Raw genomic sequence first — 72,089 nt, 5'->3', positions numbered from 1 at the left:
AAGGGTTGGGTGGGGGTGTCGCGGGGTGGGGGGGGGCTGAGTGAAAGGGGCGCCTGAGTTTTGTCCTGCCTAGGGCAGCACAAAACCAGGATACACCACTGGTTATATGGAGTAATAGGAGGAGTTATAGGGAGAGATTATATGGAGTAATAGGAGGAGTTATAGGGAGAGGTTATATGGAGTAATATGAGGAGTTATAGAGAGAGGTTATATGGAGTAATAGGAGGAGTTATAGGGAGAGGTTATATGGAGTAATAGGAGGAGTTATAGAGAGAGGTTATATGGAGTAATAGGAGGAGTTATAGGGAGAGGCTATATGGAGTAATAGGAGGTCGTTATAGGGAGAGGTTATATGGAGTAATAGTAGTAGTTATAGGGAGAGGTTATATGGAGTAATAGGAGGCGTTATAGGGAGAGGTTATATGGAGTAATAGGAGGAGTTATAGAGAGAGGTTATATGGAGCAATAGGAGGAGTTATAGGGAGAGGTTATATGGAGTAATAGGAGGAGTTATAGGGAGAGGTTATATGGAGTAATATGAGGAGTTATAGAGAGAGGTTATATGGAGTAATAGGAGGAGTTATAGGGAGAGGTTATATGGAGTAATAGGAGGAGTTATAGAGAGAGGTTATATGGAGTAATAGGAGGAGTTATAGGGAGAGGTTATATGGAGTAATAGGAGGAGTTATAGGGAGAGGTTATATGGAGTAATAGGAGGAGTTATAGGGAGAGGTTATATGGAGTAATAAGAGGAGTTATATGGAGTAATAGGAGGAATTACAGCGGGAGATTACATGGAATAAGAGGAGTTACAAACAGACTATAAAAAGCCAATGGCTTGAAAAGTAAGTACTAAAATATTTCTTATCTTAGAATTGTCCATATAATAACTATGATAATTTATAATGTACAAATATTAAGAGAAGGTTACAAAAATTATCAAAATGGTTTCTGCATTATGTAGCATTAAGAGCATGCATTAAAAAAGTGACAATGCAGTCCAGATACTCCACAAACACAATTGAGATGTAAAATCTGATTATTTGGTGATTCCTGAAGGTTAATAGGCAGTTTACTCCCCATCCCACGCACACCTTTACCTCTTCTTTGCATGCCCCCTCCCAATACACACACTGGGCGCTCGGAATAGTCAAGTCATTGATCAATCAGGGATGAGTGAATGTCTGGGTATATGAGACAAAGCAGGCAAGTTTAAAAAGGAGGAGGAGCTGGCTCCCATCTAGAGTAATCACACGAGATATAAACCCACTAAGACAAGAGAACACAAAGCAGACTCTTCTGAGCACCTTCCAGAGAGCAAGAGGTACTTAAAAAAATTTCATTACTACCTGTCTGCATCCCTTCGCTCCCCGCCAGCACACAGTGAGTACCATCCCAATATCATATAGTGATAACCATTACTGTTACACCTGCATTTCTCATTTATTACAACATTCTATTCTATGTCTTAAGAAATGTGATGCATTGTTATCACCATTAACCCCTAGGGTGCCAGCGCAATGGCTCAGGATAACTTGCACTTAAAGGGTTAAGCGACTTTAAGTCAACCTATATTCTGTTTTTTTTTTTTGTTATTCTTTAAAGTATATGTGCTGTAATAAGTATAGCATATATAGATTGCTGAATTAAAAAAGTACAAATATTTAGTCTTTTACTGAGCCATCGCATAGTGAAATATTTTGAGAAATATTTGAGAACATTTTTTGCGATATAGAAGGTATTTTACATAATAGTTCATTAACAGTAAATGAAACGTGAGCATGGAGCACGTATTTAATTTCCCCCGGATCTGCTCCATTTATTTTATAGCCTCTTCTACAATCGTTTCATATAGCTCCGCAGATTAGCATCTACTACACAATCCCACCTTCATCAATGTTTTAATTATATTTTAAGTTCTAAATGTTTTAAAATCTGTTTTGTAATATTTTCTCTCATAACCTTTGCTACAACTTATTTTACTCCGTATAACCTTTCCCTATAACTCCTCCTATTACTACATATAACCTCTCCCTAGAACTCCACTTATTACTCCATATAACCTCTCCCTATAACTCCTCCTATTACTCTATATAACCTCTCTCTATAACTCCTCATATTACTTCATATAACCTCTCTCTATAACTCCTCCTGTTACTCCATATAACCTCTCCCTAGAACTCCTCTTATTACTCCATATAACCTCTCTCTATAACTCCTCATATTACTTCATATAACCTCTCTCTATAACTCCTCCTGTTACTCCATATAACCTCTCCCTAGAACTCCTCTTATTACTCCATATAACCTCTCCCTATAACTCCTCCTATTACTCTATATAACCTCTCTCTGTAACTCCTCCTATTACTCCATATAACATCTCTCTAAACTTCTCCTATTACTCCATATAACCTCTCTCTATAACTCCTCCTATTACTCCATATAACATCTCTCTAAACTTCTCCTATTACTCCATATAACCTCTCTCTATAACTCCTCCTATTACTCCATATACCCTCTCCCTATAACTCCTCCTATTACTCCATATAACATCTCTCTATAACTCCTCCTATTACTCCATATAACCTATCTATATAACTCCTCACATTACTCTACATACCCTCTCCCTATAACTCCTCCTATTACTCCATATAACCTCTCACTATAACTCCTCCTATTACTCCATATGCCCTCTCCCTATAACTCCTCCTATTACTCCATATAACCTCTATCTATAACTCCTCATATTACTTCATATAACCTCTCTCTATAACTCCTCATATTACTTCATATAACCTCTCTCTATAACTCCTCCTATTACTCCATATAACCTCTCTCTATAACTCCTCATATTACTCCATATAACCTCTCTCTATAACTCCTCATATTACTTCATATAACCTCTCTCTATAACTCCTCATATTACTTCATATAACCTCTCTCTATAACTCCTCCTATTACTCCATATAACCTCTCTCTATAACTCCTCCTATTACTCCATATACCCTCTCCCTATAACTCCTCCTATTACTCCATATAACATCTCTCTAAACTTCTCCTATTACTCCATATAACCTCTCTCTATAACTCCTCCTATTACTCCATATACCCTCTCCCTATAACTCCTCCTATTACTCCATATAACATCTCTCTATAACTCCTCCTATTACTCCATATACCCTCTCCCTATAACTCCTTCTATTACTCCATATGCCCTCTCCCTATAACTCCTCCTATTACTCCATATAACCTCTCTCTATAACTCCTCCTATTACTCCATATGCCCTCTCCCTATAACTCCTCCTATTACTCCATATAACCTCTCTCTATAACTCCTCCTATTACTCCATATAACCTCTCCCTATAACTCCTCCTATTACTCCATATACCCTCTCCCTATAACTCCTCCTATTACTCCATATAACATCTCTCTATAACTCCTCCTATTACTCCATATACCCTCTCTCTATAACTCCTCCTATTACTCCATATGCCCTCTCCCTATAACTCCTCCTATTACTCCATATGCCCTCTCCCTATAACTCTTCCTATTACTCCATATAACCTCTCTCTATAACTCCTCCTATTACTCCATATAACCTCTCCCTATAACTCCTCCTATTACTCCATATACCCTCTCCCTATAACTCCTCCTATTACTCCATATAACCTCTCTCTATAACTCCTCCTATTACTCCATATGCCCTCTTCCTATAACTCCTCCTATTACTCCATATACCCTCTCCCTATAACTCCTCCTATTTCTCCATATAACATCTCTCTATAACTCCTCCTATTACTCCATATACCCTCTCCCTATAACTCCTCCTATTACTCCATATAACCTATCTCTATAACTCCTCCTATTACTCCATATACCCTCTCCCTATAACTCCTCCTATTACTCCATATAACCTCTCTCTATAACTCCTCCTATTACTCCATATAACCTCTCCCTATAACTCCTCCTATTACTCCATATAACCTCTCCCTATAACTCCTCCTATTACTCCATATGCCCTCTCCCTATAACTCCTCCTATTACTCCATATAACCTCTCCCTAGAACTCCTCCTATGACTCCATATAACCTCTCTCTATAACTCCTCCTATTACTCCATATGCCCTCTCCCTATAACTCCTCCTATTACTCCATATAACCTCTTCCTATAACTCCTCCTATTACTCCATATATCTTACGAATAGATGCCTTCCATTATCTCTCTCATGACTTTGTATTGTCAAAAGAATTGGTACAGGTACAGACATTAGACAGTCTGTGAAGAGATCTATACATATGACAAGCTCGATGATACATTTTTGCTACAACATAAGGTCCGGTTACATGAGGATGGCAGGAAGCCAGTGAACCATAGGAAAAATAAAGACTCAAAAATGTTAGTTATTACATCACACTATTCTCTGCAACTTAGTGGGGAACGCCATTTTAGTTCCTCATGTTAAATCGGTTCCACTACCTAGCAACCTTCCACCTGTATCCACCTGTATCACACAAACCATGCGCAGTTCTGAGGCAAAGAGATAACTAAGGAGTAATCACCATGGATACCAACTGAACGTTTCTTGTTTTGTTTCGATATTTGTGTCCTAGTCAGCCTAAACAATAGAACTCCGTCTAAATTAAAGGGCAGCTTTCACCTCACAAATATTTTAATATAATAATAATTTCATCAAGTATTGAAAGGAATTATTTTTTTTAAATAAGTATATGTAAGAAAATGAGAAAAGCTCATCCCCACTTTTAGTATATGATGGAATCCTTCAGCCATATACATACACCCTTCGTCGGACACTGATTGAACACTGACAGTTAGTCTCTATGGTCTTCCCAGCTTCACTCCCTGCACAGAAACATGGATAGACCATAGAGACTAACTGTCAGTGTTCAAATACTGTCCTAGCCAAGGAGCATGTATTTGGCCGAAGGATCCTGTCATATACTAAAGGAAACAATGAGTTTTTCTAAAAATAATTTTACATATACTTCATTTAAAAAATGTATCTTTCCTTTCAATAGTTGATGAAAAACTTACGATATTAACATTATTTTTGAGGTGACAGTTGTCCTTTGAATAACTTACAGAAAGAGAACAGAAACCAAAAATCTTCAACCTCGTCCCTCTTTTTATCTTACTAGCTTCGGGAAATTTCGGTACAGCACCATATCTTTTGGCAAATTGTTAAAAACGTTTTACTTCTTATAAGTTTAAATAAAAATGTCTTTCCCCAGGTGCTGGGATGATCACTGTGAAGGTTATTTACTAAACTGTAACTCCTCCAGAACTCAAAGCAAATTTGACATTTCCGGGCCAAAATTGCAGAATTTGTCAAAATTCAGTTAGGTTTTCAGTACGCTAATTTGGAGAAAAATTTAAAATTGAGAGAGTGAATACATAACATTATTGCCATTGCAGGGTTTCGGGAATCATCAGAAAAAGATGTCATTAATTCACCTTAATAAAAGCTTATACTATTTGATATCTTTAAAATGATATGGTATTTTTAGGTTAGGGTTGGTGTAGAGCAGGGATAGGCAACCTTCGGCACTCCAGAGGTTGTGGACTTCATCCCCCATAATGCTCTTACACCCATAATGCTGACAAAGGATCATGGGAGGTGTAGTCCAAAACATCTAGAGTACCGAAGGTTGCCTATGCCTGGTGTAGAGGATAGTGTCAAAGGGCTGTTCACTACAGTGAGCATTCAAATTAAATTTTACGTTTAAAGCTGAATTAGTCGAACTAGAAAAATTCTCTAAGTGAGCTAAGCTTTAAGTTTGGCTACCTTGGCCTTAAATTTAAAATTCATTTTGCATTTACTTTCAATTCCGACTTTTGTAAATAACCCAGTTAAAATAAGGGTTCAAAGTTTGGGATAGTGAAGTTTGGGGTTGTGTAGTGAGCAGAGTAATGTTTAATGATAGTGTCATGGTAGTGTATGGAGTAATGTTTAGTGATAGTGTTATTATAGTGTAGGGAGTAATGTTTAGTGATAATGTTATTATAGTGTAGGGAGTAATGTTTAATGATAGTGTTATTATAGTGTAGGGAGCAATGTTTAGTTATACTGTTATAGCGTATGGAGTAATGTTTAATGATAGTGAAGTGTAGGGACTATTATTTAGTGTAGTGCAATGATTCATGTTTAATAGTGTTAGTGTAGTATATGAGTTGATGTTTAGTGAAAATGCAGTGTACGAGTTGATTTTTAGTGATGTAGTAGTTAAGGAGAGGATTTTACTGTAGGCAACGCTGTGACATACTAATCCCATTGCTGCCCTTGGTTAGTGGGAGTTACAGTCCTTTAAAGGCAGTTATCCCATCTTCCACCAATCACTAATCTTGGACAAACCAGGACATGTATATCCCATTTCTGCCCTTACAGTTAATTTCTTTCGTAATGTCCTTCAACACATCTCTACATTATCACTACACATCTCCTCATACACTACACTATCAATAAACATCACCTCTACACTATCACTAAACATCAACTTGCACACTATCACTATTACTAATCATAAGCTTGTACACTACATTATCACTAAACATCACCTCGCACACTACGCTAATACTAATCATCAGCTCGTACACTACATTATCACTAAACATCACCTCGCACACTACGCTAATACTAATCATCAGCTCGTACACTACATTATCACTAAACATCATCTCGCACACTACGCTAATACTAATCATCAGCTCGCACACTACATTATCACTAATCATCACATCCTACACTACACTTATACTGAACATTCCTCAGCTGGATATTAGGGCTTCAGCTGTGAGGAGTAAACCATGCACTATTATCTGTTCATTATGGGGGATAAATACACAAATTATGTCACCATCTCCGTAGTACTGACTTAGATAACATGATAGGCAGATCACGTAATATACACTGATCAGCCACAACTTTAAAACCACCTGCCTAATATCGTGTAGGTCCCTTTTGTGCTGCCAAAACAGCTCTGATGTGTCGAGGCATCGTCTCCACAAGACCTCTGAATGTGCTGTGTGGTGTCTGGTACCAGGACATTAGCAGCAGATCCCTTAAGTGCTGCATGTTGCAAGGTGGGGCATCCATGGATCGGGCTTGTTGTTCCAGCACATCCCATAAATGCTCAATCAGATTGAAATCTGAGAAAGTTGGAGGCCAAGGCAACACCTTTAACTCTTTGTCATGTTCCTCAAACCATTCCTCTACAATTTTGCAGTGTGGCAGGGTGCAGTACCCTGCTGAAAGATGCTACTGCCAGCAGGGAACACCATTGCCATGCAGCAGTGTACGTGGTGTGCAACAATCTCTAGGTAGGTGGTATGTGTCAAAATAACATCCACATGTATGCCAGAACCCAAGGATTCCCAGCAAAACATTGCCCAGAGCATAAAACTGCCTCCATCAATCTGCCTTCTTCTCATAGTGCATTCTGTTGCTATCTCTTCTCCAGTTAAGCAACCGGGCATCCTCCTGATCTACAAGACAAGGTGATTTATCAGACTAGGCAACCTTATTCCATTGGTCTAGTTCTGTTGCTCATGTCCCCTTTGTAGGCGATTTTGGTGGTGAACAAGAGTCATCATGGGCACACTGACCGGTCTGCGGCTATGCAGCCCCATACAGAACAAACTGCAATGCACTGTGTTTTCTGATAACTTTCTACCATGGCCAGCATTAACCTTTTCAGCAATTTGAGCTACAGTAGCTCTTCTGTGTGATTGGACTAGACAGACTAGCCTTCGCTCCCCACGTGCATCGATAAGCCTTGGGCAGAAGGTGACATCTGTGTTAGTCCTACTAAGTGTTTCCATATCTGCCACAATCTGGAAGCAATAGCCAACATTCACGTATTCACATCTGGAAAACAGTTCATTGCCAACAACCCATAGCAACTTTCTGAAGGGATCTATATGGCAGCTTCTTGTAATTATAAGGGGTCATTGAAAATTAGGTGGGCTGAGATGTTACCAACAGCCCACAGGAGGGGAATGAGCTAGTCATGTTTCTATCCATGCTGGTTAAAAAGTGCAGAGTCACTGCTAATGTGTCCACCGGGGATTTCTGCCCTTTGTAAAAGCATGGTTTGCACTGCATAAGTAGCAAGGAACCCATCATCTCTGAATCTGGGTTAGATGAATGGACAAATAGCCAGCACTTAACACATGAGGACTTCAAGTCAAAATCTCATGACTCTTAAGATCCCTTAAGTCCTTCAAGTTGCAAGGTAGGGCCTCCATGGAGCAAGTTGCAAGGTGGGGCCTCCAAAAATGGTAAATTCCTTAGGAACAGCCCCAAACTCTACAGAGATGTGATGTCACAGAAGCAGGATTCAGTAGAATTTGGGCAATTAGGCTAGAGTTATAGAAGATGGTGTCCATTCAGTTTGGTGACTTGGCTCCGTTCACCCTAATGATGATTTGAAAAAACATATATTATAATAATTGTAGTGCTTGAATGGCTCTTGTAACATATTAAATTGTCTGTCTCCATATTTTTATAACATCTGACAATTACTGATTGTGTCTGTCTTGTTAACTAAAACATGCAATACTCATAACACACAGAAAAAATTATAAGAATAATAAAAGGCCAGAACTCAAGAGGTCTTTTTACTGAACACCACATTGTACTAAATAAAAATAATGATTACACAATGTAAATTAAAATAGCAGCTATAGTTAAGAAGAGGAAGATTTACAAATTAGTTATTTTTATCCAACTTCTGCAATTTGGTTTTCAGATCACTACAATTGGGTGCTTATCGAATAAACCCCCAAGCATATAGGGGGGTTTACAAAATGTGGGAGATAGGGTTTTGTTGGGAACCTGTTTTATTGATTGTTGTGTCCAGCAATAATTATATAATTTGTCAATTAAGTCATCACACAAAGCTCAGGATTTTCACCTCTTTCCTCAATTCTTGCTCCCCTAGATGGTTATCTCTTTAAAGTTGTGGCCTATGATGGTTGCCATTGGAATTTGCATTTTGGTATGTCTGGGGACGATAGTTGAAGGTTACCCTCCAAAACCAGAGAACCCTGGAGATGACGCTTCCCCAGAGGAGATGACAAAATATCTGACAGCTCTTCGGCATTACATTAATCTGGTGACACGGCAAAGGTGAGTAAATCTCTTGTTATTTCACCTTGCAAAACTTCATATACATCTCATACACTGACTCATACTGCCCCGTGAACAGCAGCATATATACTCATACCTCATAAACATAAATACACACTAATGTATCTTCTTTTGCCTTATATTACTAAATATACCTCCTCTTGCCTAATATTAATAAGTATAAATACCTCCTATAACTTCATATAACCTCTCTCTATAACTCCTCCTATTACTCCATATAACCTCTCTCTATAACTCCTCCTATTACTCCATATAACCTCTCTCTATAACTCCTCCTTTTACTCCATATAACCTCTCTCTATAACTCTTCCTATTACTCAATATAACCTCTCCCTATAACTCCTCCTATTACTCCATATAACCTCTCCATATAACTCCTCCTATTACTCCATATAACCTCTCTCTATAACTCCTCCTACTACTCCATATAACCTCTCCCTATAACTCCTCCTATTACTCCATATAACCTCTCCCTATAACTCCCCCTATTACTCCATATAACCTCTCTCTATAACTCCTCCTATTACTCCATATAACCTCTCTCTATAACTCCTGCTATTGCTCCATATAACCTCTCTCTATAACTCCTCCTATTACTCCATATAACCTATCTCTATAACTCCTCCTATTACTCCATATAACCTCTCCATATAACCTCTCCCTATAACTCCTATACTATATTCTTTGTATTAATTATTAATAAGTTTGTGTATTTCTGTAACAGATATGGGAAGAGAGACAGTCCAACTGACAACCTTCTTTCTGAGCTTCTGTATGGGGACAGTGGGAACCACAATAGCAGATCACGGTAAGGAACGAGGATTCCAGTCTTTATAAAATAGGGTTTAGGTAAAAAAAAATGTGCTCACATAGGGTGAACAGCTACTATGTAATATAAAGTAATTGACTCTAAATACAGCACAATTGTAACACAAAAGCAAATAAAAAACATTAGTCTAAAAAAATAAAAAAATAAAAATAAAAGAAATATAAAAAGTAGTTGCTGTGATTATTCCACTAGTAGTGCGTGCCTCACTCAGTTTAGCCTGCAATCAAGCAATGACGTCAGTATGTTGATGTCATAGGTGAAGTGTTTGGATACAGAAAAATGCTGGGAGGAGGTGACAGAGGGTTTGGGAAGGTACAAAGTAAAAAAGCAGGTTTAAATGGCTTGTTAAACGTTAAATCGTGCATATGGTATAGGAGTAAAAAACTGGGGGCATATGGCATGATTTAGCAGAATATGGCATTAAAGGGATTAGTGAGCACTGCGTGTCAGTCTAGAGAGCCCGTCCTTAGTTTTAAGAAGCACCATGTTTTTGGTCAGCCCTTAATGTTATTATACTCTCTATATTGATGATGGCCTTTAGGCCATTGATACAAGGTTCCCCACCTGGGCATACCTGAAAAAACACAAACTGTCCCAAACGGTGGCCTATCACGGTGGCTTTACCTGTCATTATACCATGTCTTAATTGTGTTAAAGAAGGTTTTTATTTTCACATGCCCACTGCCTGAGAGTTTATCGTTGTAGTTCTTATCAGGACAAATAAATAAATTTTTCCTTCCAGTAGGTAGGAAACAATGTAGGCATACGCACAAACTCAACAATGTTTCCACTAAGCATTTATAGAAATGGAATCGTCAGTACTAACACTCAACAAGTTTCATCCACTCTTCACACACTCTTACAAACTAACGGTATGGTTATTATAAAGAATAAACTGTTTCAGTGCTGGGATGCTGACTACAAAAATGATTAGGAGGACTGATTTCTTCCAAGATTCAGGGGTTTGATTCACAAAGTCCTAATTATATTTAAGAGTCTTAGTGAGGGAATTTGTCTCTCATTAGACCAGGAAGGGACTTGTGTGCTTAGATAGAAGGCAAGTCCTTTGTGTATTTAGCATTAAATGTACCAGAATACAAACACGGGAAAACCAATGGAGAGACTCCACCCCAACACTGGCCAAGTTGGACCAGTTTCAATAGTAATGCCGAGAGAGAATAATTCTCAAATGTTTTAATCCAGAAATATTTTAGACATATGGAACTTTTTTGAATATACTCTTAAATCCCAAAACCTCAAGTTAGGGGGCTAGATCAGGAGTGGTCAAGCTGGGAAACATTGGACCCAAACAAGTGAAGAGAGGAAACCTTTACATAATAATGAAAGTTACTTTATATCATCTATAATTCGTTGCCTTTCTGTTTTTTTTCCCCTAGGTTTGATGATTCTTCCTACAACTGGTGACCCTTGGAGCCTTCTCTCTTTCTCCCCTTCCCTGGATGACCGCTCTCCCCTTTTCCCTTCTTTTTAACGTATTGATTATTTTTATGCCATTTTGCATTGTGACTGGGCGATGCCTTTGCCAGGTGTAGTGGGCACATGGCCTGTGTGTGTGTTTGCCATCCCACCAGAGATGCCTCTCCCGTGACACGCAGTCTGTGTGTCTGACAGAGAAATCCACTGTGTTCAGAAATAAAAGCAAGTTTAATGGAACCCACTTGGTTTGTTCTCTGATTGATTCAAAAACAAAAGAAAGGGAGAGTGAAAAAGAAAGAGAAAGGTGAATTGGAGAGTGGAAACAAAAGTGAATGGGGCAGGGAGAATTGAGAAGAATAAGGGAGAATGTGGTGGTGGAATGAGAGAGAAAAAGAGGGGTTTTCACTAACGGAAAGAAGATGGAAGCCAACTGGAGACACTGTTTTACAAGATGTAGAAAACAAATAAAAAAGTATGAAAAAGGTAGAAGAATAAATAAATAAATTTAAGCAAATATCTTTGCTGAGGGATGAATATATTCTACAAAGAAAAATAGAAAAGTAAGACATGGACAGAAAGCCCTGAGGAGATGCAAAGAAAATGGACTTTCTAAACAGAGTGTAAGCCAAATAATTAGTGAGGGTAGGGTACCGAGGAACAACAACACTGGAGAACTGGCTGGTTTGACACATCGGAATTACGAACTATGAGAACGCTTGTCTTGATTAAACCAGCAGAGTAAACAATCACAAATAGTATGACCACAGAACACTAGCCTGCTATAACTAGGAAAGGGTAGTAATTTTTTTTTTTTTTTTAAATAAGCGTTAAATAGAGTTTGGTCCTTGTGTCATTCTTGTAGAGCTAAACGATGTGAGCGCCGGCACAAGATGATGCAGAATGCAGTGACTAGCTGATGTTTGCCAATGGGCAGTGGTGAAGCATCAATCAGTATTATTAACAGAGTCACAGACCTGAGGTTTAACACAAGTATCTTAAAAAAAAACAAAAAAACATATTGGTAAAGTGATGCAGCAGTATATGAAGGGGAGACACTGAAAGCATGTAGGATGACAGTATAGTCTACACAATTGTTTAGATTTTCTTTATCTATCAATTAGAACTTCCTTTTCTCAATGGAACGATAACAGAACATCATTGGGAGGACTGCCAAATTGCAGCCATTTGGAGGTTTGGCTCATCAGAATTTTGTTAACGAAAATAGATTCGGGAAAATTAATCAGACGAACCAATAGGCACAGAAATGAGCCAATCAATTTATTACAAAATATATACATAATATCAATATATTTATATATAGATATATTTTGCAGTACACATTTAACCAATAAATGGAAAAAGAGGAGTGAAGTGAAAAATCTATAGCTACTATATATTATACAATTATCTTACTGCTACGGATTTTTGTCCCTCTGTTTGTCACTTGATCTGTTAATGATATCAACATTTAGTAGCTGTCTCCTAAATGTCAATCAGATTTTTTACCCATCAATTGTTTTTCTTATTTTTTTCGGCATCATGAATGGAATTCAGAATCACGAATCGAAACAAACTTGCTTGTTTATAGCGCATTTAATTTTATTCATGATTCGGCTACATTTCGGCTTAGAGCTTAGGAATTTGAATGATCACCTGATCGGCCCAAATTAAGATAAATTGCAGTTCGTAACAAAATGAATCTCCAAGTCTAATGAACATCTCATTCTAAATGGAATGATTACGTAACATCGCTCCCATGTGGATACTGACATCCATCTTCCAATGTAATAATGACATCTCGCTTTGACTTAGTCCTCGAATTAATAAGCTTTCCAAATGATTCAATGCTGTTGGAAAAAATTCCAAATGATTTATCTACAAAAATTACCTCTACAAATAAATCATTGGAAACTTTTCTAACAGTATTCAATCATATGGAAAGCTTTTTAAATTGAGGCCTTAGTGTCTACAGAGAAGGATATTGTCAAATGCTTACAAACAATAACAATCAATATATGACACAGTGGAATGACAGAACTAAACCACAAACAGGATAATGTGAACAATGAGCAAAATAACAAACAGAAAACAAATAGAGCAGAAAAACATGGAGCAGATATCAGGAACATGAAAGGCTAGGTATCAAAAGGTTCAGCAATAGAAATATAGTCAAACAGCAACTCATGGTAATATGAGGAGCTGTGTGATGCCATTCTAGACCCAAAACCTTGGGCAGAGATACATATATAACTCTGAAGAATAACATTAGTTCTTGATGTAGTTGAACCATATCCAGAAAAGCTTGTGGTGTGATGAAGAATGATTTGGTTCTATGAAGTATGTTCTACAGCCACTTTTTACCCAAACATGAACCAGAACATCGGTAAGACTGAGCTATAGCCTCAAATCAAGTTAAATGGTAACTCCAAGCATCGTAACCACTAGAGGAGTACTCTGACCCAGTGCCCTTGTATTGGGGTGAACGCAATGGTTTGACTCCTTGTCTGGGTCCCCACTGGGTTCCGATGCTCCCGTTTGGTCCAGTGATGCCCTTCCACCTTCTGCAGAGCCCACAAAGTCGGAAGCGGCAGTTGTAAGAGTGTTGACTGACCACTCTCAGCCAATGAATGACATTCTGTTATATAAAAGATGCTCAGAATTGACATTAGACGGCCTGGAGTCACACTCTTTGGAGTAACCCAATCTGTTACAATCAAGCTACGGAATATAATGCTGTGTCTATTAGTAATGTTGGATGGGAAACAACAACCACTAGAATAAAGCTAAAAAGAGAAAGTGTGATCATGCCAAAACAACAGACTGAAAAGGTACAATAAGGGAATATAAACTTAAAACTGAATTTTACAAGACATATCTGCTGTCAAACTCCAAAATTCATGACTCTCATATATATTGGTTGCTTTATTGAACTATTCGAGTCATATCAAAAATATTTAAAATAAATAAGTTGCCATAAACTTACAAACCAAAGATAACAGACACAGATACATAAAAGGGTTAAAATCCATTTTGGATTTGCCATAGACTTAATCACAGCCCACCACCAGTATGATATATATATGTAAAAAGATCCAACGGTGACTGTGGATGCAGAACTAATGTTACAGCTTCCGTCCCTTCTCTGCACTGGCAGGGACCTCCAGGAGCTACCTGTTACCCCAGCACGACTTGTATTGCAGGCTGAGCTTCTTCTTTGTCACCTCACAACTATCCACCAACCACTGGATGAAGTGTATATAGCTCTCGCAAACTCATACTCAACACTAGACAGTACACTCATACTCAACACAAGCCAAGATTTAAAGCAGGTGTAGGATAGCTGGTTTATTGAACACCAGACAGAGTATTTATACAGTAAATTATGTCAAATACAGGTGGGATGGAAGACTGCAGTGATACAATGGGAATTATTTAAAGTACTGGCAAAGTACTCATCCCTGATATCGGGATAGTTGGGCTATGCCAAACAAAGGCAGAAGGGAGCCAACTCCTATGAGTGTAATAGAGAGGTGACGTAAAAAGGTGCGGCTCTTAATAACAAAGAAAAGTTCCCTCAATCTAAAGGTAACTGACATACGAGGCTAGCTACCCTGAAAAGCACAGGTATTCTGGTCACCAGGTGGGGCAGAAAAGTGAAACGTCCTGGAACGCCAATGAGTACTTCCAACATTGTTGCTCAACTCCTGTGCTTCACGGCTAGGAAGTGCTAACCATGGCTCCCAATAAAACTATGGATAGTGTACCGGTGTGTCCGAAGGGTCTGCTTAGAAGGCTGAACTTAACGGCCACAAATCTCTCACATGCTTTCTCCCTCTTACTAAACTGTGAATTGTTGGGAATTCAAATTGAATTTTAAAATGTAGGCCAAATAAGCCAAAAACTGAAAAATTCTCCAAAAAAAATGGCATCTATGTATTTACTTTGGATATTTTAGGTTAAGATTTGAACTACAACTCGAATCCATTTTGAATTGCTGAAAAAGTCACACGTTGGTGAATAATCTTGTCACATTTGTCATGAAGTGAAAAGTTCACAGGAAATTGTAAAGCATTTCAGTAATTATAGAAAGTAAGGTTTAACCGCCAGTCTCGTGGGTCCCACGCGATATGATAAGATTTTATTCTGCCCTGAAGCTTGTGTGAATTGCTGACCTGATTTCAAATGTTAACACAATATATAAACTGCCTTTATAATCTTTTGATTCATGTTTTTAATGTTTTATCAGGTGACAGGTCATTGAAACATGGATATAAAAAGCATAATGTGGTAAACTGAGCTTGCCCTGTGGCCACTTTAGTAGAAATACACACTAAACATAGTAGGGTTTAAATAAGGTGCATTCGGTACGAACAAATAAAGAAAGAAAAATTCTCAAACAAGATGCCTCTCATTTTCTTTTGAAATGTCATGTGCCAGCTTGAGCTCCGATTAAGACTGAGGACATACTGAAGTTAAATACACACTTACAGAGATGCTCTTGGATTAATTGTCTATGATGAATAGTGGTGGGCAGTTTTGGTCCATTTAAAGAAATGTGTGCTGGCGTGGTCTGCCACCAGTTTGGTGGACCGTCACAATGCCCTAGGGATCAAAACGCCTGTGGCAGAGGGAGGACCATATAGGATAGGAGGCACAGTTGGAAGAGGAAAAAGAGAAGAGAAAGGAGGAGAGATCTTGGATGAAGACAATAAAGAAGAGGGACACAGATGGCAGTGGAGGGAACATGAGGAGGCTACTTTTTTTTTTTTAATAGTATATTTAAGAGAGCAGGGGACATAGACAGGAAAGAAGGGATCAAAGGGAACATAGGAGAAAAAATGAGGAGACTAGGGGACTCGGATCTGAGAGAAGGTGGTGATCAGAAGACAGATGTGTAAGCCAAGAGAGAACATGGGATGGATTTGCGAGGAACCGATCAAGGAACCAAGGGAGCAGATAATATTGGACACAGGTTAGGCAGAAGGGAAATAAATATAGACTGGGACAGAGACAGAAGAGTCAGGTAAATAGTGGGAAACCAATCAGAGTACACAGGAGGTGGGGAACAGAGAGACAGAGGGAAGAGACAACAGAGATCTGAGCTGGAAGTGGAGGAAGAGATCAGGGACAACCAGTGAAGAAGGGGAGTTAACAGCTAATAGAGGAACTCCCAAGGCTTAGACAAGGGTCCTGTAACCATGAATTTGCATGGCCCCATTAACCATCCCTATGTGAAGAATGAGGGGGGTACCCAAATTGGTAACCTGTCCCATGTGATCTTAATCCTTCTCTTAAAGAAAGAGAACAGGAGACTCAGGAGTAGATGGAAAGTTAGAGTTAGAAAGTTCCTTTATATTCATGGAGCGTCATAACAAATTACTAAATCACTAGCAAGAAGAAATGAGAATAAGAATCGGGGCGACATATTATTCACAATTTGCATGTCCACCCTTGAAGGAACAGGAGGCGCGAATGTGGCCAAATATTGGCAATGTGTTTGAGGAGCTGATGCAGCTTGGTGATCTATGATGTCATGTCTCATTCAAGGTGATCTATGATGTCATATCTGATTCAGGGTACTCTATGATGTCATGTCTTGATGTATAGTAGAGGAAAAGGTACAGTAACAACACCAGCAAATAACCTGACCCCATCCTCACTTCAGATGTCTAGCAAAGGCTGATGTCAACAATTTATCTGCCCCCAAACTTAATGTGGCAGCTAAAATTATCCTCTCCCAACTGAGTTCAAAGGGGCAAGTGATGGAAAAAAACAGACACAGCTCCTAACTTTACTTAACATACTTACCCTAATGTGTTACTATGTTATGTGAACCATCACCTTCATGACAAACATGGAGAGCTGTTCACAAAACTGAGAATTATTAGGAATTCAATACAAATGTTAAAATAGCAGAACTGGGAACATCGCTTACCTGTAAAATTTTTCCAATTTGACGATTGTGGCTTAAAATGATTAATTCAATTTGAATTCACTTTGCATGCCTGGCAATTCACACAATGGTGAATCACCCATTCAGGGTTATTTCATAAAGTGAAAATTATTTTTTTTTAAATATTTTTTTTAAATATAAGACCAAAATAGTGGAACTGAAAGCATAAGGGAATTAAATCATTTTTACAGTTTGGATAGTTTGAGTTTAAATTTGAAATTTACTTTGAATTTTCACATTAGTGAATATCCTTGTGTGTTAATACAGTTGAGGTAAGAGCAGGGCTGGCACTTCCTATAGGCGACATAGGCTCTATAGAGAGCCTCAGGTGGCTGCAGTACTGCCCGGGCCCAGGGGGCGCAAGATATGAGGGATCAGCAGGAGGGAAGCAAACAGCGCTCCCTCTTGCCAGTCCCTCAGTGTAGCGTGGTAAGTGAGCACTTCCTGTCGGTCCAGCCGGGTACAGGAAACAGAAACTCCTGTACCGCGGATTGTAGAGAAGAGACCACTAATGGAAAGGGGGAGGAGGGGAGAGACCACTAATGGTAAGGGGGAGAAGGGGAGAGACCACTAATGGTAAGGGGGGGAGTGGAGAGACGACTATTGGAAAGGGGGGAGGAGAGACAACTGGGGGGGGCAGAGGAAAGCAGAGACTACTAAGGGGGAGAGGGGAGAGAAGAGATCACTAATGGAAAGGGGGAGAGAAGAGGAGAGTACACTAAGGGAGGCGGACGTGGAGAGTAGAGACCACGGAGGGGGGGAGAGGAGAGACCACTAATGGGGTGGGGGAGATGAGAGACCACCATGGGACAGGGGAGGAGAGGAGAGAGCCCTAAGGGATGTGGGGGCACCAAGAGATGGGGGGAAGGGTAGGAGAAAGAACTACTAGGAGACAGGAGGGGAAAGCTGTAAGGGACGGGAGAGGAGTGGGAAAGGGGGCAGGGAGATCACTAAGGGACAGTGGGGCAGGTGAGAGCTCTAAGGGACAGGAAGGGAGAGCTCTAAGGGACAAGAGGGGAGAGAGGCTGAGGAAGGGGGGAACGAGAATCACAAAGGGGCGGGTAGGACTCTGCCCCTATCCTACTCCACAAGCTCTCTTTTTCACACTACACACACAATACTTCCCTATACATACACAGACACACACAATGCATCCCTACACACACAAAGAAACATACCATGCTTCCCTTACACACAGAGAAACATACAATGCATTCATTACACACAAAGACAATGCATCCCTTGCTCACATACACAGAACTATATAATGCATCCCTTACACACACACACACACACACACACTCTCTGCACCCCTTACAGACACACACTGCATCCCTTACATACACAGAAACACAATGCATCCCTTAAACACAACCAGAAACACACAATACATCCGTTACACACACTGCTTTCTATCCCTTACACAAAAACACACCGCATCCACTACAAACACTCACACTGCATATAGCCTATCTCTGCAGGCTTATTTAATGTAAACACACACTGTGTGCAGCACTGGCGTTAGTTCATATGGCAGATCATATGGGTGGGGCATTGTGATGTCACTAGGGCGGCAAAAATCCTTGCACCGGCCCTGGGTAAGAGTAGCCGCCTTGCGAATAATGGAACCGTTAAGATTAAGGTACCACATTGGGCACCTGATTCGGCACCGGACGAAGCAACATCATACTGTTATATCTTAAAGGTGAGTTTTAATAATGTAACCTTAAGGAGATTTAATCAAAATAACATTAAAAAAAGCAAATAACTATTATAAATGCCTTAACTTACATTAACATCAACATATGGTAGAGCTCTGAATGTTCTATGCAATTTTATGCAGTGATGGCAGACCGTGATGGATGTTCATGGACTACAATTCCTATGATGCACTTGCAACCTTATCTAAGCTGTGAATGTGTAAGAAATTGGAATAATTGAAAATGTATTTTATATTTATTTCCAGTAAAGTGTTTATATATTAAACTATTAGTTTAAAAGGAGAGGTAAACCAACACAACCCTCTATCAAACATTAAGATAATTACAACGTTACCATAACTTGGCTCAGACAGGGATCAGGAGAATTACCTGTGACATACATTGGCATGAGGATCTACTGCCACCTGGTGGTAGAATTACAATTGCACACTATTAAATAGATGTTTTCACATAAAATTGTACATTTAATTCCAGGTATCATAAATAGTACTGGGTTATTATAAATGTGACTAATTAATTATGTTTTTTCATTATGTATGCATACTTCTATTATCTGGAGGAAAGTATACAGATACAATCAACAATAATCCGTTTGGGATTTATTTTCTTAAAAACACTGTCTACATTCATACTTCTTAACATTTCAAATGGACAAAAAGGGACACTTTAATTTTAGGGATGTGAGTGGGTGTGTGGTCAGGACCGCTGCGGTTCTGAAAATCGTAGGTGACTTACTAATAACAATTTGTAGAAAATATAACTTACAATAAGAACAATGTATCGTATTTACACAGACTGATTTTTACACACATATATTGTAGTTAAAAGAGACACTTGGGGCACCAATACAACTTTAATGCATTTGATAGATTTTGGCCTCATTAGTATGCTGTATTTTTTTGCATGCCCAAATCTTTACAGTTTTTGCACAAAAAAAAAAATATATGTTTTGCAGAATTCGGCATCAAAAGCCTGCCTCCTTAGCCACTCCCCTTCAAGCCGGAAATACATCCTTATCAAATGTATGCACACAGTCTCCGCACCAACAGCACTGAATGAGCTGTTATTAATTCACAACTTGGTACTGACAGTCAGAGGACCTCCAAACAGGTAGTGATATCCTTACTATATATCTCTCTGCCGTGGTGACCCACCAGGACCCACAAGCACAAAGGACCCATCAGGTGGCACATGCACTTAGGCCCCCACGGTGGCCATCTTTAATCTTTAACAGTTTTAACAGCGAGACAGAGGCCTCTGCTCAGTGTGAAGCCGTGGTGCTGGGAGACATGGAATAAAAGTCTGCGAGTGAGAGGGCGAGAGGGGAGGACAATAGAGATGATGGTTTTGTCCCATTCAGTTCGGGGCCATTTGCACTTTGGTGAATAATACTGATAGGGATATTTTCTAAAGTTTGAATTATTAACTCAAAATGAATGTCACATTTTAGGTCAAAATAAGTAAGTTGTTCCAACTGGCTAAACTGGTGGAGAGGCTGTCGGCTCTTTCACAGAAATAGGTCAATAGAAAAGTGCTGGACTGCTCGTAGAGCACTGGCGGCAAAGTTGTGTGACATGGAGTCTAGCCTGACGGAAGTTGTTCACAGGATACGAGAAAACCAACTTATGGATTAGCTCATGTCTATAGTTCATAATGCTATGAAATCATTTAAAAAAGCGTGGCCCAAATGGGAGGAGCTGGAGCTGCAGGGGGGACTGGGGTCATGAGTTATTGCTCCAGGAAGGCAGGTGTTGGGTCTAGTGGTGGGTCCGTGTTGTCTGCCTAGTCGACCTAATCTAGGCAACTCTCATACTTACGGGCACAAACCATACAAATCTTATTTCCAGTAGTAGGGTCATATTGGCTCTTGTATGTTATTTTTTCTTTTCTTTTGGTTTGTTCTCTTATTATAATTCAAGATACTTCGGCACGATCATTTGTACCATTTCGACAGACGACTGAAAACATAACAGGAAGTCCCCTAATTCCTGTTGACTGGTTCCAAAACAGCTCTGTTCGCAGCAGTGTTCTTTTTAAACTGTAATATGCTTTATATTTCATATTTCCTTTTTTGTTTTGTTTTTCGCAGTTTCTATCTTGAGATGTAAAATCCAGCTACCGTATGTGATGTTTTCAGTACAGGTTTGCCCACTTGGTGCTTGACAAAAATAAAGATGTAAAAATATATATATATATTTAGTTGTCAAAATATTTTGAAAAATTACACTGGTTCGGCACTAGGGCACTCATGGCCCCATAACCACGAGAACAGGCTGTAATGGTGATAGTGCTTTGAGAATACTTTCCAATAATTTTTTGTTCGAAAGGACAATAGGTAAGATCACATCCTATTGCACAATTTTATTTAAAAGCTCATTCAACTCTTCAGCTCTGGATTGTACGTTCAACAAAATAAAGATTTTCCAACCCACACACTTTACAAATGAATGATTGGAAAAAAAACTATTTCCTTATTGTTTTGATCTGAGTGCTACCTACGCCATGTTCTGATTATTGACCATGAATAGGTCAGAGGTAGGAGCGCTCCTACCAAAAATGATTTGAAAGCAAGGGATATGAAGATCACGCCACAAGCATTAATAGGATCAAACACAACCCACATTGAATTTTATTTCTGGATATTTACTTAGTAAGATGTTTTCAAGTTCAAAGTTTCACATACACAAAAAAAAACAGTGGATGTGTTTTTTTTGCCAATTTTGAAAGGTTTTGTTTACTTTCTCATCTGTTTCCTTTCCAGAAACACGAACATTAACTTTAAATTGGAAGTATCAAAAAACAAAAAGCTAGTCTCTGTCTGTCTATCCGTCCATCCATTAATCTATCCATCCATCCGTTTGTCTATGGAAATGGGAAGGCTGTTCCCAACCTGTGCCATGTTCATGCCTCCTAATTGTCCCTATACAGATGGGACTGTCCCTATTTTTTTTTTTTTCATTTTTTTTTTTTGCAGTGCATAAGGTGTTACAGCTTTACACGGGGTACCCCAAAGGCAATCCTCGTGTTGGTCAGACAATAGGTACAATGGGGTATACGTTTGTATGTGCACATTTTTTTGTTATGGTCGCGTTCTGACAGAAAGATATACAGCATTATTTAGTCGATTAATTACATAGAGGTGTAAGTTATGCAGGTATGCTATACAAGTCATATACGGTTACTTAAACAAATAGATGCGGTACACGTGTGTAGGCACTGTGTTTTGCGTGCTGATGGTGCTTGTCCAGGATTGCTCCTAGTTGACTCACCCGGGGAGGCAGGGTGCATGATTTAATTACAGGCAGCGCGTGGGGGCACATAATAGACAGTATGGCCTGAAACATAGCTGTTGCAAGCGATGTGTGAGTGCAGGCTGAATAGTGGTTTCTGCAATGGTAGGGTGCCTTGAGTGTTGGCACGGTATGTGTTACGATGTGTGGGGTGTAAGCGGTATGCTGTGGTCAGAGGTGTAGCGCATGTAAACGTTACGTGTGTTAAAGCCAGGCAGCTATCAGACTAATTATAGGATTATATCACCCAGTCCGTTCAAGAGTTCGTGTAGCGGCATACGCGTCAGGAATCACTGACATGGTGGGTCCGATGCTTCATGGGTGGCAGTGGATATAGAATCAGCCAGTGTTGGTTTCAGCCAGTGTTGGTTTCAGCCCGTCAGCGCGACCCGATGTTAGTCTCCTTGTAGGCTGAGGTACCTCTCCAGATGCGTCGCCTGGGCTTGTCACTGTTAGGGGTTGAGAGGAGCGGTCTCCAAGGTCGGCATTGGGGGTTGCTTTTCTGGCGTGTGGCTCCCAGCGGTTGGCGGCAGAATCATGGGTATGGAGCTGAGTCTCTGCAGGTTGGTGTCTCCGCCGCTCCGTTACCGGTAAGCCTCCGCTGCTGCCTGTCTTCTGATGGATTGTTGCTCTGACAGGTGAGATGTCGCTTGGTGAGCTGTTGGAGGGTGAAGCCGCCGTCTGTTCAGGTTTCCTGAGCCCGTGCTTGTTCGTTGCCCTCGGTGCACGTGGCAGTCGCCATCTTGTGCAGTGCGGTCGGGCCCTCAAGTGTGTCTATGGCGCCTATGTGTTCCGGCTGCCATGCCCCCGGGTGGGGACCGGGATCACCCCCCCGGTCCATAGGGGGGGGGACCAGGGCCGGATCTGCTCTAATTCGAGCCGTAGGCTGGGCGCTGTGTGGCAGGATAGCGGAGCGTCGGCCGCCCTCTCCACTCACCGCTGGAGAAGGCCGGGGTATCGTAGTCCTCTCCTCCAGGGGACTGTAGCTTAAAAAGCCAGCCTCTCCCTGGCTCCAGCAAGCCCTCTGCTTTGGGCATTATAGTGGTCGGTCGCTTCTTGGTCAAAGTTAGATTTTTTCGGCATATTTGGAGTTGAAGCAGCAGGAGCTCCTTCTGCTTGCGACCGGCCAGCTCGGCGGTCCCGGGACTGTCCCTATTTTAACAACAAACATAGTCAACAGAACCAGTACAGCTTAATGTAGTGGTTCTGGTGTCTAGAGTCTGTCCCTGAATGATTTTCAATGTAAACGCTGCCTTTTCAGTTAAAAGACAGTGTTTACATTGCTGGCTAGTAACACCTCTAGTGGCTGTCACTCAGACAGACACTAGAGGTACTTCCTGTGTCAGTGCTGCACGGAGCCGTTGAACATTCCCCATAGGGATGCATTGATTCAATTTGCTGCGCATAAGTAATAGCCTCCCAATGCGGTCCTATGGGAAAGCTTTGGATTGGCTGAGATCATCAAGATTGAAGATCTCAGACATGGAGGTGGAGCCAGGCGAGGCCAGGCGCAGCATGTGAGCAAAGGTGAATAAAAACACCTGTTCAATCCACAGAGAAGGGGTCAGCGACCTAAACAGCTACACCAGCGCTATAGTGTCAGGAATACATGTTAGTATTCCTGACACTATAGTTTTCCTTTAAAAAAACAACGCTCGAAATGTTTAAAAATAATTGACACAATACTTTCTAACATGCTGTAATATAATATTTAATGATGACAGATCCCACATAAAACAGTCTGTATTTCTACTACATAACAAACGCTGACAAATTAATCATAAACAATCAAAGCATAGATCGGTACGTACGCAGCAAGCTTCTACCCAAGGTAACTCATTTCTGCCTGTCGCTTTGATATCAGATCCAATTATAATTGCATCATGAGATAACTTGGCAAAGCTAGGTTCAGGCATGACCTCTGAGTGCCAGTGATGTGCAAAACACCTAAAAGATTAAAGGGACTCTCCACTACCCAAATCCCAAAAAATAAAAACAGTTTAGTAGATATAACAAAAACAGAGAATATGAGAAATCTGAGAATGTACAAAAGCTTAGAGAAACTCAGTAGCTTGCCCTTTCGTTAAATTCCCGATCAGGTCTCAAAATAAATTGTTTTTTGTTCACTTTTACCATTACAGAGAGACCCAGTTCCACGGGCAAATAAGACAAATCCCACCCATAAGGGCAGTCCAAATCTGAAATGCCGGCAAGTTCTCTATGAACGAGAGATACAGCAATCCCAGGATCGTTTTGGTCTTCTTTGAGCCTCACCAGCAAGGTGAAGCTGATACATCTCTAAGTACATTTAGCATGGGATTAGCCTGGATTAGCTTTTTAACTTGGGGAGTGCTCCCTGTACTTAGAGGAATATTGCTTCTACCTCACTGACGAGGCCTAACAAGGCAGAAACAATCGTCTGGGGTTGCTGTGTCTCTCGTGCAGAGAGAGCCGGCCTGCATTTCAGATCTGGACCGTCCTTATGGGTGGATATGCAAGAGGCCCTGTTTTTTTTTTTTTTTTGTAATGGCACAAGATGAGCTGAAACAAGCTTGAGATATTAGTGGGGACCCACCGAAAGGCAGGCTACTTTTTCTGTTGTACGTTCTCAGTACTCTCTTGCACCCTGTTTTTTTTTTTTTTTTTTTTGCTTTTTCCGTGTTTAGCAGATATACCCCCAATGAAAACATATGTGCATTTAATTATGCAATTTGTAATATAGGAATATGAAAAAATTGTTTGCATCTTTGTCTGCAGCCGTTGCAAACCCTCCTCTTCTAGACCCATCCAGACATTCTGTGGCTGTCCAATCACAGACTTCCCAATGCAGCTCAATGAGAAGTCTTTGTAAGGACGGTGTTCTGGGCAGTTGCTGCCTCTTGAGTTTAGCTTAACAAACCAGTTAATGACAGGACCAGTTTTTTGATTGACAGCCAGGGGATGTAACAAGGTTCATTTATAAATGTGGCAATTTATATTTAAATCAGCACTTTTTGTAAAATACAAAAAAAAAAAGAGGACACAAGCTGAAGTGCTTTAGGGGTCCGCAGTGTACCTTTAACCATATACAAGATTCCTTCATAGAAAGTGATACGTTAACAGGATAGCTTAAAAATATTAAGGGAAACTAAAGATTTGGGGGGGGGGGGGAGGACGAGTTTTGTATATAGAATAAGGGTAGTAACATTTGTATATACATTAGATTTAATTTATGTCTCATACAGCCTCACACAAGAAACATAGAAACATAGAATGTGACGGCAGATAAGAACCATTCGGCCCATCTAGTCTGCCCAGTTTTCTAAATACTTTCATTAGTCTCTGGCCTTATCGTATAGCTAGGATAGCCTTATGCCTATCCCACGCATGCTTAAACTCCTTTACTGTGTTAACCTCTACCACTTCAGCAGGAAGGCTATTCCATGCATCCACTACCCTCTCAGTAAAGTAATACTTCCTGATATTATTTTTAAACCTTTGTCCCTCTAATTTAAGACTATGTCCTCTTGTTGTGGTAGTTTTTCTTCTTTTAAATATAGTCTCCTCCTTTACTGTGTTGATTCCCTTTGTGTATTTAAATGTTTCTATCATATCCCCCCTGTCTCGTCTTTCCTCCAAGCTATACATGTTAAGATCCTTTAACCTTTCCTGGTAAGTTTTATCCTGCAATCCATGAACCAGTTTAGTATAAAATATATCCTGCATATATTGACAACGCATTTCTTAAAGAATGTAGATAATATGCAAGTTGTTTTATGGACCTAAATTTATGATTGGGACCTGTGATAAACACACACTTTTTCTCTGAAAAGGCAGTGTTTACCTGAAAATGCCTAAAGGGAGCTATTATACTCACCAGAATATCTACATTAAGCTGTAGATGTTCTGGTGACTATAGTGTCCCTTTAAAGAGTTTATTCAATAAGCACGTGAAATGCAAAGTGAAAATTGCTCACAGACGTTAGTTTGGCATGTCAGGTGCTCTATGCCAATTGCAATGCCCTTGTTTATAGAACCCCCTCTCCCCCCCCCCCCCCCCCCCCCGCCCCTTCCCACCACTACCTCTCTTTCTGACCCTCTCTTTGTTTGCTGATAAGACAGCACATGATTACACAGTAATCACACACAGAAATACTGTCCAAGTTGCGTATAAACAAATAGATTTTGGATGGCTATCAGGTCGTTTGGAAGGAATTGGATGTAACGGGACATTTGGAAGGGTGAAATTTAAAATGAAACAGAACATTGTATTCCTGTCCCATTGCCACTTAATTATTTGTATTTAACAATGCCATTATTTGCATTTAACGATTCCATGTTCCACTTTTATATATTCCATAGATTGCATGCATTATATCGCCAATCTGATAGGCAAGTCCATGCAACATTTAAAGAAGGCATATAACTAGTGCATGCTAGCTCATTTACTATATTGGATACATATATGATGATATAAGCAATCAGCACACCCCACAAAGTAGAAAGATCAGGGTGAACATTGCACTTATAAGACCACTGCTCACGGACGAATAGAGTATCGGTAGTTTGATCAAGCAATAAATTTGTTGATCTACCTTATTCTGATCACATGATCCCAGATTATTTACGCAAGTGTAATGACATTTCCCAGAAAGAATGTGAATATGCTGTGCACAATGCAAAAATATGGGACTCAGTTTAAAAACATCACAAGTTTTTTTTTGCAGTGCATCGGAACATTACATACAGGCTTGAGGTGCCCCAACAACATTCCTCATGCTTATCATCATGTATGACAGTTGGGGTACTTGTAGAGACACGCACATTTTTTAAATAGATAGTATAACACGGTAGCTATGTCGATTAATGCTAGAGAGGGTGGTTAACGTTAAGATAGTAACTTTGATTGAACAGAGGTTATTGTGCCACTGGCTGGTGCTTTGGAAGGCGTATTAAGTTATCAAGCAGACAGAGCAGTGGTGGAAAACGTTATTGCATAGTGCACTCAGTTTCAGGGTGTTGTCTGGGTTAAGTGGTAGGTTGTGCAGTGCTTTGCAATCTCCCTAGTCAGGGTGCGTGGGGTTTAGCGCACAAGGGAGACAGTATGACAAACTTGCGAGAGGGTGCCCTAGTATTAACTGCGATCGGTCCGCAAGCGCTGATTCTCTAAAATAACATGCTTCACCAACATGGAAGGTCTCTCACAGCGCTGCCTAAGATAGGGCATCTAGCTAAAACGGGTAAAATAAATGGAGCACGCTAAGCTAAGAAACACTAGGTAAACTACAGATAGCACTATGACAACATTAGGTTACTTTACAGTACCGGAGCATGGACTAGGTTGGTACCACGTGATTAGAGTCACTCAGCCTATGCTGGCTGTAGGTTTGGTCAGGATGTAGATGCTAGGAGGGTCCCTGGATTCTGCAGAAGGAGCGCGTTGGGGGACAGACTTCCTGCCCCAGGCCGATTTGCGGGCCAGCATCTTTGATCCACGGACTCGGGGGCTCAAGGAGTTCAAGTCCAGCTCCATGTTGGAGAGACAGGAGGCCCAGGTGTTGTGTCTCCGCTGGCAGCGGGCGGTCTCCTAATCGTGTGATCGATGCGTCAGGGTCTTGCCCTTAGTAGCCTTCGGCCCAGGTGGGCCCAAATCAGGGTTACCTTGTGTTTGGGACATTAGAGCGCCCGGAGGTGTCCCACCACCTCCACTCCGTATTCCATTCCCGGACTCCAGTGCAGGCTGATGTAGTGAAGCCTTCACCTGCCTTGCCTCCAGGGTGGCCCAAAAGTGCTTAAAAATTCCTCAGCTCGTCGCGCCGCCAAATAAATATACAAGTGACCCAGGATCTCGACATAACGAGGGCTGGGACCTACAAAACAACAATTATAATAAGTGAGGATGAACGTAAGATCAATAGTGACCAGATTCCCATCAACCTAAGCCCCTGATATTCGCAGCAGTATACCCCAACAGACTTGCTTGCGTGGCTGCCCCGATTCTAAACAAGTGAGCCGAGTACTCCCAGGAATCTGCACCACACTCCACCAGCGAACCCTTAAACATTGATGTAAACTGGTAGCGTGTTAACTGAGACCCATCGAAGTGAACCAACAGGGAACCCAGAGCCCCCGGGCCGAACTCCTAAATAACTAATGAACAGCTGAACCGGACAAAACTCACCTCATGTATCACCAATCCGTACCCATGCACCCCTATCTACCTGATCGTTTTTTGATCGACGAATCAGGAGATCCACTGCCCTATCCGACCAACGCACATCTGACAAAAGAAGAAGGGAAACCGAATGCAAATTACGCGCTACTAGCTCACCCACACGAAAAGCTCCAAAGAAACAGAATACATATGTCACGTGAAACAACAACACCTCATATTCAGAGAAACAGACCGCCCAGAGAAACGCTAACAACCTCTGAAGCAATTCGCACGTATTAGGACGCCTCCTATCGTACCCTCTCCTAAGCTGCCAACCCGCAAAATTCGCTGGACAGAAAAAAAATTTGTAACATCTTTCCAACCCATAAAGCTAAACAAAAAGGACAACACCAACACCGCTTTGTCTGCTGCTGAGCATGACTTACCCTGTTGGAGCATACCTTCCAGAAAAACCAAGGTCCCGACTCATACGCTACACCTCCCTCTTGGATTCCTACCAACAGCCATTGCCTCCATATGGCCCGATATTCTCTCCAAGATGACTTTGATAACAAATCCCTGATAAGGGCCCTCAAGCCTCGAAATCAAGATCCCATAAAGGTGATGGGCAACTCTGACCCACGACTTCCGCTTTCAGTACCGACCACCAAAATTGGTCCCACTGAAACCGAGAAAGAGTATCAGTCACCACATTCAATACGCCTGGCACATGACGTCCCTTAATCCACATGTTAAAACTCAAGCTTAAGAAGACTAACCGGCGCAGCCACGCTAAAGCCGGGGGCGAAGTGGACAAGGAACAGTTAATCACATGAAAAACACTCATGTTGTCCGTGTGAAAAACCACTGTGCGATCCCGGAAAATGTTCCCCCAGAGTTCCATAGCCACCACAATGGGCACACAGCCAACATGAGCGACCACTCTAGGAACCCAGAAATGAACTCCACACCTGCAGATCACTGCATAACCGATGCATAATGCGAATGTAATGAAAAGGTTCCCGAACTCCCATCGTCGCCAGCAACAGCCGCATACAGAACACTCTACCCATAGGAAGAGCTCTACACATATATATTGCACAGCCCATGGGAAGTCACATGTCATAAAAATACGAGCCCTGAAAATGACATCCCAGCAAATGAAAACAGTCTGGGTGCACCAGCAACAAGCGGAACGCAGATTCGATGTCCGATCTTGAGAGCAGTGCCCCAGACCCCGCCGCCCGAACTAACTCCAAAGCCCTATCAAACAACGCGTCCCGGACCCCACAGATCTTCTTATCGATATCATCATTGATTGACCCACCTGATTTTGGGTAGGACAGGTGATAAATCAGTCAAAAGGATAATGCCTCCTTCTTGGGAACCAAACCCAGGGGAGAAACCCTCAGGTTGGGAGACGGGAAAAATCAAACGGCCATGCCATACGCCCCCAACGGACCTCCCCTTCCAATTTCTCTAAGAGGATGGCCTCCTTACCCTTAACCGAGTGGAGATTCTCAGCGAACTGCAGCTCAGCCAAAGCCACAAACGGGATCCAAAACCCCAAAGAAAAACTGTCAAAAACAGTTTGCACATCCTACTTTCTAGGATATCTGTCCTTACCACCAGCGCATCCTTGTGACGTTCACCGACGTCCTCTCTGCGAGATACGTCATCCCACTCTGATCCCTCACCTGCGCTCGTCCCCCCCTTCTTGAAACATCGCAAGGCGGGGTGTGCGCCTGCACAATGAGAACATTCGTGCTTAATCCTGCAGGAGCTAAACCACCTGCAGTGGCTCTCACTGAAGAGCCAACACACCCCTTTTTTGTTACCCTTTGAGGTGCCGGCAGAAAAGCCAGCAGCCCCTGGAAAGGTAGATGGATGACTAGGGGTCATTAGTAGCAACCACAAACTACTGGTCCATCCTGGATCCCAAAGTCCATCCCCCGGCACACCGCCATCTTCTGGCAAAATTGCTGGTCATAGCGAAACCAGCATTGCCCCCTGTAACCTTATAAGCCCCCCAAATCCAATCCAGGTACCCAAATAACAAGCGATCTCTTTCAGGGAAATGCCGCACTAAAATACTCACAAATATGTTAAAACCCTGCAGCCAATTCCCGAACGTAAGAGGAACCAGCTTACCTTTTTCCAACAAATTCCCCGCGGCGTGGCCTGTCCACTAAATCATTTTCCTGTGGCACCAGTGAGCAGGATATTGCTTTGCTGCAGAGGGATTTAGATAGATTGGGGGACTGGGCACTAAAATGGCAGATGAAATTTAATGTAGAGAAATGCAAAGTTCTGCACTTCGGGGTCAATAATGCACAAGCAACTTACACCCTAAATGGTAGTGAATTAGGGATAACTACACAAGAAGGATTTGGGAATTGTTATAGACAACAAATTAGGAAACAATATGCAATGTCAATCTGCAAGTGCTAAGGCCAGTAAGTTTTTGTCATGTATAAATAGGGGCATAAATTCTCAGGATGAAAATATAATTTTGCCTCTTTAGAAATCGCTGGTAAGACCACACCTTGAATGTGTTCTGCAATTTTGGGCACCTGTTCTAAAGAAGGATATCATGGCTCTAGAAAAAGTGCAGAGACAAGCTACAAAATTGATGAATGGAATGAAGCATTTTATTTACGAAGAAAGGTTGAAAAATGTAAATCTCTTTAGTTTGGAAGAACGGTGCCTCAGAGGGTACATGATAACGTTATACAAATATATTCAGGGCCAGTACAAACCATTATCTGCAAATCTATTTATAAAGAGGGCTATACATAGGTCACGCATTTAGGCTGGAAGAAATTAGATTTAATCTAAGGCAAATAAAAGATTTTTTTACAGTAAGAGCAATAAGGATATGGAATTCTCTGCCTGAAGAGGTGGTTTTATCAGAGTCAATACAGATGTTTAACCCCTTGAGGACGCAGGACGGTTCAGGACCGTCATCGGCATTTTTGCGTTGCCGACCGACGACGGTCCTGAACCGTCCTAAATTTAAAATGTACTTACCCGATCGCCGTCGTTCCCCCGGCGGCGATCGGCGGTGCTCCCGTTGTGGGGAGACTGCCTGCAGCCCAGACAGTCTCCCCATGGCGGTTTAGGACCCCTGGGGCCATGTGATCGCCCAACAGGGCGACCACATGGTCACAATAGGTGTCCTAGACTCTGCCTGCAGGGGGACTGTCTGTGCTGACAGGCAGTCTCCCTGCAACTGTAAAATCATAAAAAAATTTAAAGTTATAGTTAATAAAAAAAATATATATTATTATATATGTGTATATATATGATATATAGACATATATTATACCTATATAATATAGTCTATATATCATATATATAATGTCATGCTAAGTGTATTTTTATATTAATATGTACATATATTAATATAAAAATACACTTATAATTAATTTGCACACGTATATATATAATATATATAATAACTATATATATTGTATATATATATTATTATAAAATACGAATAATAAATAATTTAAATTAAATTAAAAAAATTAAAAATAATAATAAAAAATTGAAAAAAAATTATATATCTATACGAAATTTTATTCTAACTGTATTTTGATATTAATATATATATATTTATGGGGGCGGGGCCTGACAGCTAAGATGGCCAGTCGCACATTTTAGGAGCTCCTGCAACTCTGGGCCAAAAAGCAATGTTACCAACCGTTATAATGGCACAAGTGGCAAACGGTGACCGGGAGCAGGTGCCGAACAGCATCCTGCACACAGCGATACACGCCCGACACGGATGCACCGTGGAAACACTTCAACCGGCCATGCGGCCTAAACCTATGCTGAGCCTGAGGCCCAGGGTAGACGGCCGACCTACCGGCACGGGACGCACTCCTATACAGCCCACCTCAGCCCTGCTGCCCCCCCCTATGGACCGGTGGGGGACATCCCGGTCTTCGCTGGGGACGATCACCCCCATACTCACGCCTGAACGAGCGACAAAAACGCCAACCAAGCGCAACTCACAAGGCCCGGCCAAGATGGCGGCGAGGCCTAAGACCGAGCAACCACGCATCGCACCACCCAAGCACACAAGGGACTTCATAGACCTGCTACGCAATCATTACTGGGCAAAGCTTGAAGCCCGAAGAAAACCCTACCGGCTGGCGATGAGGGAGGTGGCGGCGTGGATCCGCCCGGCCACCAGGCGCACCCTGCAATGGACCCCCCCTCACAACGCCAGGGCGGCCTCCAAACTGAATCGAAGCCCAAACAGGCGGGAAACGGCGAACGCTGAAACCCACGAGCCCGCATCACAGCAGAAAACCCGACCTACCCCTCACTCAGCGGACCCAGCAATAAAGGATAAGCAACACGCCAATCTGCATACTGCCATCCACAAAGTCCGACCAACACTCAAGCGCAAGGGAGGATTGATAAAAGCAGCAGGATATCGACCACAGACAGCCCGAGCATGCACCAACATACCTGCACGGAGAGTAGTCACCAGATGGCAAGCAACGATGCGTACCTCTACAGTGACGCACCCTCACTACTTCTCCACCAGCTCAGAGACACTGAGACAACACGGAAAGCACCTGGTACCGAATGGAACTCTGACTACACTGAGAGGCCTACCTCACCGATCCGTTGAGAGCCGGGACAGCCAGCAGCGCTTACCCTGGTCACGGGACTATATCTGCCCCCTAGAGGGCATAGGCTAAGCAGGGGTCCAATGGTTATACCCTGGCCCTCGGAGAGGATGCCATGCACATCTCACACATGAGGGACGCTACCCTGCCATTTCTCAGTTGTTATACTTTTCTTATTTAAATTCTCTCACCTTCACTTTCTTAAGGGTAGCAGATACAGGTCTATTTTACTTATGTTACACAAATACCAAATTTATTAACTAATCTTGTACTGTTAAACGTTGACTAAGTTATATTTTATTTTGTTTTACTTTAACCTAATGATTTCACTGTCTAGCCAGGCTTGTTATCACTACCTAAAATGTACAAGCTCTTAAGCCACTGTCTAACCTTAGCACATCGTTAAACACGCTGTCGTGGAGTCTGTATATAACGTGTAAACAGCTATTTCAATTGAAGCACATTCTTGATTCACCTAAACCTGTTTAAACGCTAACAATTCGTTACACCTACATGTTAGACCTCTTAATTATCGCTACCTGTCCCTTTTAAAAATTTATGCATACCCTATTCACTTTAACTTACCTGTGTAATCCTTCTTAGATAAGCTGTTGATACTGGTGAAACTATTGTTACTCTCAATAATGTTACCCAAACATAATCTACATAATCTAACTGACGTTGCTCATTTATCAGTAACTTTATCAAATGCATGTTTAGCGTAGAATATGTAAAACGACTACTAATTTTACAAAGCTTGTAAGCATACAGTTAATCGATAAGCTTGTTTTAAACCTTAACGAACACTCGACATGTACTAGACTAAAACCTAAACGTTGTTCATTTGTTGTGCTCTTCAAACTCTCTAAGCAAAGTTCATCATTTCAGTTTATCTCCTTACCTTTAAAAAAATTGTGTGCAAGATCTCATGTCTACCCCTATGTTCGAATTGTACCTAACGAGCTAGAGGATTGCCTTTGGGGTACCTCATTAGCAATTGTTATCACTGTGCGCACTTCAAAAATAAAGAATTGAAAAAAAAAAAAATATATATATATATTTATATCAAAATACACTTAGAATGAAATTGCATATATATCTATGTATATTTAAATAAATAAAAAGAATGCGAACTATTCATATGTCGATATACAAAATTACATAAATAATTATATAAATATACACGTAGACTTCAAATATATAAATATGCATATATATTTAAATTCTACGTGCGTATTTAGGTAATATTTTTACATAATTAAGTTATTTTATTGATTGCAATTTAAGGGACCTGCCTGCCAACCCAGGCCGAAAGACCAGAGAATTTAATTTGCTATCACTGTATTTTACCCTGTAACGTTCTACGACACCCTAAAACATGTACATGGGGGGTACTGTTTTACTCGGGAGACTTCGCTGAACACAAATATTAGTGATTCAAAACAGTAAAACATATCACAGCGATGATATTGTCAGTGAAAGTGACTTTTTTTGCATTTTTCACACACAAACAGCACTTTTACTGATGATATAATTGTTGTGATACATTTTCCAGTTTTGAAACACTAATATTTGTGTTCAGCAAAGTCTCCTGAGTAGAACAGGACCCCCCATGTACAGGTTTTATAGCGTTTTTGAAAGTTACAGGGTCAAATATATAGGTCAAATATTTTTACATTGAAAATGGCCAGGTTGGTTACGTTGCCTTTGAGAGCATATGGTAGCCCAGGAATGAGAATTACCCCCATGATGGCATACCATTTGCAAAAGAAGACAACCCAAGGTATTGCAAATGGGGTAAGTCCAGTCGTTTTTAGTAACCACTTAGTCACAAACACCGGCCAAAATTAGCGTTCAATTTAGTTTTTTACTTTTTTCACACACAAACAAATATGAACGCTAACTTTGGCCAGTGTTTGCGACTAAGTGGCTACTAAAAAAGTCTGGACATACCCCATATTGAATACCCTGGGTTGTCTACTTTTAAAAATATATGTACATGTGGGGTGTTATTCAGCGATTTATGACAGATAACAGTGTTACAATGTCACTATTGATACATTTTAAAAATGTATGTTTTGAAACCGCAATATCCTACTTGTACTTATAGCCCTATAACATGCAAAAAAAAAAGCAAAAAGCATGTAAACACTGGGTATTTTTGAACTCAGGACAACATTTTGAATCTATTTAGCAGTTTTTTTCATTCGCTTTTGTAGATGAATAAAAGATTTTTCACATAAAATTCAAAAAACGGGTATTTTTTTCAATTTTTCATCATATTTTTTCATTTTTTTTAAATTAAATTACATGAGATTATATAAATAATGGTATGTAAAGAAAGCCCCTTTTGTCCTGAAAAAAACAATATATAATTTGTATGGGAACAGTAAATGAGAGAGCGGAAAATTACAGCTAAACACAAACACCACAAAAGTGTCAAAAAGATGCCTGGTCGCAAATGTACAACATCGCAAAAACAGTCCAGTCCTTAAGGGGTTAAACTGCAATTGGATAAATCCTTGCAAAAACCCAACACACAGGGATATCATTTCTAATTAGTGGGGTAATAGCTGCTTGATCCACGGAGATATCTGACTGCTATTTTGGGGTCAAGAAGGATTTTTTTCCCCAGTTTGTTGCCAAAATTGGAAGCGCTTCAGACAGTTTTTTTGCCTTCTTCTGAATCAACAGCAAAAACATATGTGAGGAAGGCTGAACTTTATGGACGCAAGTCTCTTTTCAGCTATGTAACTATGTAACTATGGGTTATGAGACACTCAGGTGAAGACGCATTTTTTAAGGGGTGGTGGTGGGGGGGGGGGGGGGGGGGAATGCATCTTCACCTGTAAGCTAAAAATCATTCTGTATATAACATTCTGTAATGTTGGTTTCTGACTGAGTAGGTAGGGCAGGGCCAGATTAAAGCGGCACTGTCATGCCGAACTTACCTTTCCTCAATCTCTTCCTCTTCTCCCCCTCTCTCGGGATCTGTTATTCTTTTCTTCCATTCTTCTTTAGTTTTCTTTAAAATTATAAGACAAAGTAGGGACTCTGTCTTATGGAGGATTCCTCCGCTTGACCAGCTCTGACCAGCGGAGGAGCAAAGTGTGCTTCATTTCCGCTGGTCAGAGCAATTTTCCCATGATCCCTAGCTTTCCTCCCAGTTCCCACAATGCTTCCTGTCAGTATTGCCGAACGTCCTGTCACTTAGACAGAACGCCGGCAAAACTGCCGAATTGCATCCTAACAGAATGAGCACTGTTTCTCCATTGGTGTTAGGATGCAATTCGGTACTTTGATCGGATCGGAATTTCATTCTAATGAATGAAACTCCGATCCTATTCATTGCTGTGGCTGCATCTTGCGGCCGCTTAGTAGATAACTCCCTAATTCCCACGGTATCAGGGAGCTATCTACTAAAAGGCTGAAATACCTGAATTGGTCTTTCAACCAAATTTACTAACACTAAGTAAAAATGACTTGGTATTAGTAAATAATATGCCCCTACTCGCTATACCGCGAGTAGGGGCATGTCTAGTAAGCAGTGAGCAGCCTGTGGCTGCTCACTGTAGAAAAAAAAAATAAAAAATATTGCCCCCCACCCCTAAATGACGGGTGGGGGCCGTTAAGTAAAATAAGGGAGGGAGACCTATTGTCCCCCCCCCCCCGGCTCCCACCCCTGAGCGGTGGGTGGGGGCCATAAAGATAATGAGGGGGGGGACCTACTGTCCTCCCCCCCCGGCCCCCACCCCTGGGCGGCGGGTGGGGGCCATAATGTTAATAAAGGGGGGGGGACCTACTGTCCTCCCCCCGGCCCCCACCCCTGGGCGGCGGGTGGGGGCCATAATAGTAGTAGGGGGGGGACCTACTGTCCTCCCCCCCGGCCCCCACCCCTGGCCGGCGGGTGGGGGCCATAATGGTAATAAGAGGGGGGGGACCTACTGTCCTCCCCCCCCGGCCCCCACCCCTGGGCGGCGGGTGGGGGCCATAATAGTAGTAGGGGGGGGGGACCTACTGTCCTCCCCCCCCAGGCCCCCACCCCTGGGCGGCGGGTGGGGGCCATAATAGTAGTAGGGGGGGGGGACCTACTGTCCTCCCCCCTGGCCCCCACCCCTGGCCGGCGGGTGGGGGCCATAATGGTAATAAGAGGGGGGGGGACCTACTGTCCTCCCCCCCCCGGCCCCCACCCCTGGGCGGCGGGTGGGGGCCATCATAGTAATAAGGGGGGGGGACCTACTGCCCCCCCCCGGCCCCCACCCCTGGGCGGCGGGTGGGGGCACTAAGTAAATCCCCCCCCCCATCAAGGTGACTAGGGGTGCCCAAGCCCCTAGTCACCCACCCCCCACCCAAATAAAAAATGCCCCTACCTACCCCCCTCACCCTAAAAAATAGTGAGGGGGGAATAAAATTGCTAACCTGTAAAGTAAAATTAAACTTACCATTCAACGTCTTCTTTTTTCTAAAATCTTCATTTTTCAGCCCCAAAAAAGGCCAAATAAAAAACCATCATAGCCGTCGAACTAAAAATAAAATAAAAAACCCGAGCGCAAAAAAAAAAAACCCGACGAAAAAGAAAAAACCCGACCGCACAAAAAAATAATCCATCTTCACCCATGGAGGGCTCCGCGCAGACTGAGCTCCGCAGGGCTGGGCAAGGCTTATAAAGCCTTGCCCCGCCCTGCAATTAGCCTAAGAACACTCTGATTGGTGGGTTTAAGCCAATCAGAGTGCTCTTTGTCATTTTACAAGCGTGGGAAAGTTATTTGGAATTTTCCCACGCTTGTAAAATGACACAGAGCACTGTGATTGGATGGCTTGAAATCCATCCAATCACAGTGCTCTGTGTCATTTTACAAGCGTGGGAAAGTTCTTTGGAATTTTCCCACGCTTGTAAAATGACACAGAGCACTGTGATTGGATGGCTTGAAATCCATCCAATCACAGTGCTCTGTGTCATTTTACAAGCGTGGGAAAATTCTTTGGAACTTTCCCACGCTTGTAAAATGACACAGAGCACTGTGATTGGATGGCTTGAAATCCATCCAATCACAGTGCTCTGTGTCATTTTACAAGCGTGGGAAAGTTCTTTGGAATTTTCCCACGCTTGTAAAATGACACAGAGCACTGTGATTGGATGGCTTGAAATCCATCCAATCACAGTGCTCTGTGTCATTTTACAAGCGTGGGAAAGTTCCAAAGAATTTTCCCACGCTTGTAAAATGACACAGAGCACTGTGATTGGATGGCTTGAAATCCATCCAATCACAGTGCTCTGTGTCATTTTACAAGCGTGGGAAAGTTCCAAAGAATTTTCCCACGCTTGTAAAATTACACAGAGCACTGTGATTGGATGGATTTCAAGCCATCCAATCACAGTGCTCTGTGTCATTTTACAAGCGTGGGAAAGTTCCAAAGAACTTTCCCACGCTTGTAAAATGACACAGAGCACTGTGATTGGATGGATTTCAAGCCATCCAATCACAGTGCTCTGTGTCATTTTACAAGCGTGGGAAAATTCCAAAGAACTTTCCCACGCTTGTAAAATGACAAAGAGCACTCTGATTGGCTTAAACCCACCAATCAGAGTGTTCTTAGGCTAATTGCAGGGCGGGGCAAGGCTTTATAAGCCTTGCCCAGTCCTGCGGAGCTCAGTCTGCGCGGAGCCCTCCATGGGTGAAGATGGATTATTTTTTTTGTGCGCTCGGGTTTTTTCTTTTTCGTCAGGTTTTTTTTTTGCGCTCGGGTTTTTTATTTTATTTTTAGTTCGACGGCTATGATGGTTTTTTATTTGGCCTTTTTTGGGGCTGAAAAATGAAGATTTTAGAAAAAAGAAGACGTCGAATGGTAAGTTTAATTTTACTTTACAGGTTAGCAATTTTATTCCCCCCTCACTATTTTTTAGGGTGAGGGGGGTAGGTAGGGGCATTTTTTATTTGGGTGGGGGGTGGGTGACTAGGGGCTTGGGCACCCCTAGTCACCTTGATGGGGGGGGGGAGAATTTACTTAGTGCCCCCACCCGCCGCCCAGGGGTGGGGGCGGGGGGAGGACAGTAGGTCCCCCCCCATTATCGTTATGGCCCCCACCCGCCGCCCAGGGGTGGGGGCCGGGGGGGGGGAGGACAGTAGATCCCCCCCCTTATTACTATTATGGCCCCCACCCGCCGCCCAGGGGTGGGGGCCGGGGGGGAGGACAGTAGGTCCCCCCCCTTGTTACTATTATGGCCCCCACCCGCCACCCAGGGGTGGGGGCCGGGGGGGGGACAGTAGGTCCCCCTCCCCCTATTACTATTATGGCCCCCACCCGCCGCCCAGGGGTGGGGGCCGGGGGGTGGAGGACAGTAGGTCCCCCCCCCCTTATTACTATTATGGCCCCCACCCGCCGCCCAGGGGTGGGGGCCGGGGGGTGGAGGACAGTAGGTCCCCCCTCCCCCCTTATTACTATTATGGCCCCCACCCGCCGCCCAGGGGTGGGGGCCTGAGGGGAGGACAGTAGGTCCCCCCCCCCTTATTACTATTATGGCCCCTACCCGCCGCCCAGGGGTGGGGGCCTGAGGGGAGGACAGTAGGTCCCCCCTCATTCCCATTATGGCCCCCACCCACCGTCCAGGGGTGGGGGCCGGCGGGGGAGGACAGTAGGTCCCCCGTCCCCCCCTTATTACCCTTTTTTTTTTTTTTTTTTTTACAGTGAGCAGCCACAGGCTGCTCACTGTTTAGTGGACATGCCCCTACTCGCGATATAGCGAGTAGGGGCATTGGGGAGATTTGAATATCCCTTGTGCTATTATGGGGGTCATATTGACCCCCATAGAGTGAGGGGAGGACCTGGGGGGCTTATGAAGTGGTGGGGAGCACAGCTCCCTGCCGCTTCTGTCTTTACATAATGCAAGGAGGGAGCTGCACGCCGGTAGCTCCCTCCTTGTAATAAACCGAACAAACAAACGAACACTGATACACAGTGTTAGTTTGTTCGTCTGATTTTTTCTATTCATTCATTCGTCTGTCTGATGAATGAATGAATAGGTGAAATTCCCGTTCGCATGTCCAGATGTTTCACTGGGCATGTGCGGGAATCTCACAGTCTGTGTAGTGTGGGTAGATGACGTGTCCCACAGGGACTTCACCTACCCACACAAAGATGGCGGCGCCCTGAATATAGATCGGGGCAGAAAATAAAGAATAAAAAATAGGTAATGTGGGGGGCATAGGGGCATTTGGGGGTGACTAGAGGGTCGATCGGATGTAGTTGAGGCGGGAGGGGGGTTAAAAAAAAACCGGAATTCGGCATGACAGTGCCGCTTTAAGAGCCCATTGGGACAGGTTCTAACAATTACGATGGGCCTAATTACAGAATCTTATCGACAGAAAACACTAAAACAGTTTGTGACGAAAGCACCAAAGTCACTGGGATGTGGAGAGGCCTGCTTGCCAGCCTCTTGCCCTGTGACTATGGTCTGAGACCTGGATTCAGGACTGGGGAAAGGCTTTGTTCGTGCCTTTTTCCCCTCTACAGTTCAACAGGCTTATGGTGTTCGTTTACCGAACAAACTGTCGAACAGCCGGACCACCCACATGTGTAGTGTACAGCCTGTTAACCTCCCAGAAGCTGTGGTTAACCGCAGCCTAATTGACGAACGGCTGGGTGGTCGCCATTCGTATGCACGAACACGTGGCGGCAGCCATCTTACACTGTCGAAGGGCCAGCGGTGTTTTGTTGTTGAATGCTTGGAACTGTTTTCGGACACTATTTCACACGAACACCGCTGGGACTTCCAAACTTCCAACCATTCGTTTATTTTTCATATGAACGCAGCCGTACATTGAAGCCCACGAACCAGGGACACACATAGACTATGGCCATTCACCAGTTCATTTGGCAATTCAAACGGTATTTGAACTATTGGAAATAGACCGGCCGCACAGCTTAATTAACTAGAACTGTTTTGGGCATGAAAATATGCATGCGGTCGGTCAAAAGAGACTTCCAGCTAACTTTGGAAACCCCTGAACCAATCTGGGTGATTTTTAAGTATGTTGTTCCCCCAGATAGGGGCTATCCAGAAATGTATGGATATATGTTATGTTTTGGGGTATTTTCTGTACTTTGGGGAAAATGTGTGTTTTTCTGCCTGTGGATAATTAGGTTATTGTATTAGCTACTGTAATTATATCACAGGCAGAGGGGAGGGATTGTTTGCTGTACATGGGAGTGTCACAGACTGTATGGTTGTTCTTATTGGTCTGTACAGTTTGAAATGCGGTGTTCCATCAAGTCCATGGGGTGTGCCTCTGGCCTGAGGAATTGTATATAAGCAAACCTGTATCAATAAAACCTCATGAAGTTTCGGCTCATGTTTGGGGGATTGGAGAACTACCTACACTCTGGGGATTGCTATAATCACTATACTCCACAGAGTATAATCACTGAGCTCTTATAAGAGCTTGTTCCTGTTCCTGCTTTCTGGACTAAGAGAGGTGTACCTACTGGAAGCTGGATCCTGGTCTTGGGTACAGAGCGGGTGGAAGACGGCAAGACCCCAACCAAGCTGCGGCGGTTCGTGGGGTCTGCGGTGGTTATGGTGTCTAGTGGAATGCTTGGAGCCCTCGGGAAGCACTAGGAGCATCCTTCAACGGAGGTACTCAGTTGGGGTGCCAGGCGATCCGTTACACAGTTCTAACTCCTAAGTGTCATGTATCTGGTGGACGTGGTGCCGGAGGGAAACTCACAGGATATAGCTATAAGAAAACACATACCCTATGCTAATCACTCGCATTCATCTTTCAAGTAAATTCATACCCCCTCCCCCCCAACAGCATTGTCCAGTGAAGCAGGATTTCGGTGAGCGGGGTAAAAGGATAGGCCACTGATGTGATTCACGTAACCAGAACTACCAGCTCCCTCCTTGTAATGAACCATTCCTCCACCCCAGCATTAAAATCTATGGGGGTCACTCTAATAAAAGGGAGGTTAAATCCTCCCGCATGCCCCTACTCATGGCATGCTGCAAGTAGGGGCATGACGCCTAAACAAATTAAAAACTGCCCAGTCACTAGTGCAATAAGGGGGGACCTGGCACAGGTTAAATCCTTCCGCATGGCCCTACCTGTGCCAGGTCCCCCGTATAGTAGGGACATGTCGCCTGTCATTTAAAACTGGATATAAAAATCAGTATTTTATATAAAAAAAAAGTGATAGAGAGCTACAGTATGAGTATGTGAAACCAAAGGTTATAGCAAGAACTATAACAATGTTGCAATATGAAAAAGTAGCTATTTAGATCTAAATAGCTACTTTTCACATGTACTCTCACTTCTATATAGGATACATTTATATCCAGTTTCAAATGACAGCGAGCAGCCAAGAGGCAATGAACTCCAAAATAGAGTTCCACACACACGCAGGGCTCCCAAACTTGGATCTGCGATCACCTCTCCCCCTACCTAGCAAAAACTTTTCCATGATGTATCTGTGTTGACAGTAAATCATTATCTTTGTTTTGCCCTGATAAGAAAACCAGGTGAATTTCAGCGAAAGCTCAAACTTTTTCTTCGCAAAAATAAATATACACTTTCAGCTTTTGTAATTTTAACACGGATGTACTTAGAAACCCGTTCCCTGCTGGCAGTATATTTCCACGAGTGCTTCGTTCATACCAAGTAAAACTGGCTGTGTAAGTGCACTGTCCATTGGCTTTACAGAATGCTGCGTTTGTGCCATTGTAGCAAAGTTGTACACGTGTGTACTGTGAGCATTATTGCTATAACATGATCATATGATGCAATCCTCTGCCTCCGATGGTTGTTATATAATGCATTGCTATGTAGCACTCTCCTATGCCGTCACCTTGCAGATGACAGACGGGATTAAGGAAAAATTACATTGAATCTGTCATTCAAGTCTATCATTCATTGCAAGTGCCATAGATTCAAGAAGCCACTGCTGGTGCCTCATGCAATAGGGCCTCAGCTATAGTCTCTGAAAATAGTCTCTTCACATGATCTACAGCCAAACCACTCCCATAGGGATGTCACACATAGCCTTGGGCAAATAAACTGGTCTATGTATCGAGGTAAAAAGAGAAAGTTATACAGAGTAAGAGAAGTAGAGAGACGGGATAGGAAGGAGATACAAATATTGGAATCAGAGACAATTGAGGAGACAAGTCGTCAACAGGAGGACAGTGACAAGGAGACTAGAAAAGTAAAAAAACAAAACAAAGTGGTCACATGCCTCATGGCAAAAGTTCAGGGCATTTCTTCACTTTTCCACCATACCCCTCGTTTAATCAGTGGGCTAGCAGCAGGAGGAAGCTCGGTACTGCACCAGCGGGTTAAAATTCAAGATCATCCGACCTCAGAGGAGCCAAAGGATGCACTCGACCATTCAGAACCGTCGAAAGAGCCTGGTGGAACTAAACCATTGGTTGATCGTTCCTTGGTGCGAAGAGACATCCGCGCCTTTTTAAAAGAGTGTGGTGGAACCCCAGCAGAGGCACGCTATTGGCTATCACAGTTCCACGAGATGCACTCCACTTATAAGAAGGCTTTTGCTGTGGTTGAGGTAAGTTTTTTAGGATATTGGAAAAATGTGGAGGGTTTATACACCAGAAAGATAATTACAATCGGATGACAAAAGTAGTATGATAACTTATCCCATACATCTAACAATGTGTATTTTTTAGAAGTTCGAAAAATAAAATTAAATGTAGAAATCCGCACTTCTTTATCCTGTAATTCGGGTTCTGCTTTTTAACTCCCTCAGTTATAGTTATGAGCTCTGCTTATTGCACCTATCAGTTCCCACCTATCAGACCCTCATTTGCATTGTGTGCCATGGTGGTGCCAGGACTGCACTGGAAAATGCTGTAATTTACTGAATTTTTTATCTAGATTTAAAAAAAACAAATGGAACATCACATGTAAACACATTAACACAAGCGGTAGGTGACTTACAATGTTTTATTCAATGGTGCAGCCTCCAGAGAAGTGATGGTTTATCTTTAATTTAAACATAAGGAGATGCAATGATTAAATATAATTTTAGGAATATATGTAATGCGTGCTTGACACAGAGTAATAAATAAATGAGTTCATGACAGGACTGTGTCGGCAACTGATATACAAATGGCTCGACACAGCAACAAAATAAAACGTGATCGTGGAATATAATTAAAATACGAACTTGCACATGCGTATACCTAAAACACTAACTGCAATTCCATTTACCCTGGGCAATACTAAGGGGTTTATTCACTAAATAACAAATTGTAGAGTACTGTGAATGACATTGCTGAAATAAAACCTTTTCAACAAGTTATGGACAGACAGACGGACAGACAGATATTTCAGCCTATTAAAAAGTTTGATTTTAAAACTACGGTAGACTTACAGAACTTTGACAAAAACAAATTCACTATTAAAAGATCATCAGCATCATCAGGACTGTGAGTTTAAATGGTTCAAAGTGCAAATACTACATTGCAGTCGTCAGGCATTTTTTTTTTGGGCCACCTCTGCTGGGAGTGAAGTCCATGTATCCAAAACTCTTTTTTCAAGTTTGCAAATTCTAGAATAGCCCGCTGGTGTATGAGTTCAAAGGATGCTCTCTTTCTCTCACCCTTCATTCTAGGAAATATGTTTCTGGTTGTACTTTGCTCAATGTTTTCATGTATGTGACCTTACTGTCATATCCTTATCTAGACATTTTTAGAAAGAAATACCTCCATACTCAGCACTAATATTAGCACACAGAGACACCGATTCACACACAGACATGCAGATAACCTGCAAACACGGTATAACAAGGGCATCGAGTGGAACATTTTCTTGGTTTCCATGGGGATTGCGCCACTTTTTGAACTTTGCATCAAAACTAGACTGCACAAATAACTCCACAAATGCTAAAAGAAATATCACATTTATAAAACAATTAAGGGTTTATTCAGTAACAAATTGCAGTGAATTAAGGACCAAAATTGAAAATGAAGGCAAAAATAACCGATTACTGTTACATAGTTACATAGTTACATAGCTGAAAAGAGACTTGCGTCCATCACGTTCAGCCTTCCTCACATTTGTTTTTTTTGCTGTTGATCCAAAAGAAGGCAAAAAAACCCAGTTTGAAGCACAATTTTGCAACAAGCTAGGAAAAAAAATCCTTCTTGACCCCAGAATGGCAGTCAGATTTATCCTTGGATCAAGCAGTTATTACCCTACATTGAAAGATTATATCCTTGAATATTCTGTTTTTGCAAGTATGCATCTAGTAGCTGTTTGAACATCTGTATGGACTCTGGTAAAACCACTTCTTCAGGCAGAGAATTCCACATCCTGATTGTTCTTACAGTAAAAAAACCTTTCCTTTGCCTTAGACGAAATCTTCTTTCTTTCAGTCTAAAACGCATGGCCTTGTGTCTTATGTAAAGTCCGGTTTATTTAGGATTATATAAATCCTAAATATTAAATCAAGTATTGAACTTAAGATTATATGTAAGGGTTACTATAGACCTCCTATAACTATAGACCTCCGATAGGCAATACTCACAGCCAATTAACCAAAAGTTTTTTCTTTTTAACCATATGGTTCTTAAATGGTATCTAAACACAAGAAATTTGTGTAACCCATGGTAGTCAACCTGGTCCCTACTGCTCACTAGTGGTCGGTTTGGGATTACAGGTGGGCGGTGGTGGGTCCTGCAGAAGACGCCCTGTGGGCCTCAATAGCCATGGAGCAAGGCCGGCAGGTGATATCCTTTCATCTCCCCTGCCGGCCCATGCATTGCCAGCCTTTCTGTAAGCCTTCTTGGGTTGGTGAAGAGAACAAAGATCTCCCTCACCGGCCCGCTGGCACTTAGTTCCAGCAGAGGGAGGGAAGGGCCTGGGAGGCTCTGTGTTCTTCCAGCGAGCGGGCTGGTAGGAGTGTTGCCACGCATTACCACGACAACGTTCAGATACAGTGCTGTGCTTTCAGGAGGTCAGGAGAGTCCGCCTGCAGCCGGGGGAGCCACCACTGGACCACCAGGGCTTGCAGCATTATTTCCCCCCACCCTGGTAAAAGGTAAGAAGGGAGGGGGAGTCATTAAGATAGATTTTCACATCTCACCCACCTATACACAGCATAGACCCTATGCACCCTTCACACATTGTCCCCTCACACACACACAGACTGCCCGCTCACAAACACACACTGCCCCCTCACACATACACAGCAGCTCACACACACATCACCTCTAAAACACACTGCACTCCTTGCACACACTGCCAACCTTACACACACACTGCATCTTTAACACACAGCACCTCTCACATACACGTCACCTCTAACACACACTGCCCCCTCACACACACACTGCACCTCAGACACATACACTGCACCCTTCATACACAATGCCCCCTCACACACTATACCCTTCACACACAAACAGCAACCTTCGCGCCGAACAGAACCCTTCACGTTCATACAGCACCCTTCACGCTCATCCAGCACCCTTCACGCTCATACAGCACCCCTCACACATACACAGCACCCTTCACAAACAGCACATCACAGACACACACAGAAAAAAGTAGAATGGAAAATAGAAAAAAAAGGAAGAAAATAGATGATTTAAGTACATAGTGAGAAAAAGAACTCTCAATGTGCTAGAACAAGGTTTAGGTGATATTACCCCTTTCAAACACAACAGTGTGTAGTGCAGCGCTAAAAAGCTCAAAGGCTTACCCATACAGCATGGGACATTTTCCTATATTTGCCAGAAAACAAGATTAACAGAAATACACAATAGTACAATATCGTTTGCAAATTGATATAAATAAAGCAAAAAATAAAAGAGGGAATGCTCACAAATCAGGAGCCTTTGCAACATTATGGCTCTGAACGTACTCGCTTCCTGTGCCTTTATGGTAGCATCAGAGACCTTTTTGCTTGTACCCCTTCACAGACTCCAATGTAGTATATGCATACAGGAGACATAAAGTGCAAAACAATAGTATAGGGTGTGGGTAAAGATTCTCAACTAGTAGTTTAACCCCTTAAGGACACGTGACATGTGTGACATGTAATGATTGCCTTTTATTCCAGAAGTTTGGTCCTTAAGGGGTTAAAAGAATGCTGCTCACCTGGTTTTGGAGCCCATAGAATACTGGCTCCAAGTTTGTGCACCTGCTTGCCAAAATATGAAGTGGCAAGAACCTCCTTGTTAATGTGGATGGAATAAAATGTTTGTCCAAGAGGACTTAGTAGTAGAATAAGTTTAAACTTTATTATATTACCAACAAATTGTAAAATGCTCCACTAGGGAGATAAAAACAAAGTAGATAATTACTCCCTATTGGAGCATTTTACATTTTGTTTGTAAAATATATTTGCAAATATATGAAGACGTCCCATGCTGTATGAGTAAGCCTTTGAGCTTTTTAGCGCTGCACTATACACATTGAGTGTTCTTTACAGGGAGTGCAGAATTATTAGGCAAGTTGTATTTTTGAGGATTAATTTTATTATTGAACAACAACCATGTTCTCAATGAACCCAAAACACTCATTAACCCCTTAACGCCGTTACGGCGTTCTATGCCGTCGCGGCTTTAAAGGGCTTTAAAGCCGTTGCGGCGGCATAGAACGCCGTAACGGCTTGCAGCCCCAGGAGCAGAGGTGTACTCACCTCCGCCGCGATCCTCTTCTGGGGGGCTGTCTGAGAGCCCAGGCAGCCCCCCTCCGGCAAATGAGGCCCCCGGGGGCCATGTGATCGCTCTCAAAGAGCGATCACATGGCCCCCTATAGCTGGCTATGGATCTGCCAGCAGGGGGACTGTTTAAAATATTAGACAGTCCCCCTGCTGGTAGGTAGTGTAAAAAAATAAATATAAAAATGTTATAAAATAAATTAAATGCCTTTTTATATATATATAATATGTATATATATTATATATATAATATATATACATATTATATATATGTAACGTCATACGTAATGTATTTTAATATTAATATTAGTATATATATTAATATTAAAATACACTTAGAATGACGTTACATATATATAATATGTATATATATTATATATATAATAGATCTACATATATATATTATATATATATACGCATAATTACAATAATAAATAAATAAAATAATTAAATAAATAAATAAAATATTGAAACAAAATATAAAATAAATTATATATTCATATGTAATTTCATTCTAACTGTATTTTGTTATTAATATATATATATTGGAAACAGAATACACTTAGAATGACATTCTATATATATCTATCTATATATAAAATACAAATAACCGCAAATATATATAGAGAGATAAATACATATAATTACATAAAAGATTACATTAGTATACACGTAGAATTTATATACCTATAAATGCATATATATTAAAATTCTACGTGTATATTTAAGTAATTTTTTAACATAATTATGTCATTTCATTAATTAAAATTTGATTGACATGCCTGACAACACAGGGAGAAAGTGCAGAGAATTTAATTCGCATGCACTATATTAGACCCTGTAACTCTCCAAGACACCATAAAACCTGTACATAGGGGGTACTGTTTTACTCGGGAGACTTCGCTGAACTCAAATATTAGTGTTTAAAACTGGTAAATTGTATTACAACGATGATATTTTAAGTAAAAGTGACGTTTTTTGCATTTTTTACAAACAAACGGCACTTTTATGGACTATATTATTGTTGTAATATGTTTTACTGTTTTAAAACACTAATATTTGTGTTTAGTGAAATCTCCCGAGAATAACAGTACCCCACATGTACAGGTTTTATGGTGTTTTGGAAAGTTAGAGAGTCACATATAAGGCTTGCATTTCATTTTTTTGACATTGAAATTTGCCAGATTAGTTATGTTGCCTTTGAGACCGTATGGTAGCCCAGGAATAAGAATTACCCCCATGATGGCATACCATTTGCAAAAGTAGACAACCCAAGGTATTGCAAATGGGGTATGTCCAGTCATTTTTAGTAGCCACTTAGTCACAAACACTGGCCAAATATTAGTTTTTTGCTTTTTTCACACAAAAACAAATATGAACGCTAACTTTGGCCAGTGTTTGTGACTAAGTGGCTACTAAAAAAAACTAAACATACCCCACGTTCAATACCTTGGGTTGTCTACTTTTTCAAATGGTATGCCATTATGGGGGTAATTCTCATTCCTGGGCTACCACACCGTCTCAAAGGTAACATTACTAATCTGGCAAATTTCAATTTGAAAATGGAACGTTCTATATTTGACCCTGTAACTTTCCAAAACACCATAAAACCTGTTAATGGGGGGTACTGTTGTACTCGTGAGACATCGCTGATTACAAATATGTGCATTTTGTTGCCGTAAAACCTAACAGTATTATGACATTTACAGCTAAAATGTGAGGCGGAACTACAAATTAAAAAAAAAAAAAAAAAATTCTCACAGTTTTTTTTAATTTTATTCATAACAAATTGTTTCAAATACAAATATTTTATATGAAATGAAAGCCCTGTTTCTCCTGAACAAAATGATATATAATAAGTGTGGGTGCATTTAATATGAAAGAGGGGAACTACGGGTGAACAGACATATAGCGCAAATTCCAGTTTTTGTTTACGTTTTGTTTTGATCAGAACGTGTACTATTGACTCCGTCCTGAAGGGGTTAATATCAGAGCTGAATATTTTTGGAAGTCGTTTTTAGTTTGTTTTTAGTTATAGCTATTTTAGGGGGATATCTGTGTGTGCAGGTGACTATTACTGTGCATAATTATTAGGCAACTTAACAAAAAACAAATATATACCCATTTAAATTATTTATTTTTTACCAGTGAAACCAATATAACATCTCAACATTCACAAATATACATTTCTGACATTCAAAAACATAACAAAAACAAATCAGTGACCAATATAGCCACCTTTCTTTGCAAGGACACTCAAAAGCCTGCCATCCATGGATTCTGTCAGTGTTTTGATCTGTTCACCATCAACATTGCGTGCAGCAGCAACCACAGCCTCCCAGACACTGTTCAGAGAGGTGTACTGTTTTCCCTCCTTGTAAATCTCACATTTGATGATGGACCACAGGTTCTCAATGGGGTTCAGATCAGGTGAACAAGGAGGCCATGTCATTAGATTTTCTTCTTTTATACCCTTTCTTGCCAGCCACGCTGTGGAGTACTTGGACGCGTGTGATGGAGCATTGTCCTGCATGAAAATCATGTTTTTCTTGAAGGATGCAGACTTCTTCCTGTACCACTGCTTGAAGAAGGTGTCTTCCAGAAACTGGGAGTTGAGCTTGACTCCATCCTCAACCCGAAAAGGCCCCACAAGCTCATCTTTGATGATACCAGCCCAAACCAGTACTCCACCTCCACCTTGCTGGCGTCTGAGTCGGACTGGAGCTCTCTGCCCTTTACCAATCCATCCATCTGGCCCATCAAGACTCACTCTCATTTCATCAGTCCATAAAACCTTAGAAAAATCAGTCTTGAGATATTTCTTGGCCCAGTCTTGACGTTTCAGCTTGTGTGTCTTGTTCAGTGGTGGTCGTCTTTCAGCCTTTCTTACCTTGGCCATGTCTCTGAGTATTGCACACCTTGTGCTTTCGGGCACTCCAGTGATGTTGCAGCTCTGAAATATGGCCAAACTGGTGGCAAGTGGCATCTTGGCAGCTGCACGCTTGACTTATCTCAGTTTATGGGCAGTTATTTTGCGCCTTGGTTTCTCCACACGCTTCTTGCGACCCTGTTGACTATTTTGAATGAAACGCTTGATTGTTTGATGATCACGCTTCAAAAGCTTTGCAATTTTAAGAGTGCTGCATCCCTCTGCAAGATATCTCACTATTTTTGACTTTTCTGAGCCTGTCAAGTCTTTCTTTTGACCCATTTTGCCAAAGGAAAGGAAGTTGCCTAATAATTATGCACACCTGATATAGGGTGTTGATGTAATTAGACCACACCCCTTCTCATTACAGAGATGCACATCACCTAATATGCTTAATTGGTAGTAGGCGTTCAAACCTATACAGCTTGGAGTAAGACAACATGCATAAAGAGGATGATGTGGTCAAAATACTAATTTGCCTAATAATTCTGCACACCGTGTATATCACTATATAGCTGCTATTAGAAAGATACACATCTATTTTTTCTGTATAACCCTATTAAGCACCCAAGCATCACACTAAAAACTCTCTCTTGTGCTAAAATTTAAGTACATTTTTGTAAAAAAAAAAAAAAAAAAGAATCGCACTTTCAAATTAGTTACTGTGGCACTAGTGGGCGGTAAGGAAGTTTTACCATCAACAAAGATGCAAAAGTGGGCGGTAGATATTAAAATGTCGACTACCCCTGGTGTAACCTAAACTTACAATGCATCCAGTAATTAAACTTCTCCTACACCACTCAAATATCTCGAGTCTGGGATCCACCATATAACCATCCAGCCCTACGCACGCATTGAGCTTTAAGACTACTGCCCTACGTGGTAGAATGCAAACACTGGGTAAAGAACTGTCTCACATCAACTCTTATTCCTTTCAGGTGGATGAGAATGTCTTTAGCTGCAAAAGGTCCCTTGTAAGCCTGGGGTTTGCACTTTCCTTTCTCCAGCGGATGGACATGAAGCCTCTTGTGGTGATGGGTCTACCCAGTACGTACTGTGCCCGGCCGTCTGTCCAAGAAACCAAGTCCTTGCTTGTTCACAACTGCCAAACCCTGGTGGATACCCTGAATAAAACCTCCGGCACTGCTTTGCCTTTCTTTAATGGGGGATCTGTGCTACGCTCTCATGAAGTGGATGGCTGGTATGGTTTGACAAAAAGTCTTCATTGCTCTCCCTTAACCACCTGTTTGTGTCCTCGCCTCTCACAATCTCTTTAAAAAAAAAAATTAAACTGAGATACTTTTCCCAGTCTTTTATGTGTATCTTTCTATATTTTACTTTGTATCATTTCGTAGTATGCTTTTTTCCTAATCAGATTTAGATTATTTTTAAATATTGATTGCCTTCTGCATGTTTCTCTTTTGGAGTCCGTTTTACATTCCTCTTCCCCTTCCTGATTTCTAGTCCATTAACTTCCATCAATGTATTTCTTTACTGAAAATGTTCCTGTCCCTGGAAAAGATACATAATTTATAGTAGCAAACTCTGTTCTCCTTCTAGTTATGGCTCTGTGTCAGGAGTGGATACTGAACTGCTCACCTGGTGCCTCGACTCAGGGAATATTCCCATCATCTGCCCCATTGGTGAGACTCCTTCAGGTCACTCGATCCTTCTTGACTCTTTAGAAGTAACTGCCAACATCTCCCGTGTCCTGCAGCCACTAAAGATCATCTTCCTTAACACTGTGGGTGGATTGAACGACTTGAGTGAAAAGGTGAGGAAGTCATCCTTCATGTCCTTATACTGTCCATCGTTGAGAAAGGTATCATATGCTCTAATAGTTTAGGAACTTATTCACTAAGTGGATGAGTCCACCATATCTGATCATTCTTGGATGGCATCCAAAGCATTGTCTATATGAACACTCATTAAACTTAACATAGGGACAACTTGGCCTACGTCACTACACTTCCAAACCCATCCAGTTTATTGGGAAGATCATTGATAGTTACCTTTTAAAGTTCAGCTCATGAAAAACCCATCAACGTTCAAGAGATCTGACTAAGTTCAACTGCAATGTCAAAACATGCTTTGAATGGCCCCAGATAGCCACAACAAGGCCTGTTGGTAAATGGTATATCGAGCTATAGTAACTCATAGAAGAATCAGTTGTGGAATCCTAAACAGGGAACTCGATGCCCTTTCTCTCTCACCAGAATACTTGTAACGTCTAGTTCTCTATTATCTGTAGGTTATGGGACTTGTGAATTTACCAGCTGATTTGGAACTGATAAGGAATGCATCCTGGATGAGTGATTGGCAGAGGCAGCAGGTGACAGTAATTGTGGACTTACTGAATAGACTACCTGCATCTTCCTCTGCGGTAATCACCTCAGCAAGATGTCTCCTCAGTGAACTCTTCAGCAACAAAGGTTAGAAAGCAGCATGTCCTTTGCAACTCTATATCGAACTGCCACATTAACATTTTTGGGCCTCATTTTTAACCTAGAATCCACAATACCGTTTAGTCTAGTGTGGGCTCAGTTGGTTGAGAAAGGAGCTGTGTTGGCCCCAGCCACATAAACGTCTTTCAAACAACTCTGTCAAACTCTATTCAACACATAGGGAACTTTTTTTGGCTAAACCCCAGATACTATTATGGCATTGATCATGACCTTTCAAGATAGATCTGTGCGCATGTGTGAAAATAAATTTATATAAATGTGTATGTATTATGTAGCTTAGTATCTGTGATATATATGGAGTATGTGTATGTTACTATATCGGTTATTGGTTTATGTGAATGAACAGATAGTGTAAGTGACTGAAAAGATGGGAGGAAAGAGCCACTTATAGATAATTTTGCTTTAAAGCCTTGGTCAATAAACAAGAGCACATCCATTGATCAATGATGGGATGGTGGAACAAACATATTGTATTATATCTTCATTATACTATACCGCAATGCTTTAGGCCTATTATCAGTGTAACAAAACCAAATTACCTATCTGTTTGACACATAGGGTCAGGAACGTTGTTTAAGAACGCAGAACGCATGCTGAGGTTTGACTCCTTAGAGGAAATCGATACGGAGCGTTTAGTCTCATTGGTTAACCGGTCTTTCCAGAAGAAGCTGAAAGAGGATTATATCAAAAGTGTGGGATCACGCCTGAATTCGGTGTATCTTTCAGAAGGGTAAGTCCGCTAGACCATAAGGAACTTCCAGAATACTTGGAATGTGGAATGATGCAGGTGGAGGAATTACTAGACAAGACCACTGGGTGGGTGTAAGGCAATGAGTTAGGTGGTTAATGCTCTGACTGTACGACAAGCTCAAACGTCTTACAAATGAGGTTACTGGAAGTGTCCTGCATTGAATTTTTGAGAAGTGATGGAGTCATAATACGACGTTAAGGAGGTAATGAAGATATGAAATTAAAGAAGTGATAAGTTGATATTTTTCCGCAAACAAAGTTAATTAAGGAAAATATGAACTGCGGGGAGTGGAAGACGAAGGAAAGGCAATCTGTGAAATGTCTCTGTATATCACTACTTGTTTATGCCTGAAGCTAGAATGATATTGTTTACGTAGAGCTTCAAAATCCTTATGGATAGCGATCAGTTAAAGTGGTCCATTAATTAGCACCATAAACAATGAATTATTATAGTGACTGCTCGGAGCGAAATGCATCAGACAAGATTGAAGTTCCGTGGTCATTTTCTTTATGAACTGAATTATTACATGACTAATACCGAGTGGGCTTTGCTACTAATCTGGTTGCTATATTAGGTATTTCATATTTCCCGACTGATCAAGACAGAGGTTTTACAAAATGTTTTGCCTTGTTGTGGAGATAGACCTGGTAGACCATTGGCACTCCAGTATATCACAGCAATCTTGGCCCTTGATGACTAGAATGACAAATGCTGCCAAGTTCCTTGTTGCATACAAATACTAACCCTAATTTCTGCTTGTGTAGGTACAACGCAGCTGCCATTGTTACTACAGAACCAGTGCTCGGAGGCACGCCATATCTGGACAAGTTTGTTGTCAGCGCAGGAAAACAAGGCCATGGTTCTGGGCAGATGTTATGGGAGTGCCTCAGACAGGACCTACAAACACTGTTTTGGAGATCGCGAGCCACCAACCCAATAAACTCATGGCAAGTTGAGACATAGAAACATGGAATGTGACGGCAGATAAGAACCATTCGGCCCATCTAGTCTGCACAATTTTCTAAATACTTTCATTAGTCCCTGGCCTTATCTTATAGTTAGGATAGCCTTATGCCTATCCCACGTATGCTTAAACTCCTTTACTGGACCATTTAGAAAGTGTCCGTGGCAAAGAATAAGGAAAGGCCATGTAATGAACCGAAACAAAACCTACTTATTCACTCTCAACCACTCTCCTAAAGGGGATTTAGGTCCCACAGCAAATGTTGAGACACAGAATACACAAACCTGTATTCCTAACACTATAGCTCCCTCTGCCTCCAAACTCCCTCCCAGCCTAGCCTAGCAAGCAGGGAGCACCTTTAGTCTTGTAGACAGCCACTAGAGGCAGTCTTAGTACTGCAGTTTCTCTAATGTTTTACATCCAGGACTAAAGGCAATATGGACACTATACCCAGACCATTGGAGTGGTCTGGGTGCCTATAGTGTCCCTTTAATTTTATCTTATTATATATATATATATATATATATATATATATATATATATTGAAAATAAAGTGCCAGCACCAATGAAGATAAAAGTAGGTAAAAACTACAATAACTCAGACTGCCTTAACACTGTTTTATTGTAGAATGGCATCATGGGACCCCAATACTGTACCTATACAACATACAATACCTACTGGTAATGTGAATAAATACATTGTATCACGGTGGGAAGCTGGCCATAAAAGAAAGGAATTTAATTCAAGATACAATGTTAATAGTTATATTGTTTTTGACAATGTTTATTGTTATCTACAGGTATTTTAAGAACAGTGATGGCAGCTTCTCCAACAAGCAGTGGATTTTCTTTTGGTTAGGACTTGCAGACATCAGAGATTCTTATGAACTGGTGAACCATGCTAAATGCCTACCTGATTCCTTCTGCAAACCTGTTCAGTCATGAGTGGGGACCCAAGGGATATTAAACAGGCTCTGGATGGACCCGCAGCCCATCCTATCACATGGCAGCAATCAGTAACATTTAACATCTAGCGGCGGTCACAGAAGAAATGCTCTTCTTATTTGAAGATTAACCAGTGGAAGCAAACGCAAAACCTTGCATCACTGCTGGACATCATGCCTACATACTTACAGGGTTACTAACAAAAGTGGATTTGAAATTTATTGAAAAAGTAGCTAGACCGAAAAGCTAACTTAGAGACTTTTTCTAATTTTGATCTTAAAATTGAAATTCACTTTAAATTCTCTCTTTAGTGAAAAACCCTGTTTGTCTCAACACTCTTCTAACAAAAACACATCAGTACAAAAATGTTTTTAAAAAATCTCTGTACTTGCTTTACATAGGCACAACCACAATATAGCATCACAGGAAACAACCATCAGATAAATGTGGACACTATCTGTTAAAACATAGCAGCCCATGCTGTATAACAGAGAAGATGTTGGCAATCATTGAGCAGAGATGATAAAACATCAGGTTTCAATTTGAAATTAAATGCTACTAACCAGGTCTAAACCTTACTCACCACTGCAAGCCTGGATAGATTACAGAATAATCACCAGGTTTAAACGGAGACCTATTATATTATCACGTTACCTCATGATCTGATTTGCCCCTTAATTTATTTCATACCATTGAAGAACGCTATTAAGTTGGGCCAGCTTTAGAAAGTAGAGCATCAAAAAAAATTGAGATAAGCTTAGTACCGGCTGCGAGATAACCATATTTGTGATAAAAGTTCCAAGCTGAAGATTTGCACATGCAAAACGATATTTAACGAAGAACTCGAAAATCTCCAAACCTTATATTTTTAAGCAATTAAAACATAACATGCTTTATGCATTAATATATTTTGCTCATGACAGTAACACTGCGTGTTTAAATTAAAAAAAAAAGAGGTATAAGTCTCTAAAACCAGAATGCTAGAGCAGGCTTCCTACAAACTCCAGCCCTCCAGATGTTGCTGAACTACAACTCCCATGAATCTCTGAATGAAATGGATAGGCTGAGAATCATGGGAGTTGTAGTTCAGCAACATCTGGAGGGCCGGAGTTTGGGGAAGCCTGTGTTAGAGAATTGACAAGGGATTTAAAATTTTGGGACAAAGTAGACTATACTATTTTTTCAGCTTAGCTAAATGTTCCCTAAAATTTGTAATTCCATTTGTCAATTTCTCTGCAATTTATTTAGTCAATAAACTCACGAAAATATGTTGGGCAAAATTGCAAGTTTCTGGTCAATTTCCGATTTTAGTGAACAACTTTGCCTCATAGGGGGAACCACTTTATACATGATGTTTGGCAGGTTAGATCCATTAAAGAGATTCTATAGTGTAAGGAATACAAGTTGTATTCCTTACACTAAAGTTCCCTCTGCCCTCCCCCCCCCGGCACAGAAAGCATTAAAAAAAAAAAAAAAAACTTTTAACACTTCCCTAATTCCAGCGTCGATGTCCGATGGAAGGGGCGCTGATGCACATGCTTACCTATGGGAAGTGCATTAAGCTTCAATGTTTTCCTATGCGGATTTTACGGACGCTGGATGTCCTCATGGACCTCCAGCGTCAGGTAGGCGACCAAAAGTCGCTTAACCACTAGGAAGTGCCTCAAGGGGCTGCCTCAAGAGACAGTCTTAGTCCTGCAATGTAATTATAACAGTTTCTCAAAAACTGCAATGATTTACATTGCAGGACTAAGGAGGGCAGGGACACTGTAACCAGATCACTTCAATGAGCCGTTATTGTCCCTTTAAGAGAGCCACAGCATCAATATAGATAATTTATTAAACGGTTAAAATACAACACAGACCATTTTGTTTTCATTAGAGGGCTTGTAAAATGTAGACTTAAATAATGGAGGTGGTGAGTGTAGATCTTTTTAAAATCTGAAAGTGAATTTCAAATTTAAAACCAAAGTGGCTGAAATAGAAGCACAGCCGAGTTATAGAGGTTTTTATCCAGTACGGCTATTTTTACCCGATATTTGATATTCACTGTTCAGTAGTTAAGTCCATTAAAGCACGGGTAGGGCTGGATTTCTGAAATGAGATGTACCCTCTTAAACACAAAGAGAATAGCGTTAACAACCAAAATTGGACACCTGTATCTAAACAGGTATCTTCACAAGTCAATAGGAATTATTTATTCAGAATACGTTTTATTTGGATGTTAGGTGTAAATGTATTCACTATTGCTTCATCTTCTTCCTAGTGGGAAATAGGAAGATCACGAGTGCAATTAGTAAGAGGTTAAAAGGACCCCCAAGTAAAGGCAAAGGTATTCCGAATGAGAATGATGCATGACAGTAAAATCTGCATCACAGGAGAAAGATCTCATGGATATCTTTATTTATTTTAGTACATATATATCTATATGTAGCATTTTTTTGGGTTGCATTTTAATAAATTGGCAATATTTAATGCTAACTTGTGAGATCTCCGCTTATTTCAAAGGGGGGTAAGAGTCACCCTGAATGGGTACACACATGATCTATACCTAGAGTCAGTTCTGTTAGGCTCTCCTAAAGGTGAGCATTATACTTGTCACTTGTATATATGGGCATCCTTGCATGATCGGGACTCAGTGGAAAGGCACACAGAGATAGAGATGAAAATATGAAATGAAATAAAATAGATAAAAATTAAAAATGAAGATATAATAGTAAAAATCACTGATACTTTGAGTATAAATGTATCAGCTAATTAGGTCATAACCTCTTATAGTATCTGGTAGGTACAGTCCACGGGTGGCTGAAATGGTAATCTAGTATAGGTGGATGAACCACTGCACTGCAAAAACCAATACGGAAAGGAATCTCTCGAAGGGTTAAAACATAAATATATCTGGGAAAATATAGTGCAACAGACAGAGTACTATTGAAAATGTATTAGTACATAAAACTGTTGAAAAAAGCAGTTATCTAGAGGATAATTCTACCATTTTTTGGTGTTTATCCACTATTCAGTTGTTTATTTTTTTATCCTTGCATGATCGAACGGCCACCATTTGTTTCCTTCAGCCATTTTTGTCTTACCTAAGCACCGACATTGAAGACCGGAGGAAGAGGTAAGATATGAGCCGATTGATTATAGTCTCCATCCAAATTGAGTATGCTGGTTTACAATACCATACTATAATTTTTTTTGCCATATTGCATTTGCAGTGGTGCACTGTATATTTTTCGGATTTTGGGTTTATTGAGCCTGAATAACCCATACTTCTTTATGGGTGAGTGTGTATACATTAAGAACTTAACACTGTACCAAACCCACATGTTGTGCCATTGTCACTAACCACCATGCAATCTAGATTTTCAGAAATATTTGACACGGAGTAAATGGAACAGCTTTTTACCATATCCAAATCCAGTAATAAAAATCCAGATTGAATGAATAGAACTGCAAATAGAGAATATTTGCTATGAGCACGCTGAAATACAAATTGGTAAAGCCACTCAGAACAACTTATTCTGATAAGGAAATTACATTAAAAGCAATGTTTTACATGGGAATAGGCAAAGCAAACTGGTAAAAATCCCCATGTTAAGGGCGACTTTACAAAATGTGTTATCACAAAGCTTGGGCCTTGCAAATTAATGTTCACAAGTCTCAGCTTGATTCCTATCTAATCATTGTTTAGATGCAGGGGCGGACTGACCGGTCGGGCACTTCGGACATGGTCCGAGGGCCCGGCCGGGAGGGGGGCCCGCCATCAGGGGGCCCGGCCGCCCCTTTAAATGCTGCAGCCGCCTGAGCGCTCTCTTAAGAGCCTCAGGCGGCTGCAGCTTCTCACCTCCCCTCCCCTGTAGCTTCTGCGTGGTCCGCGGTGCCCGGCCGGAGTGATAGGAAGGTGCTTAGTGTGCACCTTCCTGTCAGTCCGGTCGGGTACAGGAAACAGAAACTTCTGTTCCGCGCGGAACAGAAGTTTCCTGTACCCGGCCGGACTGACAGGAAGGTGCACACTCAGTGTGCACCTTCCTATCACTCCGGCCGGGCACCGTGGACCGCACAGCAGCTCGGCCACGCTACAGGGGAGGGGGTGGGTAAGACGGGGGGGGGGGAAATGAACAGAGAGGGGGGTAGTACAGGGGGGGATGAACAAAGAGAGAGGGGGAATGAACAGAGGGGGGGGAGGAAATGAACAGAGAGGGGGGGGGAGGGGGTAGTACAGGGGGGGGGGGATGAACAAAGAGAGAGGGGGGAATGAACAGAGGGAGGGGGGGTTGGGGATCAGAATGAAGAGAGGGGGGGTTGGGGATCAGAATGAACAGAGGGGGGGGGAATGAACAGAGGGAGGGGGGGGGGAATGAACGAACAGAGAGGGGGGAATGAACGAACAGAGAGGGGGGATTAACAGAGAGAGGGGGGAATGAACAGAGAGAGGGGGAATGAACAGAGGGGGGGGGATTAACAGAGAGAGGGGGGAATGAACAGAGAGAGGGGGAATGAACAGAGGGGGGGAATGAACAGAGAGGGAGGAGGGGTAAGAAGAAAGAGGGAGGGGGGATAAGAAGAGAAAGGGAGGGGGTAAGAAGAGAGAGGGAGGGGGGTAAGAAGAGAAAGGGAGGGGGGGTAAGAAGAGACAGGGAGGGGGGGAGAAGAGAAAGGGAGGGGGTAAGAAGAGAAAGGGAGGGGGTAAGAGGAGGGGGAGGGGGGGAGTAAGAGGAGGGCAATTGCTCCCTCCCCTGTCCGCAGGCACCGTGCGGGCAGCCGGCAGGGGAGGGAGGAAGAGAGGACCCGGGAGCTCAGCCTGCAGCTCCTCTGGGTCCTTGCGCGAGCACAGATCGTTGCCGCGGTTACCACGGCAACGTTACGGCTCTTGCGAGAGTAAACTAGCCCTGGAGCTACAGGCTAGAGTTCACTCTCAACACTGTGACCACCAGGGATTCCTGGTGGTCGCAGTGGTGAGAGTGAACTCTAGCCCCATAAGCACACTGCCCCCCCACACCATACACATTCACACACTGCCCCCCATACACCCACACACACCATACACATTTACACACATTGCCTCACACACACATACACTGCCCACCCATACACACACAGCCCCCCATACTAACATTGACACATACACAGCCCCCTCATACACACATTGCCCCACACACCCTACACATTCACACACTACACCCCCTCACACACACTGAACCTTTCACACACACGGCACCCCTTACACATTGCACCACTGCTCCTATACCCTACTACAGCCTCATATCCCAGCAGACCCCAGGTAAGTTGTCAAACTGATCTTAAACGGTTTGACTACTTACTCTGAAAGGGGGGTCCGGCCCTCCTGGCACCATAACGACTACACAGAGCAGTAGTGGTTATTGTGCATGGATTATTTCTTTAAATAATCTACAAGTGCCCCAGTAGCCAGCAAGCCAGCCAGCCCACAGGCCGGCCAGCCAGCCAGCCAGCCCACAGGCCACCAGTTAGGCTTACAGCCAGCAAGCCCACAGCCTGCCAACCGCAGCCAGCAAGCCACAGCCAGCAAGCCAACAGCCTGCCAGCCGCAGCCAGCAAGCCAACAGCCTGCCAGCCGCAGCCAGCAAGCCCACAGCCTGCCGGCAGTAGCCAGCAAGCCCACAGCCTGCCAGCCGCAGCCAGTAAGCCCACAGCCTTCCAGCAAGCCCACAGACTGCCAGCCAGCAACAGTAATTAAGGTAAGAGGAGCTAACTTGGCCTAGGTATCAGTGAGCTATGTTGTGTTGCTATATTGTGAATAGGAACCAGAGTGTTGGAGAGACCCCCCTCCAGGCCCCATTAGACTCCATTGTAGTCTCTAATGGGACCTGGAGGAAATTCTTTCTAACACACTCTCTAAAGGACACTGAGATAGCCTCTGCTAGAATGCTCCCCCCCTCCATGGCCCATTAGCCCTCAATTGTAGTCTCTACTGGGGCCTGGAGGCGACTGTTTCCAGCAGGGACACTGAGATGGCCTCTGTTAGAAAGACCCCCTTCCAAGCCTATTAGACTCCATTGTAGTCTCTAATGGGGCCTGGAGGGGATTCTTTCTAACACACTCTCTAAAGGACACTGAGATAGCCTCTGCTAGAAAGACCCCCCTCCATGGCCCATTAGCCCTCAATTGTAGTCTCTACTGGGGCCTCGAAGGGATTATTGCACTTTTGTTCCTTGTGTCTAAAGATTGTGTAGGGTGTGGCTGGAGGCGGTGCATGGAGGCGGGACATGGGTGGCGCTTGCTGCGGAGTATGGGTGGGGCCTGTAAGGGGGCCCTTGATTTATTTTGCCCGGGGGCCCTGAGGGTTCTCAGTCCGCTCCTGTTTAGATGGGTATCAGAAAACTGTGTTGGTTAGAGATTCCCCCATATCTCTAACCAACAAACAACTAACTAGTAATATACAAAAAAAATTTTTGTTTTAAATACACAACTTTCACTTACACAGTCTGCAGATAAAAGCATGCCATGCGATAAATAAGCCACATACAATTCGATGGCAGACTGGCACAGAGCTAGATGTAATGTTAGTACCCATTGTACAGTGCTACGGAATTTGCTGGCGCTATATAAATAATAAAATAATAATACTGGAATAGAGTATAATTAACAGCACAGCATTTGGTAAATCACAATTAAATACTCGAGAACATGTCAGAAAGTGAGAGAAGTATTGGTATTGATCTTTTAGACCCAGGGCAGGCGCGTCCTATAGGCGACAGGAAGTGGCCAGAGCTCCCTCCTACCCGTCACTCTGTGTAGCGTGGCCGGGCGGCACAGACTGCGAAACAAGAGCTTGTGTTTCCTGTACCCGGCAGGACTGAAGAGAAGTGCTCTCTTAGTGAGAACTCTAAAAGACAGAGCACAATCGGAAGGGAGTGGGGGGTGGCAGGGGAAAGCACTAAGGGACAGGAGGGGAGATCATCAACAGACAGGCAGGGAGGGAGGGGACAACACACTACACACACACACACACACACAGAGAAACACACCATGCATCCATTACACACATACACAGAAGCACACACTGCTACTCTCAATGCATATCTTACAAACACTAAATGCACCTATTACAGACACACACACACACTTCATTACATACACAGAAACACACCTGAAATCCCTTACAGACACACACACACACACACACACAAATTCACACAATCCAATTTCGGCCGAAAATGTGCCAAATGTGCAGAAAATTACACATCCCCCCCCGGCAGGTTAATTTTTACTTTTAGCCCGGTTTCAGAGGACCCTACATCAGTTGTTCCACAATAAGAAATCCAGCACAGAGAGCTGCTATATATATATGTATTTTAATATATATATATATATATATATTACTTATCTGACCGTCAAAGGAGTTGTAAACACCAGAGAAAGTAGTGCACAGAAGTAGAACTGGTACATGACAAGCCATGAGCAGCGTTCTCTAGTGTTTGTAACCCTTGTGTTGCAGCAAATTTTCTGGCAGGTGTCAGGCGGTCATGTAACGCGGGAGCGAAGGGCCGAGGGAAGGACTGCCAGCTCGTCTTTCAGGCAAGGTAATTAAACTCCTCGGGGGACCACCCCACCGGACATCCCCGGCACCTGCAACCTCCACTAGGGGGAGAGAACACCTGTCTTTGGGAGGAGACAGCAGCCTGCCCCCTGTCGGCCTGGGGGAGGAGTGCAGCAGCAGTGGGGGTGAGAGGGCCGTACCTGGACAGCACATGTAGAACCTGCAGCGACAGGTGCTGGAGAACTACAACTCCCATCATGCTTTCTCACCCTTTAGGCTCACAGAGCCTCCTGGGAGTTGCAGTTTTACAACAGGTACCTCTTTGACCTAGTAATAAATTCAGGTTTATTACTTAGCTGTCAATTGTGAGGAAATGAAAGGAAAATTAAAACTGATTTTCTTATTTTAGGCCAAATTAGCAAAGCTGAAAACAATTCTTTTTTTTGTTTTGGTTGTTTTCCCCCCTAGTTTAGTTATTAGAGCCGGCTAACAATTAAAAAGTCGAATATTAATAAAATTATCAAAAATACCATTTTAAAATCATTTGGGGAAAAAAAGTCAGTTTCGATTTCCGGCCAAGGGCATCCTGAATTTTTCGGTTTCGAATTTTAATTTCGGTGCATCCCTAAATAACACATAACACATTCCCTACACACATACACTCCACTCGCTGTGAATGCACTCATGGGTGGGTCTTGAAGGCATAATGCTTATGGGTGGGTCTTGTAAGAAAAAAAAAATGGAGCTGCTTCCTGTTCGCTGATTTTTGTGAGCACTGCCTCCAGCGAGCCTGTTTTAACACCAGACCAGTGGAGCCAGACTGCAGCCTGAGCCCATCATCATCCTCTTGTTCTCATCTGGTGGTAAGTAGGCAATCCAATATATTATTAGTGGCACTAATCTCTAATTTACCTCACATTAAAGGGACACTATAGTCACCAGAACCACTACAGCTTAAGGTAGTGGTTCTGGTGTCTATAACCTGTCCCTGCAGGCTTTTTAAGAAAAGAGAAAAGACACTGTGTGCAGCACTGGCGTTGGCCCATATGGCAGATTATATAGGTGGGCATTGTGATATCGCACGGTGGGCAGATCATGGCGGCAAAAATCCAGCTGACCTTCTTGAACATATCAATGCGTGTGCACTAAGTTTACATCTTGGCAATTATACTAAACAAGAAGAGAAAAGATTTGTTGAGTTTTCTACAGAATCTAAAAACCCATACCTTTTAAAACCAAAAACAAAACACATACAGCAGACGTTTCTTAAAAAAAAGAAAAAAAAAGAAAAGGAACTTTATCAAAATACATCAGGTGACAGCCTCACTTTAAGCCATTTTCTTTCACAATTCATTTTCAATAAGGGGGATGTGAATGGATAAGAATAATTTATGAAAATGCACTTATATCGAATATACTGCTGAAGAGATTGTAAATTACATCAATAGGTTGGGGGGCGGTTATTGAAGTCCCTATCTTCCAAATAAACTCACTCATTTTAAAAAGAGGCCAATGCTCTGACAGTAAAATAAACAAACATGCTTTTAAAAAGGTGCAGTTTGGTTTTACACAAAGGTACATTCTTTTTTAACATAATAAATAAAAATCCATTTTTCCTCCTAGTGTTCCGATTATGCTCTTTAAGGCTCTGACAGCATGAGATATGTCGATAGAATGAATAGACTGTATGATCCAGAAGTCAAAGAACTGGGTATTCTTGCAGGGATTGTTGGTCAGATCTGAAATGGAGAGGGAATAGTTTGGAGAAAGAATGAGATACTGAAACCGTTCTAAGAAGACATCAATGTGTTCTCATACTGCTGATTGGTGCAGTGCGACACAATGATAACCTAATCAAGAGCCAACTTTATCCTCGAGGGTACGGAGGTTCCTTACCACCTGTAGTGATTTGTAGAGCATCCATATCAGCCATCCGTGGCTATTATAACAGCAGCACCGAAGATGCCAATGTTCTGTCCAATGAGTCGCATCTGGTTCCAGAATTCCACCCGTCTGTTAGTGTGCCAATAGTTCAGGTTGCCATCTATGAGGAGTAGGGTTAGAGGAAGCAGCACTGCTAGAACCTGGGCAGCAATCCTCACGTAATACCCAGATAGGAAAGATAAAGCCAAGATCCCAAATAGGATAAAGACGATTTGCAGGGCGGGTTCGCCTCCCGGCAGGAACTCTAGATATGCCAGGCGATCCTCCTTACTGTGCTGCAAGGTATACGCCTGGTGCGGAATAGGGAAAAAGATACACATTAAAAGCGCAATAGTCTCCATCATTCGTATTAGTAGTAATAATTACTAATTATTTCATCAAAACAAGAAAGAAGAAAAGGAAGGAGGACCTTGTCACCTGAGGTCATACTCTGTGTTTTTAGTACAGATATTTCTTTAGTAAAACACACCTGACATCATCCACTCCTCCTCAGCACCTCTGTCATTTTTCACCAAAATCTAAATCTCTCTTCCCACATACCCTACAAAACAGGCCATGTTGCCTCAGTCAGTCAGCACCTCCACTTTTCTAGGGGCGGCATGGGCATTACCCGACTGCCACTCTGCTCTCCTGGAAAGGAAGCAGCGACTTTCTGTTCTGTATTAGCAGAGAATAGATGGGATGGTGACCGTTTACTTGGGGGAGTGCTGGATGGTGAGAACTGCCAGGAATTCAAAGTCAATTTAAGGGCAATGTAGCCAAACTGGAAGCATTGCCGACTTGGGAGAATGTTTTTTAGTTCAGTTTAGCTTTAAAGGAACATTATATAATGTCAGAAACACAAACATTTACTTCTGACACTATAGTGATAAAATAACTATTTAGGTCTCAGGCTCACCTTTTCTCCCACGCCAGTCTCGCCGCGGCTGACTCTGCCTCTATGGCAGAGATTATCAAACTTGATGATTTCAACCAATCCAATGCTTTCCAATACGAAAGTATTAGCAGGCTATTATACATGCGCAGCAAAACACAGTGCAGCAGTGAAGCACTTCTTGTGGCAGTTTGAGTGACTGCCACTATAGGTGTTCCTTGGCAGTTTTGTAACCACTGTCTTTTTTTCTGAAAAGGCAGTATTTACATTAAAAAGCCTGCAGGAACATGCCCTGGACACCAGAACAACTACATTAAGTTGCAGCTGTTCTGGTGACTCTAGTGTCCCTTTAAATTTGTTAGAAGTGCTTTAAATGTCACAACCTGGATCACGAAAAATCTAGATCAAGATGTATTATCAGTATAGTGAACAAAGAAAAGGTGGTAATGTACCATGTAGACAGGACTTTCACAATAGAACAAAATATTTATTTTTAAATCTCTCTCTAGTATATATGAGATTGCAAAGAGAAAATATTTGTCATTTTATATTACCCTCCCCTCCAACTAACAATCCTACTGCCACGTGGTCTCAGACACACAACCTACCATGCAAATTAGGTAGATCCCTATGAAGACCTGTCCAGTGGACTGCAAAGAGCGACTCCGTGGCTTCTGTCTGTAGATCTCCCCGGCACCACTGGCCAAAACCAGGAAGCCACCAATGACAGCAATGGTGCGTGAGTACATCCTGACCTGGATTACACAAGGAGATTAGCAAACAACACCTGTGATATTGGGCATATAGAAGTAGGCCTTGCTTTAATGTAAGTACTTAAATAAAAAAATTTAAATGGATGATCCATGGATCCAGTGACATAATTCAAAGTTTTTCTAAACAGACCTAAAATGTAATTTATTTATTTTTACCTGAATACTTTACCCACAGTTCTTCTGGGAGTATAACCCAGAGATTTACAACACTTTCCATGAAATTTCATTGCTAGAAACCACTCGAAAAAAATTACCCTCCTAATACATAGTAAGCACCTATTGTAGGACTATCTTGGAATATTTACCAAGCCTTTTACCCAAAATCCACTAGTAATGGTGAACATAATCTGTCAGCTTTATTTTAGTGAAAATAAAAATTGAGCATAACTCACCTTCAACCAGTCTCCATAATGCACATATCCACCAACGTGGGCAGCGTAGGTGCCGATTGCCAGCTCCATGGCCGATCCTAAGGCAAACCAGCGCCGTTTAACGCCGAAAGACATGAAACTGGCACAGATTACAGAGGCCGCCAGATAAAAATAGAGATATGGAACAGGGATATCTGGCTTCCTGAAAAGGTATATAGAAGGAAAACATAAAAGACAAGTAATATAATAGTAAAGGGAATGATGGGATAAGAATAATATGGACATTTACAGTGGAAGGAACTCCATAAATTGAGACCAGTTAGTATAATGAGAATAACATTGGTCAGTAGAAATATGGTGTGACCAGGACGGCACAATGTCAAAACCAACAGAGTGATGGAAAATACTACAACGAAAAGTCATTTAATTAGGTGACACATTTAATATGTGGATGGGGAAAATCAGTGGGTCCTTCAACTATTCATGTTATGTATATTTTATATCTAGATACATACATAGATTTTATATTTAGATACAAATATAACATTTACTAATTATATATATATATATATATATATATATATATATATATATATATATAAATAAAAAACACATTTCAATTTACTATATATTTTTAACATTTAGTGAGAACCAAATCCATACATCCCATTCTCAGCCAATCCTGGTGCTTTTCCATATGCGTTTGCGTAGGAAGGAGTTTATAGCAGCCACATATATGTGTTATCTATCCAGATAGAGCTGGACACAAACTCTTTAAAATCTTCCAAGCCTCCAATGAAAACAGCTGAGATTCAGCTGCAGATTACTTTCTGGTTACATCAAAGCGTGATCATGGATTCCTCATAAAAGTGAAAGAATTCCATCTGGTAGGATCATAATTAAAAACATGTCTTACGTTTCTTAAACTGCTTTAATACTTAAAGGGATACTATAGTGCCTGGAAAACAAAGCCTTTTTTCCTGGCACTATAGGTTCCTACGGTGCCCACCCCCCCCCCCCCTCTCTTGCGATGCAGAAGGGTTAAAACCCCTTCAGTCACTTACCTGAATCCATAGCAGATGTCCCTCGGCATATGGGACAGGCTCCGCCCACGCTCCTCCCCCGCTGACGTCAGCCGGCAGGGGAGACCTTATGTGCATGCGCGACAAGAACCACACCCACATTAGGATTCCTTATAGGAATGCATTGTTTTAATGATTTCCTTTAGGGATTTGATTGCTGGATGTCCTCACGCACAGCGAGCACGCAGGACACACACTCAATATGGAGAGACTATAGCCATGTTGTCACTATAGTGCAATAAATAAAATTTTTCCAATAAGCGGTTTTTGCCTCCGTTTTTCCATTCAGATATAATTTGTGAAAATACAGAGTTTAGCAAAATTCCCTTTCCATGTTCAGGCTCTGGACAGGGGTCCCAATCTTTGTAGTTGAACTAATTTTGTGTCTGGAAATGTAGATCAGAGGCTACTGCCTTAGTCCCATGAACAAGTAAGTCTTTTTACAATTTCCACGCCCCTGATAAAATACATTTAGATGCTACATTCAGACACATATACACGTATAAGGCTTCACGTGGTCACGACAAGGCGTCTCTTCAGCTGGAGTTTCCAGATGACTGGGGGAGATGAGTTATCGATAAATTACAAGACTGATATTAATTATCAGAAATATGCAGAATATAGTAGGGATGCACCGAAATGAAAAAGGCTGAAACCGAAAATTCAGGATGCCTTTGGACGAAACGAAAATGGCTCTCTCCTCTCCCCCCCCCCCCCCCCCAAATGATTTCAAAATAGGTTTTTCTATCATTTTTTATTAATATTAGACTTTTTATGCAAAATAGTAAGGGCTAGATAAATTACAGTTCATTAGTAAGCTTTACCAATGCTCTGTCTGATTCCATTTCCAACTCCATTAAAGTCTATATGAAGTTGGAAATATAATAATAATATCAATTCATGAAGGATATAATAATAATAATACTATTACTACATGAAGGATATAATAATATTAATAATAATAATATCACTGTATGAAGGATAGAATAATAATATCACTGTAGAAGTGTATATTTAGATGTATACGATGTATATTTGCACACAGTGTATATTATGGCACAGTGTATATGTAGATGTATATTATGGCACAGTGTATACATTTAGATGTCTATGATGTATATTTGGGCACAGTGTATATTTAGATGTATATTATGGCACAGTGTATATATTTAGATGTATATTATGGCACAGTGTATATATTTAGATGTATATTTGGGCACAGTTTATATGATGTATAATTAGGGCACAGTTTATATGATGTATAATTAGGGCACAGTGTATATTATGGCACAGTGTATATATTTAGATGTATATTTAGATGTATATTACGGCACAGTGTATATATTTAGAGGTATATTACGGCACAGTATATATTTAGATGTATATTATGCCACAGTGTATATCTTTAGATGTATATGATGTATATTTGGGCACAGTGTATAATTACATGTATATGATGTATATTTAGATGTATATTTGGGCACAGTGTTTATATTTAGATGTATATTTGGGCACAGTGTTTATATTTAGATGTATACTTGGGCACAGTGTATATTTAGATGTATATTTGGGCACAGTGTATATTTAGATGTATATTTGGGCACAGTGTATATTCAGATGTATATTTGGGCACAGTGTATATATTTAGATGTATATGATGTATATTTGGGCACAGTATATATTTAGATGTATATTGGAACAGTATATATTTAGATATACGGGTACAATGTATATTTAGATGCTGTATTTGCACACAGTGTATATTTAGATGCTGTATTTGCACACAGTGTATATTTAGATGATGTATATTATGTATATATGATGTATATTTGGACACAGTGTATATTTATATGCAGTATATTTGAACAGTATATATTTATATGCTGTATATTTGGTCACACAGTGTATATGTATTTATGCTGTATATTTGGTCACACAGTGTATATGTATTTATGCTGTATATTTGGTCACACAGTGTATATGTATTTATGCTGTATATTTGGTCACACAGTGTATATGTATTTATGCTGTATATTTGGTCACACAGTGTATATGTATTTATGCTGTATATTTGGTCACACAGTGTATATGTATTTATGCTGTATATTTGGTCACACAGTGTATATGTATTTATGCTGTATATTTGGTCACACAGTGTATATGTATTTATGCTGTATATTTGGTCACACAGTGTATATGTATTTATGCTGTATATTTGGTCACACAGTGTATATGTATTTATGCTGTATATTTGGTCACACAGTGTATATGTATTTATGCTGTATATTTGGTCACACAGTGTATATGTATTTATGCTGTATATTTGGTCACACAGTGTATATGTATTTATGCTGTATATTTGGTCACACAGTGTATATGTATTTATGCTGTATATTTGGTCACACAGTGTATATGTATTTATGCTGTATATTTGGTCACACAGTGTATATGTATTTATGCTGTATATTTGGTCACACAGTGTATATGTATTTATGCTGTATATTTGGTCACACAGTGTATATGTATTTATGCTGTATATTTGGTCACACAGTGTATATGTATTTATGCTGTATATTTGGTCACACAGTGTATATGTATTTATGCTGTATATTTGGTCACACAGTGTATATGTATTTATGCTGTATATTTGGTCACACAGTGTATATGTATTTATGCTGTATATGGTCACACAGTGTATATGTATTTATGCTGTATATTTGCACACAGTGTATATTTATATGCTGTATATTTGGTCACACAGTGTATATGTATATGCTGTATATTCGCACACAGTGTATATTTATATGCTGTATATTTGGTCACACAGTGTATATGTATATGCTGTATATTTGGTCACACAGTGTATATGTATATGCTGTATATTCGGTCACACAGTGTATATTTAGATGCTGTATATTCGGTCACACAGTGTATATTTAGATGCTGTATATTCGGTCGCACAGTGTATATTTAGATGCTGTATATTCGGTCGCACAGTGTATATTTAGATGCTGTATATTCGGTCACACAGTGTATATTTAGATGCTGTATATTCGGTCACACAGTGTATATTCGGTCACACAGAGGGTGTATATATATATATATATATATAGAATTTGCTTTCCATGTATATCATTACACAGCACTGACCTCTTTGCCTCTGCCCTCTCGGCATACAGCATTAACTGGCTGAAACAAAACCAGAACGGGCACCGGGTGAGGAGCAGCACCCCAAACCGGGTCACCAGCTGCAGGACTTTCCTTCGCCCACCCGCCGCCATTCTGCCTTCACACTAGGGAGCTGACAGTCTATGGACAACCCAGCCAGCCGGAGCCTTACTTCCGCCAACCAAGAGAAACGCGTCACTTCCGTGATTTTAACCCCACACTTCCGCCAACCAACCTACAACCTCTGCCAGCCATTACGGATACTACTTCCGCCATCCACGCTACTTCCGCCAACCAAAAAAATTGCGTCACTTCCGTTACTTTATTGCTTTATTTTTAGCCAACTCTTTTTTTTTTTTCTTCTTTTATTTGAGGGCCAGTCTAATATAATTCGTTGTGCAATTCAGACTACAATACATTTAGTTATTTGGCTCTAGATTTTG

General features: G+C 41.5%; 3 protein-coding genes across 4 annotated transcripts; 2 read left to right on the top strand and 1 right to left on the bottom strand.

Moving 5' to 3' along the window:
• Positions 1-1,277: 1,277 nt before the first annotated feature.
• On the top strand, positions 1,278-11,674 carry LOC134565867 (peptide YY-like). 2 transcript variants are annotated; one of them, XM_063425538.1, is made up of 4 exons: positions 1,278-1,383; positions 8,959-9,146; positions 9,892-9,975; positions 11,394-11,674. In XM_063425538.1, the coding sequence occupies exons 2-4, from the start codon at positions 8,959-8,961 to the stop codon at positions 11,419-11,421; spliced, it is 300 nt and encodes a 99-aa protein (XP_063281608.1). In that variant the 5' UTR covers positions 1,278-1,383; the 3' UTR covers positions 11,422-11,674. The 2 variants fall into 2 exon arrangements, with proteins under 2 accessions (XP_063281608.1, XP_063281610.1); XM_063425540.1 differs by having other exon boundaries at positions 1,305-1,324.
• Positions 11,675-43,247: 31,573 nt separating this feature from the next.
• Positions 43,248-56,136, top strand: NAGS (N-acetylglutamate synthase). Its single transcript, XM_063425537.1, has 7 exons — positions 43,248-43,736; positions 51,726-51,988; positions 52,348-52,561; positions 53,039-53,219; positions 53,811-53,982; positions 54,768-54,950; positions 55,768-56,136. The coding sequence occupies exons 1-7, from the start codon at positions 43,410-43,412 to the stop codon at positions 55,910-55,912; spliced, it is 1,485 nt and encodes a 494-aa protein (XP_063281607.1). The 5' UTR covers positions 43,248-43,409; the 3' UTR covers positions 55,913-56,136.
• An 8,626-nt stretch (positions 56,137-64,762) lies between these two features.
• Positions 64,763-71,853, bottom strand: TMEM101 (transmembrane protein 101). Its single transcript, XM_063425536.1, has 5 exons — positions 71,629-71,853; positions 67,418-67,598; positions 66,861-67,007; positions 65,331-65,668; positions 64,763-65,173 (listed from the first exon to the last, which is right to left on the bottom strand). Exons 1-4 carry the CDS (start codon positions 71,757-71,759, stop codon positions 65,360-65,362), a joined length of 768 nt encoding a protein of 255 aa, XP_063281606.1. The 5' UTR covers positions 71,760-71,853; the 3' UTR covers positions 64,763-65,173; positions 65,331-65,359.
• Positions 71,854-72,089: the final 236 nt, after the last annotated feature.

This window comes from Pelobates fuscus, chromosome 6, assembly GCF_036172605.1.
Source record: "Pelobates fuscus isolate aPelFus1 chromosome 6, aPelFus1.pri, whole genome shotgun sequence".
Lineage (NCBI taxonomy): Eukaryota > Metazoa > Chordata > Amphibia > Anura > Pelobatidae > Pelobates > Pelobates fuscus.
Note: the sequence above shows the minus strand (reverse complement) of the source record. Positions and strands in the feature narration are given on the sequence as shown.

Excerpts from the sequence above, each read along its gene's own strand:
- LOC134565867 (XM_063425538.1), top strand. The coding sequence starts at position 8,959 with ATGGTTATCTCTTTAAAGTTGTGGCCTATGATGGTTGCCATTGGAATT. Across the intron at positions 9,147-9,891 it reads AATCTGGTGACACGGCAAAG|ATATGGGAAGAGAGACAGTC; the intron begins GTGAGTAAATCT and ends TTTCTGTAACAG. Across the intron at positions 9,976-11,393 it reads AACCACAATAGCAGATCACG|GTTTGATGATTCTTCCTACA; the intron begins GTAAGGAACGAG and ends TTTTTCCCCTAG.
- NAGS (XM_063425537.1), top strand. The coding sequence starts at position 43,410 with ATGGCAAAAGTTCAGGGCATTTCTTCACTTTTCCACCATACCCCTCGT. Across the intron at positions 52,562-53,038 it reads TGAACGACTTGAGTGAAAAG|GTTATGGGACTTGTGAATTT; the intron begins GTGAGGAAGTCA and ends TATTATCTGTAG. Across the intron at positions 53,983-54,767 it reads TCGGTGTATCTTTCAGAAGG|GTACAACGCAGCTGCCATTG; the intron begins GTAAGTCCGCTA and ends CTGCTTGTGTAG.
- TMEM101 (XM_063425536.1), bottom strand. The coding sequence starts at position 71,759 with ATGGCGGCGGGTGGGCGAAGGAAAGTCCTGCAGCTGGTGACCCGGTTT. Across the intron at positions 67,599-71,628 it reads GAGAGGGCAGAGGCAAAGAG|GAAGCCAGATATCCCTGTTC; the intron begins GTCAGTGCTGTG and ends ATACCTTTTCAG. Across the intron at positions 65,669-66,860 it reads GGATCTACCTAATTTGCATG|GCGTATACCTTGCAGCACAG; the intron begins GTAGGTTGTGTG and ends ATTCCGCACCAG.